This window comes from Heteronotia binoei, chromosome 6, assembly GCF_032191835.1.
Source record: "Heteronotia binoei isolate CCM8104 ecotype False Entrance Well chromosome 6, APGP_CSIRO_Hbin_v1, whole genome shotgun sequence".
Classification (NCBI taxonomy): Eukaryota; Metazoa; Chordata; class Lepidosauria; order Squamata; family Gekkonidae; genus Heteronotia; species Heteronotia binoei.
In genome coordinates, this window is record NC_083228.1 from 92,217,867 (window position 1) to 92,289,955 (window position 72,089).

A 72,089-nucleotide genomic window follows, 5' to 3' on the forward strand; every position below is an offset into this window, starting at 1 on the left:
GTGTCATAGAGGCAGTGGCTAGGTGGCTTAGACTGAGCGGGCTGAAGCTGAATCCGGCGAAGACAGAGGTCCTTTGCTTGGGTCGCTGCGGCCCGGGAAGGGAAATCCCCCTGCCAGTTTTTGACGGCGCGCCGCTGACAGCGTCGGGCAGGGTCAAGAGCCTGGGGGTGCTATTGGAGCCTTCTCTGACGATGGAGGCTCAGATAGCAGCCACTGCCAAGTCCGCTTTTTTTCATCTTAGGCGGGCGAGGCAGTTGGCCCCTTTCCTGGAACGCAACGACCTAGCAACAGTGATTCATGCTACGGTCACCTCGAGGTTGGACTACTGTAATGCCCTCTACATGGGGCTACCCTTGTGCCGGACCCGGAAACTGCAGTTGGTGCAGAACGCTGCTGCCCGGCTGCTATTAGGGCTCCCAAGATGGGAGCACATTCGGCCGGGGCTCCGGGATCTGCACTGGCTGCCAGTAATATTCTGAGTCCAGTACAAGGTGTTGGTCATTACCTTTAAAGCCCTATATGGCCTAGGTCCTGTCTACCTTAGGGACCGTCTCTCCCCACACGTTCCCCAGAGAGTACTACGCTCAGGTTCACAAAACCTGTTGGTAGTCCCTGGGCCAAAGGAGGCCTGCCTAAAATCCACCAGGGATCGGGCCTTCTCAATAGCGGCACCCCATTGGTGGAACCAGCTGCCGGAGGAGGTACGGGCCCTGCGGGACCTAGGGCAGTTCCGCAGGGCCTGTAAGACAGCCCTCTTCCGGCAGGCCTATAACACCTAACTGATAATGAGAACACCTCTGGATGGAACAAAATGCTTTTATAGACCGCTGATTTTATCTTATCTTTGTTTTATTAATTATGGTTTTATTGTATTTGTAAATGTTTTAAATCGAATTGTATGAATCACTATGCTGTGAGCCGCCCTGAGACACTTTGGTGAGAAGGGCGGGATATAAGTCCACTAAATAAATAAATAAATAAATAAATAAATAAATAAATAAATAAATAAATACTTTCTGATTAAATAGATGTGAATAAGCATGCTGCTTGCATGTTTTTTTTTTAAAATTTAAACAGCTCCAGACCAGGTCTTCGCACATTTATTTGGGAACAGCACACGGATGAGTTTCAGAACAAAGACGACAAATCCAGTACAAGAAGAAACACAGCAAGGCCACACTTATCTATGAACATACTAGGAGAAATCAGTATTAGGTGGTAAGAGTAGACTACAGTTGTGCTTCTGCTAGAACCGTCTAATCCACCTTCCTTCCCATATATGTCTTCTTCAAAATCTCCAAGTGAGGTGGGGGATAGCATTGATAATACTCAACCCATATCTGCCAGCTTCATTGGGAAATCACTGGTTTAAACCTCATAGATGATTAGGGTTAACAGGAGTAGGGAGGCCATGAGAGACTCCTGATGTATCCACCATCTGGTTACTTCAGTGTCTTTTGATTGGGCACACTACTATCTGCCTACTGGCTTTGGTGTTGATGATGTTACCAGACAAGCAGGCTTGCTTCTAGGTATGATCATAGTTCTTTCTTTCTTTCTTTCTTTCTTTCTTTCTTTCTTTCTTTCTTTCTTTCTTTCTTTCTTTCTTTCTTTCTTTCTTTCTTTCTTTCTTTTTCTTTCTTTCTTTCTTTCTTTCTTTCTTTCTTTCTTTTTCTTTCTTTCTTTCTTTTTCACTTTTGTATTTGTGTGTGTGTCTGCACCTGGAAGTCATGGTGACTTCTGGTGACTGACCCCTACTGGGAGCCCAGAGGATATTCAAAGAGGTGACTGAATCAAGCCGGCCCCTGCCCTCCCAATTTCTGGTATTCCAAGGAGGTCTCCCACCCAAGTACTAACCAGAGTCTACTCTGCTTAGCTTCCAAGATCTGATGATATTGGGCTTGCCTAGGCTATCCAGATCAGGGTGTTCATGCTTCATTTTCAATAGCTACACCAATGCTGTTAGCAAAGTGAGACTTGCTTCAGTCCTGTTTTTGAAGTTCCAGCCATCATGAGCCTGCTAATCCTTCTTTACTTCCTGTGAGGACTTTCCACAGTACTTATTAATTAATTGCACTTTTCACCATGTCCTCCCATCCCTCACAATTACATCCCGTTGTTTCAGACTGTAAACCAAACAGGCTCACATCTGTTTCATATTTTGAACACTGTCTTATATAAGATAATCACTTAATAAATGTTACATATTATTACCATATTTGTGGACAAAGTTTAAAATAGAACCGAGACAAATTCAGGAATTAAAGTAAGTTCTCCAACTTCCTTACAGAATTTTGAACTTAAATTCTCCTTATTTAAAGTTCTTTTTTTAATAATCAAAATTGGGGATGGTAGTCTATGCATACAGGAGGTGAGTGGTATAAGAGTGTTTTAGGTGAGGAATAACAGTTTTTGAATGTTTCCCCAACAACAGCAGCAACAACACTGTTGTGAAAGTAATGTGTGTATATATGTGTGTGTATATTTCAAAGAAAAGATCATAGAGGAAGTTTTTAGTCCAGCCTGTTCTCTGTATAAGTTTATGTTCATAGGCTCATTTGGCTACTATAACATATGGATACCCCCCACCAAATGACCACCACTGTCTGTTGTAGTGCAGTCTATTCTTCATTACAACCAATAAACGTATGTGAAAAACACCAAACAGTGAAAAGTGCCACGCAAATGCTCACTAGTTGTTGCTATTTCCACCTCACAGCTCTGCCGTTTCATATGTACATATGAGATGCTACATATGTAAAACTAGGCCTCTGCTGCAGAGGTTTTAAAGTGCTGGTGGAGTGGATGCAAATGTATTAAATTTGTCATGTTGGAACTTTACTTGGCATTGTCTTAACATTCACGAGCAAGGTGTAAGTAGAGTACTTCAAAAGTATGCCCTGAAGTGAAATGTAAAAATGAATTTCAAAAAGATTAATTCTAAACCTGAATTTAAGATTTGGGTGATGTTTAATGTCATCTCTAGTGTTAAAGCAGAGACGTTGGCCTCAGCTTGCCCCTCTGATTTTGTTTCTCCTTCTATGGCAAAATAACACTGCTCATTTGTCTGCCCAGTTTCCATGCTATATGGCTCAATAATGCTTTCCTTTCAAGTTTAAGTATAAAGCTGTGCTTCAAGAATCTCAGAGGAATGCAGCATTAAAAGCAGAATTCTCTGCAGGATCCCTCCTAGGAACCCCGAAGCAGAGCATTGGGCAAAGTGCTCCCTGAGACCTGTAGATTCTCTAGGGAGAGGATTAAGATTAGGAACCCCATTCCCTTTTAAGATGTATTTATTTTAGGCATTCACAGCATCAGGTTGCCTGAAAGGAATCATTGTCTAATGATGCCAGACCAATAGCCCAGTTTCAACCACCCAGGGTGGCAAAATGTGAATATGAAAGGATGTTTTCATATGACACAACTTAATTATCCTTCCTCACCGAATCACCTCTGCAAGCAATGTGTTTTGTTGCAGGCCTGCTGCCAAAACCCAGCAACAGTTTCCTGACACTTTCTGGTCCCCTTTCCCAATCTGCGTTGCAAGGAATGAGTCCCCGCACTGTGGTTTTAATAACCAGCTGTATAACCTTGCAACATCACAATGCCGTGTGGACCTTTCTTCAGTATCTGCATTTTTTGACCCCAAAGAGAAAAGAATTTGCCATATATAGAGTGGAAAAACAGACTGTGAATATCACTTAGCAAAGGCACTCATCCTCACACTTCCTGCCATGAATAACGTGTTGTACGGATTCCGAAACAAAACATAAATTATTACATTTCAGGACATTACTGTTATTATATACCATTTTCAGTGTCAGTACTTTTGCAATGTAATTTGGAATGGCTTCCAGCGATTATGACATCACACTATCAATTCAAAGCTGTACAATGTTCTGCAGCCTTCTTTTTGAGGAGAAAATGAAACTGTTCAGAGTTGCATTAGTCAAATGGTTCTATGAAATTAAAAACGCCACTCAGAAACACAGCTGGTTAGAGTGGAGCTGTATTACCATGAGTGCTTTGCTATCTAAACACTTAATCCATAAATGGCACAGAACTCCCTCTCAAATTAAATTTCAGACTGAAGTCACACAGCATGGGAAATTGTAAAAGCATATCCTCCCCATTTACTGTAGGAAAAATTAAAGTTTGGGGAAAACACATTTCTTTTTTTATATTATATGTGACTGTGTGATTAAAATAATCTCTCTACCAGTTAAACAGAATCAGTTTGGCATAAGCCCATATTTTGAACGACTAGGAAAACCCAACACGAAGGATGCAAATGCCAATAAGAGAATTTTAAGCCTTTTTTTTGGGTGTGTGCGGGGGTCACCATTTCAAACTTTCTTGACCGAACACTTTTGTGCATTGCAGTATATCAATGGCATTGGGGGTCAGAAGTGTTAGTGTGAATCAAGTTACTTGGACAAAGCCAGAATCAGGTCAGATCACCATGGGATAGTCCCACAAGGCCTTCTACAGGCTGCTACCACCAAGGAGTTCTAAGGGAAGGAAAGGAAAGACCATGAACTAAACATCCCAGAAAATTCACTAGCAAATGTGTTATTAATCAAGGCAAATACAAACAAAGTTTATTAAAATGCCTTGTAATGGTTCATTCCAAAACAACACAGGCACATCTTAACACTGGAACTCATTCCACTTGAGTTACATTCTTTAAACCTGAATGGCCATAAGTGTGCCAGAAAGGAAAATAAACATCAGAGTGACATGTGCAGCAACACGTTTAGTTTGATGACTGATCATCTAATTTAAATAGACATTTTAACATACCAATTAAATACAAGGTTTATACCAGTAGTCTAGCACCAAATGGAAAAGTGATATGGGTGTTATTAAGCAAGTGCTTAATTATGGAAAATGGATATTGGTATCATTGAGAAGTTTTGATGTAATTCACTGTAGTTGCATTAGCCCCCATATCCTATATATACTTAGTTTATATATATTTACTTACTTTCCTGAGTCTAATTTGGAGACCGGGGCATAGTTGTTCTAATGCATCTATGTAACATGGCCAAAAAACCCCATTGACTCTCATGTAGCTAGAGCAACTCATTAACTAATTGAAAGTTTAGTGCTATGTAGAATTGCATCCTTCTAAGACAACAGAATAGGCTTAAAATGGTATAACTCCGCTTACAACCTTGTGCCTCACATCCCCTTCCTACAAAGGGAGCTTACAATAGACACTAAAGCTAGTTCAGTACATTTTCAATACAATAAACCAATAACAGAAATAGAATTTAAGCATACAAGCCACCACTAGGCAACAATCAAGTCTCCTGTAACAACACCCTTTTACACAGCATCCTAGTTGCACAAAGGCCCATCATATTCCTCATCTCCAGTGTGTCCATTCCACAACTTTTGGGTCACTGGTTCTTTTGGAATGTTTTGGGCAGATGATGTGATTGGTGTAAATATTTATAGTTCACTGTTTTCTCACTGAAGAAACAGGATTAATTTGTACTGACTGACTTCAGCATCATGGCCAAAGTACCTATTAAAATAGCATAAAGTTATGACATATAGTCTATAGAGTGAAATGTTTTTTCAACAGCCTTAGCCAAGTTATTCCATAGATTTAATTGAAGTTCCTAGGCCTATTGTTCCAGTTCAGAATCCACAATTTATTTCTGGCTGCAGAGGGGTTTTTTTCTTTTTGCAAACAGGAGTAGTCCTTCTAAATTCTCTCTGGGAAATGATATGCAGAAATTGGCCTCTAGTTCAGAAATAATAAGCCTAATATTCATAGACAGCATTTGAACTGTGTCTAGGTTTAGTTGACATGAAGGTCAAAGATACAATTTTATCAGTTTCATTTTGGAGGCCTTTACTTGATCATGACAGCACCTTGTTTCTAACACAATTATTGTAATCATATTTCCTATGCTGTTTGACTACAGTGGACCCAGATAGCATTACAGTAAAAAGCCACCAAAATGGGGTGCAAGTTTCAAAGTTAAAGGTTAGAGAGCAAGAGTTACAAATTCTTGTTCAAGGCCTAATCATAGACTATTCCCCATGGAAATGTTACTGGAGGTTTTGTGAACTCTGACATTTGTGCTCAACATATTATATGGGCTGGATAAAGAGCAATTTAACAATTGCAATGATCAAGCAATAAGAAACTATTCACGTGTAACTCTTGATGCATGTACACATTTCTAACTTTGCATGCAGAATATTTATATTGAAACTAAAAGCTGAACATTTTGATTATTTGCAGGGATTTGTCTGCATAAAACAAATGTATCTGATGAATCTTACAGTTTAGAGTCCTTGGACTGATTTTATTTAATCGATATAAGATTTCATTTCTACTATATGATTTTGTTGTCTCTACTTACTGTGGTTTTTATTGTGACATTACACAGATATATGCTTATACCTGGAAAAGATTAAAGGTGCTAGCAAACAAATTGTACAGTACAGATGAATGGACTCACTTCCATGTTTTAGCAAGTAATGAGGACTGAATTTGCTTGCTTCTTTAATTTCATAGGATTTGATGCTTAAAATTATTTGTTTGCAATTTGATATTTCCTGTTCAAACTGAAAGACTGAGAGTTCCATTTGGTTTGTAACATCTCCCCCAAATCTCCCTTTATAATAATTCCAGTAGGATAAGGGAAATAATTATATTAAATGCCTTAGATTAACAGGTCCAATATAGGAAGTTGTATCTTCGTTGCATTCAGACATTTCCATTTCCATGGGTATGTAAACACAGCAGAGATTCTTAGACTGGCAAGACAATATCTACAATGGCTGAACAAGTTTATTAAGAGACCAAGTGATGATTTTTCAGTCTGCTCACATTGTTTTGGCATGTATGGAATGTTTACATGGCAAACTTGTCAAAGGAATCAGATTCTATGACCACAGGTTATGAACATATGAAATTTCTCTTACATTCCTGGCAAGTATACTGATACCTGTGCTTGTGGCAACCAACTGATAGAACCAGTTTACTATGAGCATATTCTATCATGGCAGATAATTTTATTTTTAAAAACTGGAAAAGTTAGTTGAAATAACACTGCGAAGCAATTATGTAAAGGCACCATAGTATCACAATATTCTGATTTTGAGTCTGAAACCTTGAAGTTGGTGACAGCTTCTCTTACCATTATTTCCTTGTCCTAGGAAAACCCATTGAATGCCTTGTTCTAGAATTTATCTTCTATTGGGCTACACCACTTTTATGTATTAATTTCTGTGTCTCCTAGCTACTTATAAATATTCCCAGGAATGATCTCATGCCTGAGAAATAAGTAAAATTGGTTTCTATGCTCTCCTCCTGCTCTGATCCTTCTTCATTTTTTCCTGCTGATTCCCTGCCCCCCATTTTTTCTAGATCACTGCCTGAAAGGGAGTCTGATTCTCCCATCATTACCCTTGCATTGCCTACCTTACTTCCATTTTAACAATATTTTTTACTTGAAGGTAGTGGGAGACTGAAAGCCATACTGGAAGAGATATGTGAGCAGTCTCCTGGCTTATTTTTTTTAGGAATTCGGTGCAGTTGTGAGACCTAAATATTTGGCTGAAGCAGTTTTGGGGAGAGATGAATATATGTTCAACCTTTTTGCTACAGACCAGGGCTTTTTTTGCAGCAGGAACTCTTTGCATATTAGGCCACACACCCCTGATGTAGCCAATCTTCCAGGAGCATATGTTAAGTCCTGTACTTAGAGCCCTGTAAGCTCTTGGAGGATTGGCTATATCAGGGGTGTGTGGCCTAATATGCAAGAGTTCCTGCTATAAAGAAAGCCCTGCTACAATTTTTCTAATTGACTATTGCCTTCTTCCAGGTGGTTTTCTTTGGCTGAAGAAAAGAAATAGGGACACTATGGCTGCCTCCACACACACTGAATAATGCACTGCCAAAGCACTTCAGTGACTTTTTAAGTGGATTTTCTTTTTCACACTGGAAAATCTAGTTGCAAACCTTCATATAATCTTTTTATACATTACAACGCTAGAAATGTCAATTCACATAACAATATTACAAGAAAGGTCCATTCTCACATTGCAATATTACAAGAAAGGTCCAATGAACACCCAGATATATTCTCATTTCATCAATCAACTTCCTAAGGAGAAGTCCTTCAAATTTCTTTCAGGGCTACCAGCCTCTTGTAACAATCCAATAGAGCATTTGGCAGCATACACTAGATGGTTTTTGCATCTAGTTATAGAAGAGGTACAGGACTGACTTGCCCAAAATTATACACTTAAATGGCATTGAACATTTTGCCATCACAAAGTAATTTTGCTGTCAAATTAAAAAAAAATTGTAGAGAGTATGAGAGCATTTTTGCCATCAAAAGGAATGGCTTGCTTCTAATAAAAATATCATAGAGAGCAATTTGCCGGCAAACTTCAGAAGGTTTTTGCAGCTGTTTAAAGAAGTTTAGGACTGGCTTAAGCTCCTAATATAAATTGGCCCCTTCCCAGCTGGACTGGCAATGCCAGTTATAGGCTAGGGGCCGCTCTTTGCCCTGCCGGAAGGAGGGAGGCTGGCTTCGGCTTCCCGGCCATCTGGGAGTCTCAGGATGGGCGTGGTGTCAGGCCTATAAAGCCCCGGCCCCGCCCGTGTGGCACAGTTCTTTCAGGCTCTTGGAGGGAGAGCCACGTCGTCGAGAGCATCCGGGGGCTGAGGCTTGGAAGTGCGAAGCAGCGGGCAGGCGCAGCACGAGCCCACGACAGTGGAACAGCTGATCGGGGCTGTGAGGAGCGGTGGAGAACGGCTTCGGAAGCCAAGGCTACAGGGAGGCCCACACTTGGACAGTTTTCAGCGCGGCTTTGGGGATGCAGGGTTGGCTTGTGGGTGCTATAAAGAGCTCAGGCAGGGGGGCATTGGGCACGTGGTGAGGCCGGAGGGCCCCCTGCCCCCCTTTTCCTCCCCCGTTGGTTGGGTTATAGGGGTGGTTTGTGGAGGCTGGGTGTCTTTTCGCCCCCCCCCAACCTTGCTTGGGGTCTTGTGGTGCAGAGGGGGTTCAGCAGGAGCACTGTAGGACTGGGGTCTGAGCTCTGTACATGAGCTGAGTCCAATCCCGGCGGAGGCTGGATTTAGGTAGCTGGCTCAAGATTTTCAGAAAAGGGGGGGTTAGGGTGCAGGTGTGCAAGCTTACATCCAAGGGGCAGATTACAGTGGGCCTTACATTAGTGGTCATGGCACCCAAGAAGGGTCAGGTCCAAAGGGAAACAGCCTGCAAAGAAGCAGGCCCAGCAACCCAGTTCCCTGGGTGACTTCGGCGAGGAAGCCCAGCTTCGGCAGGCCATTATTGGCCAGTTGGATGCTTTGGAGCAATAGAGGGGTGCAGCAGGGAAGGGCACTGCAGGGCGTCAGGTCGGTCATCCAAGCTAACTTTTGAAAAAGAGGTTCTGGCTTGTCTTTCTGCGTTGCAGGGCGAAGCTGTGGGTAAAGACATGCAGCAGGAACTGGACCAGGAGGAGAACGCTGACACTGGAGATATAGCTGGTGGGGAGCTCGTGACCCACGAACCAGTGGGGGAAGCAGTGCAGCCAGCCCCGGCTGTGGCAGTGGCTGTCAACCCCCCCGGGGTAGTGGGCAAGTCCCCAGTGCAACCCCAGTTGCCGACATGGCCATGGGGTCATGTTCAGTCAATGGGTCCCCTTAGTACAGCGGGCTTGACAGTGACACAGACAGGGCAGTCAGGGCCTTTTGGGCAGCCTGGGCAGGCGGGACCTTCATGGGCTTGGGGTGTGCCTTATGCATCGCCTCAAGGCCAGAGTTTTGTTGGGTCCGCCACACAGTTTCCTTCACTGACAGTTGCTACGGCATCGTTGCAAGGCACCTCTGCTTCTCAGGCAGCGCCGGACGTGCTGCCGTGGGGGGGAGGGGGCAACAACAGTGGTTGCAGCAGGGAACGTGGCCAGGTTACCAGTGGGGTACATGGAATTATCCTCCGAATCCTTATGGAGCCGTCCCCTTCCATGTCCTTCCATATGGTGATGCAGCATTGCCCTTGGGGGGCCACCTTGCAGTGGCGACCCGGGATAAGATTTTGAGGGGTGAATACGTGGATGTGTTCAGCCTCCTCTTTAGAGAGGTGGAAAAGAAGGACAAGGAGGACCTTGATGATAAGGAGAAGGAGAAGCTGAAACGGAGAAAGGTGGATAGGACCTGGTCCAATTGGCTGCCAGGTTTCCTGATCTATGCTTGGGTAATAGCTAGGGTACAGCCTTTATGGGCTGCAGCTCTGTTTCAATATTGCGACATAGTGCACCGTGCATATACGGATTTCGCAGGTGTGGCGTGGTTGCAATATGATGAGGCCTTTTGGATGCGGGCTGCGGTCAACCCAGGGCTCCCTTGGGACCAAATTAATCAGCACCTTTGGCTGCAGTTGATGTCCCTGGCAAAGCTCAATTCATGTGATAGGGCCAACAGTGGGCACTTGGTACATAAACAACAGAACAGCGTAGGTGCCCGCAGTGTGGCGGGCCAGTCGGTTCAACCCCGGCTGCTATGCTGGGAATTTACATCTGAAGGCGTGTGTTCCAGGAAGGCCTGCAAATTTAAGCATGAGTGCCCGCTAAGCGGGGGGTCACACGCCTTCTCAGCTTGCAGTAAATCCAAAACAAGGGCTGGATCAAGACGCCCCGGGGGGGGGGGGGAAGCAACCAGCAGCCGCTTGGAAAAGGGACCCAGTCCAATACAACTGAAGGTACGTAGGCGATTGTTGAGCAATTATCCCCTGAGGGCTGATAGGGCCTATTTAATGGATGGTTTCACCTATGGGTATAGGATCCCGTATCAGGGACCTAGGGTCCCTTGTATGGCCTTTAACCTTCGTTCGGTAGTAGGGATGGAGCACGTGGTTAGGGAAAAAATAATTAAGGAATGTGCAGAGGGCTGGGTCCTGGGCCCCTTTGAGACTCCACCAGTACCCACTTTACGGGTATCCCCCTTGTGCGTGGTGCCCAAAAAAGCGCCAGGGAAATACCGCCTGATACACCATATGTCTTACCCCAGGGGTGGATCAGTGAATGATTCCATTCCTGAAGTTCTCTGTTCGGTCAGGTACACCTCATTTGACCAAGCGGTCAAAGTGGTTCAGGGTTGTGGTGTGGTGGCTGAAATGGCAAAATGCGACATTAAGTCAGTGTTTCGCCTTTTGCCCGTGCACCCAGAAGATTTCGATCTTCTGGGTTTTGCCTTTGAAGGAAAGTACTATATGGACAGGGCCTTACCCATGGGATGCTCAGTGTCCTGTGCCGCTTTTGAGCGGTTTAGTTCCTTTATGGAATGGGCACTTTGGAACAAGTCTGGGTTGAGTGATACTGTTCACTACCTGGATGACTACCTTTTTGTGGGCCCTGCTAAATCCGGGCAATGTGCCAAGTTGTTGCGGTCATTTGAGGACCTGGCGCGGGAGCTGGGGGTTCCGTTGGCCCATGAAAAGACAGAGGGCCCCAGCTCGGTGCTTATTTTTTTAGGCATTGAGCTGGACACCACGCAGTAGGCTTCACGGCTGCCTGCGGATAAGGTGAAAGGCATCAGGGTTCATTTAGCTTCTTTTAAGAAGCAGCGTAAGGTGTCGCTGCTGGAGCTCCAGCAGTTGGTAGGGCACCTCAACTTTGCGTGCAAAGTTGTGGCTCCCTGGAGGGCCTTCTTGCGATGCCTATGTGACGCCATGGGGCACCTGTGGTTCCCCCACTATAGAGTGCAAATGACCGCAGGCATGCAGAGGGATCTAGAAGTATGGGAGGATTTTTTGGAATCCTTCAGTGGAATTTCCTTTTGGAGGGATGATTTGAAGTTGGAAGCAGAGCTCCGGATATCTTCGGATGCAGCGGGTGCCACCGGATTTGGGGTATATTTTAGGGGACATTGGTGCGCGGAGCATTGGCCCACAGCGTGGTTGGACAGTGGGTTGTGCCGTGATCTCACCTTTTTGGAGTGTTTTCCCATTGTGGTAGCCGTTTGGCTTTGGGGTGAGCAATTGGCCAACCATACAGTCCATTTCTGGTGTGATAACATGTCTTTTGTACATGTTATCAATTCCTCGTCATCTAAATCACTGGGGGTGATGAACTTGGTACGGTCATTTACTTTGCGATGCCTCCGTTTGAACATTCTGTTTTTGGCGAGGCATGTTCCGGGGGTGTGCAATGGGGTGGCGGATGCTCTATCTCATCAACAGATTGAGCGTTTTTGCCAGCTTGCTCCGGAAGTGGACCTGCAGCCAGTGCGAATGCTACTGGAACTTTGGCAGCTTGGGAGGCAGAAGCCGGTAGGGCAATCCGACTAGCATGGGCACCAAGTATACGAAAAGCCTATGAAAGGGCGGAGTTGCAGTTCCGGGTTTTTAAGAGCGCAGTGGGGCTCTCGGACACCTGGCCGGTTCCAGTGGTACATATTACCCAATTTTGCATCCATTGGAAGGACAGAGGGTTAGGTATTAAGTCAATTAAAGGCCAAATGGCTGCACTGGCTTTTACTAGTAAAGCGCAGGGCCTTTCGGAGGGCACCGGCGATTTTAGAGTTAGGAAGATGTTGGAAGGTTGGGCAAGAGAATGGGGCCCGAGGGCGGATGCCTGTCAGCCCATATCCCCCTCAGTGCTGAAGGGCCTGCATAGGGTCTGGCCTGAGGTATGCTCATCTTCCTTCGAGGCCGCTCTTTTTCATGTGGCCTCTTTGGTTGCCTTTTTCGGTGCACTTTGGATCAGCGAGTTGGTCATGCAATCGAAAACGGACAATTCTGACCGGGCGTTGCATGCCAGTGACGTTAAATTTTGGGGGGGGACAGGTTAGGCTGACTGTACAGAGGTAAAAAACAGACCAGCAACAGAGGAGCTCCGCCATTATGATCGGGCAATGTGCAGTGGCGGAGCTGTGCCCAGTCAAAGCCTTGGAGCAATATATCCTACTCAGGGGTGAGGGTGATGGCCCTTTGTTTCGTCACAGGGAGGGCCCCCGCCTTACAAAATAACAATTTTGGGCTGTGACAGGTAAGGCACTGGCAGAGCTGGGATTAGGGGGTGTAAAATTCGGAACACATTAGTTTTGAATTGGAGCCGCATCTACGGCGGCAAAAATGGGTTACATCCCCCTGCCATACAGCGAATGGGCCTGTGGTGGTCAGCAGCCTATAGGTCATACGTTCGCCTGTTGGTGTTTCAGTGAGTGCGTAGGGGGCACGTGAGCAGTGGGTGGCCCACGGGCATGTATTTTTCTGATTTTGACTGTTTTTCTGTTTTTTAGGTGCTGAGGCTCGTAGAGAGGGGTGGCGAATTCTCATCTGGGGGCACAGCATGGTGTTCTGGGCGGCCCACCAGGCCAGGAGATCGCCAGTGGGCACCCAACTGGGTCTCAGCGAGTGGGCGACGGTTGAGTGGCTGGGTCGCCGTGGCCTGTGCTGGCCAGGGATCATGCCACTGTTGTTCTGTGGAAGAAGTGGGCCTCCTCCACACATCCTGGTCATCCATTTGGGGGGTAATGACCTAGGTTTTATGAAGGGGAAGGCCCTTTCTTTGCAGGTGCAGGAGGATCTGCAGGCCATTTAGCGGAGATGGCCAGGAGTTCTCTTGGTGTGGTCGGCGATTTTCCCACGTAGGGTTCGGCAGTCTGCCCTGTATCCCGGGGGGATAGAACGTGCCAGACGTAAGGCTAACTGGGCCTTGCAAAAGGCCACGGAAGGGGGTTTGGGCATATTTCTTCCCCATCTGGCCATATGGGTCGAGAATGCTGACCTGTATAGGTCGGATGGGGTTCATTTATCTGAGCTGGGCAACCGGACCTTTTTGAACGAACTAAGGCAGGGGTTGCGGTTGGCTCTGGGCCATCCGGTGGGCGCTAAAGCCTAAGCAGAGGCTTGGCATTGGTGGTGGCAGGATGAGGTATTGGCTACAGTCTTTTCAGGGGAGCACCTATGGCTCTGCACCAGTGGGTGCAGGTGATCTGTATGAACGGTAGATGGGCTTTACGGCTTAATGCTAGGAGTGCAGATCACGACAAAGCCTCGCTGGGGTGGATCTTTCCTGAGTGATGGATGCTGGCCGAGGTGGAGGCAGAGTTTGGGCCTGGCCGGCTCACCCTTCTAGGACAAGGCAGGGTCCTGTGTTTTGACCCCAGGGCTTGTCCTGTTAGGCCTATACCTCTTGCCATTCTAGTTTGTTCAAGTTATGTTTCAATAAAGCGGCCTGATTTTTATCCACACACTGTGTCAGCCTCTTCATTCCGACTGTGTGTGGGGGGGGGGGGGCGCAAATATATACACTTAAGTGTTATTGAGTGGATGAGAGATTTGAAGTAAAAGATGTTGCAGAAAAGCATTAACATTGGATTGTTACAAGAGGCTGGTAACCCTAAAAGAAACAGGAAGGACTATTACTGAGGAAGTTCATTGATGAAATTAAATCCGGGTGTTCATTGGACCTTTCTTGTAATGTGGGAATGGACCTTTCTTGTTTATTTCTTTTATTGCCTGCAGCAAAAGTGAGCTAGCAAGCCACTCAAATGTTGTGCTCTCTCCCCAATTCTGATCACTTCTGGACTATAACCTTTTGTACATTCTAATTACTAGGCTATTTTATTCATTCTTCTCCACACGTGTGGTAAATAAATAAGGATAAATAAGCTCATTTGCTATAAATAGGAAATTTCAGCACTCCAGAAAATCAAATGTATACATTTTAAAGAGGGAAAATGCCAGGATTTTATTATTGTTTCTGAACTTATAAAATTATTTTTTTTATACAAGAGCCATGTTCCACTTCTAGCTTCCAGATGTAATTTCAGATGCCTTAACAGAGTGACATGTAACATCCACAAACACAAACAGAATTTGTTTTTTACCTGTTCTTTTTTGAAGTACTTTGATGCCAGAAGAACAGGCATAATTAGGCTCACACTTTGTAAATATTTTCCACACATGCAATGGATTGGAGCAGAAATGAATGGCAGCCTGGACTGTAATTTGAGACCTACTAAGTAAACTGAAAATATTCACTTCCTTGGAAATGTAATGAAGGTTCAATCTAAAATTTCAAACATGCAAACAATTGATTTAACAGCTTCCAAGAGACTTTTGAACCATTCCTCCTTGTTAGATTCTGAGGTGGTGATGAGTGATACATTTTGGCTGTTCTGGTAACAGCAGTTTGGAGTGTCTAGATCTTCTCTGTGAATTTTATATTTTGTTAATAACCCTTTGTGATGCAGATTTGTGGAAAGGTTCTATAATGAAGAACAAATGTAAATCACTTATGAGTTAGTAGTTTTTAATTGTGTGAGTGTTTGTTTGTGTGTGTTTTAACAGGCATAAATTTGTGGTATCATTTGTATCAACACTTCAGGGAAATTCAGCTAAAAAAAGTTAGGCCCATTGTGACTGACAGGCTAGGTTCAGCCTCTTCTTAAGATAAAGGTAAAGGTAGTCCCCTGTGCAAGCACCAGTCATTTCCGACTCTGGGGTGACGTTGAAACTTGTTACGGGGTGGTTTGCCATTGCCTTCCCCGGTCATCTACACTTTCCTCCCAGCAAGCTGGGTACTCATTTTACCGACCTCGGAAGGATGGAAGGCTGAGTCATCCTCAAGCTGGCTACCCGAAAACCCAGCTTTCGCCGGGATCGAACTCAGATCATGAGCAGAGCTTAGAACAGCAGTACTGCAGCTTTAACACTCTGTGCCACGGGGCTCTTTCCTCCCTAAGATAGGCTTGCCATTTTCCAGGTGAGGGTGGGGGATCCCCTGGTTTTGCAGGCTCCTGCCTGCTGCCAGCCAGTTGTCTGGCAGGATGAAATACCGCCCCCCCCCCTTCAACATCAATGTTGTGTGATGTACCCACATCGCCTGGAAGTGACGTGGGCTTGCCAGGGGTGACACTCTGGTTTTGGGGCAAAACTCTATGGTTGAGAGTGATTTTACATGCCTTTGTCAGTTATGTGTGACATAGACTTGGCATGCAATGTCATTTCTAGTCATGTTGGCACATCGCTTCTAGACAATGCTTCTGGCTCCTGGAACATTCCCCCCCTTGCTGGTGTCTCAAATGAACCTGACAACCTTATCCTAAGAACTATACATGAGAGCTGATGGAATGTTGAGATAAGGAGATTTGGAAAAAGAGCAGTTAAAATTAAAGCAACAGGTAGGGCTTGGTTGGAAAAGGGTCCCACCCCTGCTTTTTCCTAGCCCTCCAAGGCCTGAGGTCTGGTTGCTGTTTGGATTACTTGTACTTGTGCCAAGGCCCCTCTAACCCAGACCTGGCTTCTATACTGGCTTTCCTTTATGCAGGCTGTTCCAGCCCCACCACGTTCTTTGCTGAGACTGTGGAGCTGCTGGGAGAAGCCATCTGGAGATTTGGACTGAGCTGTTACCTAGGATTGCCTCATGTCTTCCTCCTCCTGATGGGAGGGGGGATTTGGGGGTTGCTCTGGGGGTAAGCAGAGATACCAGCAATGTCCTGATGTCACTTCCAGAAGTGATGTCATTGCATCAGCAACACTGCAAATGCTCTACTTTTTGGGCAAAACTTGATCCATTCTAGTCAGCACTTGATTCATTCCAATCTGGTTCTCACCTTGGCCATGGGACAGAGATGCATAGGTTGCTCTCAGAAACCATCTCCATAGACAGCTGTATTGAGGCAGGTCAGAGCTGCTGTTATTGTGAGATCTTAAAGCAGTGTTTGACATGGACAGTCATGATATACTGACCCACCACCTCACCAACATAGGAGGTTGTGGGGTGGTCTTACAGTTGCTCACCTCATTTTTCCAAGGTCAGGGACAGAAGGTGGCACTAGAAGGAAGGTTCCCCTTGATATGTGGGGTTCCTCAGGGGACAATCCTCTCCCCAATGTTGTTTAATATCTATATGTGCCCCCTTGCCCATCTGGCACAGAGTTTTGGGCTGGAGTGTCCTCAGTATGCTGAAGACACTCAGCTGTATCTGCTGGTGGACGGCTGCCTAGACTCCTCCCCACAAAATCTGGCTGAGGGATTGGAGGCTGTGATGAGATGGTTGAGAAAGAGTTGGTTGAAACTAAATCCAACTAAGATGGAGGTTCTGTGGTTGGGTGGGGGATACTCAGCATTGGGGTCCCACCTTCCCAATCTTGATGATGCACCTTTAATGCCTGCACAAACCATCAAGAGTTTGGACATGGTCTTGGATACCTCATCCATGGAGATCCAGATCACAAATGGGGCCAAGCTGGCATTTTGCAGCTGGCCCAATTCCTGTCTTGCCCTGACCTAGCCTCAGTAATCCATGCAACAGGAACCTCCAGACTGAATTACTGTAACTTGCTGTACACTGGCCTGCCCTTGGGACTGATCTGGAAACTTCAACAAGTCCAGAATGCAGTAGCACTGGATCTGACTGGGACACCATGGACTGCACATATTCAACCTGTGCTACATCAGCTGCACTGGCTCCCAGTGGAGTACTGGATCAGGTTCAAGGTTCTGGTAATGCAAGGCCTTGAGTGGAGTAGGACCTATGTATCCTTGGGACCGTCTCCTCTGAAGAGATTTATGCTCTGCTGGAAACAATCTACTGGTTATCTCTAGCCCTGAAGATGTCTGGCTGTTTTCTTCTCTGGGCTATTCTAGTGTTGAATCGCATCTGGTTCTTCCACCTGCATCTGGAGCTGTGGTGCCTGGGAGGCTACTAGATTTTCTGTAAGTTAGAGTGGAGCTGCTAGGAGCTGGGTGTCCCAAAGTGCAGTGAATGATCTGGTCCTGAGTCTGGCAGCATTTCTGCACACAAAGTTAGACAAAAAAGGAGAACTATGTATTTTGCCTTTGGCTCTTTAGAGGAATAATGAAACATAAACAGAATAGCTAGTTATTGTCACCTACTGTGATAGAACACTGGCTCACCAGCCCTTCAGAGTTCTCTCCACACTCATCAGCATCCAGTCCCCATCTCTCCCTAAGTTTTGTTTGCTAATAGTTTTTGTTGAAAAACTGCTGCGGGGGGGGGGGGGGGTGTTATAAGCAATATAAAAAGGGTGCTTGGGAGGGAAGGTAGTGTGGTATAGTCCAATATTGTCAGATCTTGGAAGCTAAGCAGGGTTGATACTTGAAAGAGAGACTACCAAGGAAGGCTCTGCAGAGCCAGGCAATGGCAAACCACTTCAGCTTCTCACTTGCATTGAAAGGCCCTTAGTGGGATCACCATAAGTTGGCTGCAACTTAATGCCACTTTACATAAACACATTATTTGAAAACACATTTCAAATAATGGGAGCCCCGGTTTTTTCAACCAACAGCTATCAGATTTCAAAGGCAACATCTATCATGATTTTTTGTTGACTTCATATCTGATTTGGGAGCTAAATTGATAAAACAATGATTTTTTTTTGCCTGAAAATGTCCTCATGTTTTAAGTTGATACCTTATTGTTCTCTTTAAAACTACAGTTAAATACCCTCCAATATTATCCAATGCTAGTTGAAAACACTTTCTCTCCCTTCACTAGCTGGCTTTGACTTCACAGATATGTAGATATTTTACCACCATGATTTAATTTAAACATTTATAAACTTTAACGCTTCAGCATAGATTAGGCATGCTTAAATTCTATTGATTGCAATCAGATTTAAGTAGGCATAACTATGCATTAGATTGTGGTCTAAATGAAATGTGTGCCTTTGATGAAAGGTTTGAAAACTTGTTTTTAACTTTTGCTCCATTTGCTATAGCTAAGATATGGAATAGTTATGATGTAGAGTTGATAAGGCATCAGATTTTATGAGATTTTAATGGAAGACAACCTTGGTTGATTGCTGCCTTTGAGGACATTTTGGATCTAGCTGATTGCTTCTGGGCTTTGAAGTACCTTTGTTTTATTCAATAAATGTACTTGGAACTTTTTTTGTGTGGTGGCCTTTTTAAAAGGAGGCTTTGTGGAAACAATTTTCCCATTCAGTTGTCACTGCATATGGTTGACTCTATCATCCTAGGTCTCATCTTCTTTAAGAAATGGGAATGTTGGAAACATTCAGAATTCAGTCCCTCACATATTTACCTAGGAGTAAGATCAATTGAACCCAGAGGGACATGTTGCCAAGTTGGGATGCATAGGATTGAGATACCTGTCAGTCTAGCATTTAATTGTCAAAGTATTTGCTTCATATTAATTTCACTTTGTTGATTACCATCTCAGTTAAGATGTCTTTCTGTGTTATTAACTGAAGATCATACAATTATCAGACAGAGAAGAGAGTGTCCCTTTCTCGCAACTGTGTATCTGTTGATTCCTATATAACAATATCATGCTATTTGGCAAAGGCCAGAAACTATTTGCTAAGATTTGTTTTCATCTTTGTGAACCATAGGATTGAAAATAACCAATCTATGCCCCATATGTGTGGGGTCTTTCCTTTGTTTATTTTAAATGGCTAACCTTTATACTTTAGGGCAGTTACTGAAATACATTATTGAACCCTCTTTGTGTAACAGACAGAGCTTGTTTTCCTTGGATTTCTCTAGACATGGTTGAAAATATAAGTTTTCAGAAGATGTTTGAAAATGAGGTGGCAAGTCAAGAGGCAGTCATTCTGCAGGAGGCTGCTCCATATGGAAAGAGCAACAAGGTCAGAGAGAATGCCAATAGGAGATGTTGGGAGGATGTAGAAAAGCAGATGGATGGTGGAACTCATTAAAATGTTTGCTGAAAGACAAAGACGGAGATGCATTTTGCTTAGGATATGAATTGGTAATAAACAGAAACAACATGAGGACATTTTCAGGCAAAAAAAAATCATTGTTTTATCAATTTAGCCCTCAAATCAGATATAAAGTCAACAAAAAATAATGGTAGATGTTGCCTTCGAAATCTGATAGCTGTTGGTTGAAAAAACTGGGCATTCAATGAAATTGCTGAGCAGTCAGTTTAGAACGGATAAAAGGAGTACTTCTTCACCTAAAGGGTGATTAACATGTGGAATTCATTGCCACAGGAGGTGGTGGTGGCTACAAGCATAGCCAGCTTCAAGAGGGGATTGGATAAACATGGAGCAGAGGTCCATCAGTTGCTATTAGCTACAGCGTATTGTTGGAACTCTCTGTCTGGGGCAAGTGATGCTCTGTATTCTTGGTGCTTGGGAGGGGCAACAGTATGAGGACTTGTAGTATCCTGGCCCCACTGATGGACCTCCTGATGGCACCTGGGTTTTTTTGGCTACTGTGTGACAGAGTGTTGGACTGAATGGGCCATTGGCCTGATCCAGCATGGCTTCTCTTATGTTCTTATGTTAAGTTCTTGGTTGGGGCAGGGAATCCCCTGTTCCTTGCTCCTGTTGCCCACTGATGCTTAGAATGGAAGCAGGATGGAAAAACTGCTGTGATATCACATTACTTCTGGTTAAAAAATGGAAGTGACATTGAGTAACTCTAGGAATTGCCCAAAACTCAATTCTCAACTAATTGTTTTACCATAGAGTTTCCAGAAATTCCTAGAGCTATCTATGCAATGCAGGCCCCATTTATAGTATTACCCACAGCCCTTCCAGTGGTTGCCAGGCACTGTCTGGCATCCCTGTGATTGACTTTAGTGGACTTAGAAGGGTGAAACTGTGCTTAGGTCAGCTCTGTACATGTTCCACGTAGCATTGTATGTCTGTGAAGCCCTTCCCACTCTTCCCACTCTTTAAATGAAGTGAAGCAATCACTTCCGGAGCAGATTTACAAGGAACAACTTTTTCAGCTTGCTCTACACAAGAACCATTGCTGTGGAACTTTTGTTTATGTCTATTGCCTAACTGACCAAATCTCATAATAGTAATACATAATACAGTAGAAAGTTTTTGGAAACTTTTATGAGATGTAAAGACTGAGCATTTTTTTGAGCAGGAACACACAGGAACACAGTTCTGGTTGGCTTGGCCAGGGCTCCAGCTCAAAAAAAGGGTCTCTGGCAGAGAGAAGGCTCTAGGCAGCCATGTGCTGCCAGACTGTGTGTTCTGTCCTCTCTGCCACCTCCAGTCTCCAATGGGTTTGTGGGGCTTGCAAAGAGAGCAAGAGACATGAAGCCGCTCACAAGTACCCTTTCCCAGGAGAAGCTGGGCCTGCTGCTTCCTGCTCTGCCACACATGGCTCTCTTTCTCCTGCTGCATTGAGGGGGGGGGGGCTGGACTGTGTGAGAACACACATTTATGGAATACAGCTGATAGCATTGTACTGTTCTGTGTCAGTATGTGGAAAGTAACCTACTGAATGGGTGATGTAACTTCTGGTGATGTCAGGGGTGTGGCCTAATATGAAAATGAGTTCCTGCTGGGCCCTGTGTACAGATGTGGCTTATTCAAAATTCCCCAATTTACTTGTTATATTATTCAAAAAATATAGTGGGCAATACAGATTTGGAAATAATGTTCTTGTTTAATAACAGCCACTAGACAAGGTATAATCCAGTCAATGGAAGTTCAAGGAGATCTCCCCAGAAAATGTGTGGTTAGCTTGCTCTTGGTTTTTTGCTAATGTGACAAAACTAACACATGGATGCTGATGCTATAACTACTCCCAAGTTCAGTTCGGTAGATTCATAGAAAAATGGTCTGTATTTGCTATGTCACGGAATGATTACATGATGGATGTTATTAAGTCATTTGTTTTCTTTAAGGCATTGTAGATCTATCTATCTATCTATCTATCTATCTATCTATCTATCTATCTATCTATCTATCTATCTATCTATCTATCTATCTATCTATCTATCATCTATCTATCTCTCTATCATCTATCTATCTATCATCTATCTATCTCTCTATCGCTATAAATGGTATGTTAAATTATTACATGTATGTGGATTCACTGCTTCTTTTTCTTCTTCTTTTCTATTTTCCCTTTTATTATTGCATTGAAAAAGAGTTTTCCACCAATTTAAACTATCCCCTTGTGCCCATGAATTTACCTTGAAAAGAGGCTGGGAGCCCTGTGAAGTGCTTAGTTTGGCCAGTTAAGAATTACACCACAAATGGAACAGAAAATGAAACAGTCTCAAGCCTTCCCATATTGTAAACAGAAGTGGAAGGAATCAGACCATTTCTGTTATTCCCAAGATATGATGTTAGGTACCATGGCAAACAAGTTAAAAACTATACTAGTCAGCCGTGGAAAACAAATTACTTTAATGTACTATTGCAAAAGCATATGTTCAAGTCATTTATAGAAGTCTGATAGAATAATAGGATTAATCTGCATTTCAGAGATTGATAAAAATGATAAGTCTATGACTGCTTCCATCAACTGACATTCAATACCCGTACTTCATTAGCAGATGTCTTGTTCATTGTGCAGACAGAAGGAACAAAATCCCATGTTTATGTAATTCAATAAGAGCCTAAATTCAGGTTCAGACATTATTCAGAAAGCTATTCAGCCAGGGCCATGGTACTAGATTCTTGCAATGCAATATTCAAATGACTGGACTAAGTAATTGTCAGGCATAAATATGGTGCCAGGTCAAGCAGGACAGAGATTCTAAAGCCAGACTAAAGATTAGATAGCCAGTAGGTCAGAGATAGGCAAGAAGTCCATAGGGCATGGCAATACCATGGACATGGGTCAGGCCAGGAAGTCAGGAATCCACAGTGCAGGTCAAAAAAGGCAGAGGTCAGGAATCCACAAGGCACAAGCAAGGTCAAACAGAGTCAGCAATCCAGATCAGCAGCACTAACACAGTCTTCACCACATGGACGAGTTGCTCAGGCTGCAAAGATCAGCCCAGAGGCAGCAGCTTCAGTCAGCTTCTCTTTGGCTCCCCTATGAAGAGTGCAGTTCCTGTGCTAGCCTTCTTCAAGTTGGTGCTGTTGAGCAGAGGAGACTGTTCAGTCTGTTCCCCAAAGTCAGCCAGGCAAAGTGCAGAGCAAAGTTCTGGAGCTTCTGGGCTTAGGTTCTGAGTTAAATCACCATGGCAGTCGGCAGCAATTGCATGAGAGCTGAAAGGTACAGAGGTTTCTACATAGCAGCTAGAACTGATTGTTTTATAATCAGAAGAACATCTGAGCACTTTTAGGCTTTTAAAAAAATACCAAATATAACTATATGTCACTAAATTTAGGCAATAATGCATGATCCTGAAATGCATGCTAAACAGGAGGTATTGGCGAGAAGTTGAAATTAGGCAAGGAAATCTTAAAAACAAAGCTGTATTTTCTTGGCAGTTAAGTATGTGTGCAAAATGTTTTACAGCATAGTTATCTTTTGGTCAGTATAATTCCCACACCTACAAACTTTATTGCTTTTGCTATTATGGTGTTATGATACCAGTGCTTTTAAATCTAATATCATTCTTTTATCATTCAGAGAGTCCAGCAATTTATAAAGACATGAGAGTTAGCTAAAAGCAATAGCAGAGCTTGATGTTAAGATACTCAGATCCAGTTCATTGATAACCATACAAAGATCATCCTAGTCTACCAAAGTTTTGTTTGGCTAAAGATAGATTACACAGATGTACCCAGGGAAATTATGGAATACTTTTGTTTTCTCTTGACTCTGAAATTAGTGCCATAGAAGGAATATGTACATCCTGTCTCTCTGGAGCAATTGATTTTTCTTCTCTTTAACACATGTATCACTCCATTTGAATCAAGGGATACCCTATGTATCACAAAATGAACATCATAAGTCCTAAAGGAGTATTCTGGAAAGGTGACTAATAGGTCATTTCCCAACTTGTCTTCAATACAAATATCCATATTGTGGTCTGTCAGTCATGCATTTGTGGTTCATTATGCTTCAAGCAGAGTAATTTGTTCTCAGAGAAGAAGAAGAAGGGATTGGATTTATATCCTGCCCTATATGCTGAATTTCAGAGCGGTCACAATCTCCTTTACCTCCCCTCCCCCAACAACAGACACCTTGTGAGCAATATTCCTTCTAAGCATGAGCTAGCTCACAGATTTTTAGCCTCCAGCTCACACATTTTTGTCTTAGCTCAGGAAGGATAACTCCAGAGCACAATAATTTGCGCAGTAGCTCACAACTTTTATGCCAGTAGCTCACAACTTTTATGCCAGTAACTCACAAAGTAGAATTTTTGCTCACAAGACTTTGCAGCTTAGAAGGAACATTGCCTGTGAGGGAGGTGGGGCTGAGAGACCTCTCATGGAACCTGCCCTTTCAAGGACAACTCCTATGAGAGCTATGGCTGACCCAAGGCCATTCCAGCAGCTGCAAGTGGAGGAGTGGGGAATCAAATCCGGTTCTCCCAAATAAGAGTCCGTGCACTTAACCACTACACCAAACTGGCTCTGGACACTCCATTCGGTGACTGTATTATTTCCAACTGTTTAAAGCATTATTTTAAAGCAGGGGTGTCAAATGTCCAGCCTGTGGGCCAGAACCAACCTACCTAGAGTTTTAATTAGACCTGCAGGGCTCTTTTCTCTCCCCCCCCCCTTGGCCTCACCCTTTGAAGCTTCCAGGCTGCCAAAGTTCCCTGGTCTTTCTGCCTTGTCTTTGCTTGCTACAGGAGGAAGCCAAGCTGCATGGAAAACATGGAATTGATTTTCCATTTAGGTTTCTGGGCCCAGATAGATAAGGCCCAGAGACCTTAATGGAAAATCCATTCCACATTTTCCTTGCAACTTTGTCTGTGCTGCAATGTTTCAATGGAGTGGAGATCAGTTTCACTTTCAGTGTTCCTATAGCCAGCTGAAGCTCATGCTTCCTGGAGTTTTGTCCTTGCAAATAAATGGTTGATGCTTTGAGCCAGCTTGTCTCTTCTCAACAGACCTGACCTAGTGAGTACTCTACCTGGGAACCAACAGCCAAAGGGGGATATTACACTGGAGAGCTACTGCCAATCTGAGTAGACCCTGGGGTGGGTTATTAGTCAAATTGCCCTCTGATGAGGTATGGGGAATTTATAAAGGTGGGCAAAGTTGGCAAAATGTGTGGGGTCAATGACCTATGTATACCAGAGGCAGTTTACCCAGGAAAATCCTGAAATAACAAGGAGATGAGTGATAAACTAAAAGGGTTTTTATTAGAAAAATAGATTAAGCATACAGGAAATAAATCACACTAACAAGCGTACAGTCCTAGGAGTAATAGCAGGAAAATTGGATAGAGAAACACATATAGGGTCAAAACACAGACAGGGTGAATACTTTACCAGTCTCGAAGAATCCAGGAGCATGGACTGAGAGCAATGACAATAAGGGAGGGAGAGGATGAGAAATGACTGGTGTAATTTTCCTATAAAAGGGCTCAATACTGATTTGGTATTTGGTGGTGGCTCAAGCAGCAAGCTAGGGGTTCCACAAGAGACACACCTGAATGGCCAAAAACTGGCCTTATTATAGCCAAATTCATACCCTCAGGTGCTGTCAGGTGATACTTGACATTATTACATGTGACCACTGACATCACCTAAGAGGGAGGCTCCCAGGAGGTTGGAAAAAGGATTAGTGGGCCATGATGGGTTTACCTATTGTAAACTTTACTAAAACAAATAAATATATTGGGATAATCTAGCGCCAAATCACTATCTTTTGTAACACCAGAGCCAAGCACAATGGGGAAGATCAATGTGACTGGAACAAGTATCTGCAAGACAATTCTTCTGGCTGGAGAGGTATTGTGCGAACTATTGCCTTGGCTGTTTGAAAGGATGATTCCTTTTATCCAGGTATGAGGACATGACATTGCATCTATTGTTGACTGTTGGCTTTTCCATTTGCCTCTCTATAACAAGTCCAGAGTACGTGGGGCTCTTGCCTTACCATTATGGTGTTAGGCAAGAACCAGAGTTGTCATTTTAGGACATCACAGAAACATGGCTTCTGGAGAGACTACTTTCTGGCATTGTCTTCAGATGACAGGAGCACAGTTTTCAGTCTGCAAGGCTGGCCAGCTCTTCATGGAAGCATGCTGGAGTCCTTCTTGGTGTGAGAAGCTCAAACAATCATTCCAATAGCGGGGTCAGACAGAGGAACTGTCTGGAGGGTGGGTTGCAGTTACTATGGCATAGTTCACATTTGGCAAATGTCCTTATTGGGCTGGCATTTAAACCCAAATGCTCTGTATCCAACAAAGCTGAATGTCCATATAAGCAGGCTGGTTTGTGCCTTTTAATAAGAAGACCATGGTGACTAAGAGTCCTGTATCTCTAGCACTGGGCCAGAGTAAGCACAGTCCGTTCATGGTGGGAGAGGAGGTCCTGGGCTAACAGAGGGGAGAAGCTTGCAATGCCTTTGTCTAAGTCCCATGATGTCCTTTTTCTGCAAACCTGGGGTGTCGCACAAATACGTAGACATTTTTATTTCATCTGTGTGCGGTCCAAAATGGAGGTTAGTACTTTGATATATCATGGTATTACTTATATATATTTTAAATAAAATAGAACATTACTTCTGTCGCTTTTGGGTTCTGTAAAATTCTGCATTTGCAAATCCTAGGTGACAGTGACAATTCCAAGCATGGGGAATAGTCATTTATTAAACTTCTGTGTCCTTGGTTATCAAAGAAATATGGGAAAATGGGTTTTAATGTGTTGTAAAGGGAATTTTTCCCTGGGAGAACTATTCTTCGTTGTGTCTGAGCCCAGGTGGCCAGCTCGAAGGACAGCTGTGTTCACTGGATAAAAGGCCTTGCTGCTGCAGTATAGTCTTGTTTGAACTATATCTGGTTTCCTATGAATGCTGCAGTGTGTTTTTATTGAACATTCAAATAAAAGTTGAGAACTGTATAAATGATTTTAAAAGAACATCTCTGCGTAATGCTTAATGGGTGTGATACATTTCATCTCTCTCTCTCTCTCAGCTTGACTTCGTGAACAAAGATTTAAGAAGGGTGCAGTAGTCCACGTCTGCTGCAGGCTCGCTGGTGGCTGACAAGACCAATGCGGGACAGGCAGATCCGGCCACAGTGGCTGCAGGGAAAAGTCTGATTTGGGGTTGGTGCTGTAGCAGTGCGATTCTTCCTCAATCTCCTTTTGTCCTCAAGACCAGCTATGCGTGCGTTCTCAAAGGAAGAGACAGCCTGGTGGATGGTATGCTTCCAAGCTTTGTGATCTGAGGCTAGGTCAGACCACTGGTGATGGTTGATGTGACAGGTGCCAAAGGATTTCTTCAAGGAGTCCTTGTACCTCTTCTTTGGTGCCCCTCTATTTCGATGGCCGGTGGAAAGTTCGCATACAGAGCAATCTTGGGAAGGCGGTGGTTTTCCATCCTAGAAATATGCCCTGCCCAGCGCAGCTGCGTCTTCAACAGCAGTGCCTCGATGCTTGTAACCTCCTCCCTCTTGAGGACTTCAGTGTTGGTCACAAAGTCACTCCAGTGGATGTTGAGGATGGTGCGAAGGCAGCGCTGATGAAAGCGCTCAAGGAGTCACAGGTGATGACGGTATAAAACCCACGATTCGGAGCCGTAGATGAGGGTTGTCATCACAACCGCTTTGTAAACATTGATCTTTGTGCCTTTTTTCAGATGCTTGTTGCTCCACACTCTTTTGTGCAGTCGGCCAAATGCACGGTTTGCCTTTGCCAGCCTGTTGTCAATCTCCTTGTCGATCTTGGCATCTGAGGAGATGATGCACCCCAGGTAGCTGAACTGCTGGACTGTCTTCAGAACTGATTCACCCACAGTGATGCAGGGAAGGTGATAATCTTCCTGGGGTGCAGGCTGGTGGAGAACTTCTGTCTTCTTCAGACTAACTTCTAGGCCGAATAGCTTGGCAGCCTCTGCAAAGCAGGACGTCATATGCTGCAGAGCTGATACCGAGTGGGAGACGAGTGCAGCATCATCAGCAAACAGTAGCTCTCGGATAAGTTTTTCCATTGTCTTGGAGTGAGCCTTTAGTCATCTCAGGTTGAACAGGCTGCCATCAGTGCGATAGCGGATGTAGACACCATCGTCATCATCTAGATCTACTGCGGCTCTTTGAAGCATCATGCTAAAGAAGATCATAAAGAGAGTTGGCGCAAGAACGCAGCCTTGCTTTACACCTGCGCCTATTGCGAAGGGCTCTGAGAGGTCGTTGCAGTGTCTGACTTGGTCTCGCTGGTCTTCATGTAGCTGGATGATCATGCTGAGGAACCTTGGGGGACATCCTAAACGTTCCAAGATTTGCCACAGGCCTTTCCTGCTAACGGTATCGAAAGCTTTGGTAAGGTCGACAAAAGTCACATATAGACCCTTGTTCTCTTCCCTGCATTTCTCTTGGAGCTGCCTGAGAACAAATACAATGTCGGTGGTGCTCCTGTTAGCTCTGAAGCCGCACTGGCTCTCTGGGAGGAGTTCTTATGCAATGGTGGGCACCAGTCTGTTCAGGAGTATTCTGGCAAGGATTTTGCCTGCGATGGAGAGCAGGGTTATCCCCCGGTAGTTGGAGCAGTCTGACTTTTCCCCTTTGTTCTTGTGTAGAGTGATGATGATTGCATCGCGAAAGTCCTGTGGTAGTTTGCCTTGTTCCCAGCAGGTACTTTGTGAAGTGTGCTATGTAGTACTGTGCCCCCATGCTTCCAGTTCTCTGGTGGGATTCCATCAACTCCCGCTGCCTTGCCACTTTTCAGTTGCTTGATGGCTTTAACAGTCTCTTCTAGGGTGGGGATCTCATCCAACTCTGTTTTCACTGGCTGAAGTGGGGTGAGGTGGATTGCTGAATCTTGAACTACGCGGTTGGCACTGAAGAGAACCTGAAAATACTCCGACCATCGGTTCAGTATGGATGCCTTGTCTGTGAGGAGCACTTGGCCGTCTGCACTATGCAAGGGACTCTGAGCCTGATATGATGGGCCATATACTGCCTTCAGGGCTTCGTAGAACCCTCTTAAATCACCAGTGTCTGCACACAGCTGGGTTCTCTCTGCAAGCTTCGTCCACCAATCGTTCTGAATGTCTCGAAGCTTGCGCTGGAGGTTGCTACATGCAGCGCGAAAGATTGCTTTTTTCCCGGGACAGGAGGGCTGAGCAAGATGTGCTTGGTAGGCAGATCTCTTTTTCACTAGTAATTCTTGGATCTCTTGATTGTTCTCGTCAAACCAGTCCTTGTTCTTCCTTGTGGAGAACCCGAGGACTTCTTCAGAGATCAACAGGATGGTAGTTTTTAGGTGTTTCCAGAGTGCTTCTGGAGAAGGATCTGTGGGGCAACTGGGGTCCTCAATTCTTGACTGGAGTTTTGCCTGGAAGGCAGCTTTAACTTCGGCTGACTGAAGGCTGCCAACCTGAAGCTTCCTCCGAGGGATACCTCCTCTCCTGGGTGTGGGTTTAAAGTGAAGACGGCGATTGCAGCATACAAGACGATGATCCGTATGACATTTCGCACTGGACATTACTCGGGTGTGTAAGACATCTCAAAGGTCTCTCTGGCACACCAGAATGTAGTCGATAAGGTGCCAGTGCTTGGACCGTGGGTGCATCCAGGTTTTCTTCAGGCTGTTCTTCTGCTGAAAGATAGTGTTGGTGATGGTGAGCTGGTGCTCCGTGCAGAATTCTAGCAGGAGGCGCCCGTTATCATTGCAGTTGCCAATGCCGTGTTTGCCAAGTACTCCTTTCCAGGCTTCCGAGTCTTTACCTACTCTGGCATTGAAGTCGCCAAGGATGATCACCTTGTCCTCTGTAGGGGTCTTCCGTACGAGGTTGCGTAGATCAGCATAGAACTTGTTCTTTTCTACAGGATCTGCTTGAAGGGTTGGGGCATACACACTGAAGAGTGTTGCATGCTGCTTGTTTTGAAGCGGGAGGCGCATGGATATGATGCGATCTGAGTGACCTGTTGGCAGGTTTTTGAGTTTGGAGGCAATGGAATTCCTGACCATGAAGCCAACACCAGAAAGGCGTCTCTCAACCTTTGACTTACCCAACCAGTAGAGGGTATAGCCAGCACCATGTTCTTGAAGACTACCTTCCTCAGGGAAACGGACCTCACTGAGAGCTGCTATGTCGATATTCAACCTGAGAAGTTCATGGGCAACTAGAGCAGAGCGTCGTTCAGGGCGACCACTGTCTACTGTGTCAAGCATGGTTCTGATGTTCCAACACGCAAGCTTTAGTCTTTGTACACTTTGTGAGGCAGGTGCATGCCTTTTCTTTGTTGTTATTTTTTGACCTCAAGTAAGGATGCCCGTTGACCGTGGCTAGCCAACTGGGGTGGGGGAGACGAGCTTTGTTTAGGCCAGCTTTTCTAGGCCCCTCTCCATGTGGAGCAAGCAGTGCTGTCCCTAGATAAGGCTGCTTGGTCGTTCAGGGTGCTGCCGAAAAATGCTTTCGTCTCCGGGTCAGCATCAGGCAACCAATACCCTGAACCGCCTACATGCAGGATCAGGACTGCAGCTTCCAGTGGCATCTTCCACCTGCCATTTCGCCCCTTGCCCATCGCTGCAGGACTTGGTGTGTTGTGGGTTGTGGATGTGGATATGCCCTTCAGGCCTGTGCAGAGGAATTTTTAGGTGAAGCACAGTGTGCGTGGTACTGGCTCCACCTTTTCACCTTGGGGTCATCTGCCATGGCCCAGTAAGCCGGGACACCGGCAGCGAGTCCTCCAGGTGGTAGGTGTTACATTAACGAGCTCTATCTGCCCGGGTTTGATGTTAGAGTTTTCCTTCTCTTGGCTGGCGAGGTTGGTGAGCCCAGCCTGCCCATCCGGTTATACCGCCGGACATTCGGTTGCACCATGACGTGGCAAACTCTGTGAGAAACGGGAGGGGGGGGGACCAGCGGGAAGGTGTTGCCACGGATGCATTAATGCAGGAGAGGCCATTGCAGTGACCATCTGCCAGGCATAGCCGGACAGTGACCACGCGGCATTCACTACACCGGGAAAGGAGAGGCTATGTATTGCGCATGCACTTTCCCTGGGGGGGGGGGGCAGGATACCAAAGAGGGAGCCCACCCCTCCCCCCCAATACATTTCATATTAGTACTACATATCTAAACAGGAAAAATCTATATCATTAACAAGATAGGAAGACATCTTTATGTGAGTGGATTTGTTCTTGGGAAAGGCATATCATACAAGTATCTCTCTCTGGAAAAGTCAGCACCCACCATTGCATTCCCCTCTTCAATGTTCCTTCACACTTCAGTGTTGACCAAAAAATGTATCCCAAGATGGTGGGCTATATGTAGAGAGAAGCACGCATGATTTTCAGTAGTGTGGGTCATGGAATCACAACGTAAGGAACAAATTTCTATCCAAGTGACATTCCTAAGGGCCAAACCAGAAGAGGTGCTAGGAGTTTTGTATTTGGACCTTCTAAATGCTTTTACATTGTAAATAACAGCTGTCCAGGGGCCTGATTTAGTGTAGGACCATTGTGCAGGAGAGAGGAAATGTTAACTCTTTCATCTGGCATCATTTTTCCAACCTGAAATGACTCCAGGGAACTGCTGTTTGCCCCTTTGGTGTAAAAGTACTGGCAACATGCAAAGGACATCCACATTTGCTCCAATAAGGCATAGTGCAAATCCAGATCATTTCAGGGCTAGAAAATGGTAAGGACCATATGGAAGGAAACTGTACGGAAAGAAACAGCAAATCTCCAGACATCAGCACCTCAGTTTGTTTGGCCTAATGGTTTCTCATTGCTCTTAAGGAGAAAATTTAAAGCACTTGTGTGAGGAGCAACGTCTCTCAGTGTGCATGTTCTACCTCTATAAGCACTGCTTCCATCATAGTGATGGACATTTTGCTAATTGACATATATTTTGGTCTCAAGCTGAATTCCAGATCTTTTGCAGTTCTGTCCCAGGACACTGAACTGAAAAAAAATATTCTTGGGAATTCTCTGCTATCTTATTTATCTGCTAAAATGCTGATACATTCAATTAACATGCACACAAAAGCATTTGTTAATCTACAGAAAATGAGAACTTATTTTAAGGTGACAGGCCTGTTAAGATGAGACCCAGAACAACTTGGTGAAGCTGTGCACAAACCTTCGTTTCCTATACGATATGCAATCAGCAAAAGGTGGAAAACTTCTCAACTCCCTATGAGAGTTTGCAGCTTCTCTTGTTTCAGTTTAATAAAGGATAATCTAAACTGCAGCATCAGTAAGCCAGTGTTGTACTATGTCCAGCTGTTATAATTCAGGAAAGGAGCACTGGGAGAAAAAGCAATGTACTTCAGGGATGCTGTATGTCCAATTAAATTACAGCAATATTTCTATATTTTGAGCATTTTCAGACTATAAAGTGATGACTGAGGTCTCACCCCAATTGATTCATATTAATTCTTCTTTCTGACCTTTCTGAAACAGACATTATACTTGGAAATTTCAATCATGAAAGGCTCTTCCCAGCTCATTTAACTGGGCAACAACATCACTGGGGTGAACAGATTTGGTTGGGGGCTATACTAGGGAGTAAGAGCATTTTAAAACATTCTCCAATGTGTAGCATTGCCAATTGAAACTGATCTCTCCCAAACTGTTATTAGCAAACACACCCATTTTAAAAACACAACTGGAAAGATCCATTTGAGGATCTCCTGGTATCATGTCTGTTTTGGTCCACAGAGAAGACACAGTGAAAGGTTATTGTTTTTCAGCAAGAGTTGTCTCCTAGTTTATAATATTGACATGCATATCAATGCATTGTTTCTCTGGTGCATGCATGGTATTCTGTGTACAAGGTATCCGGAGATAGGTAAGGCAAAAAAAGGAAGAAGAGGAATCAAGGAAGCCAAATGCTTCTTTGAACATCTTCCTCTCTCCATACTATTAAACAGGCCTCAGATTCAGTGGGAGCTCACAGGAGCACAGCTCCTGAACCTTTCTGAGAGTTCAACCTCCTCCTCCTGAGAGTTCCACCTCCTTGTCCATTGAATAGTATGTGCAGCTGCATAACAATCCCTGGATGAGCGCCACCACCTATTTTTCTACAAAATGACCCCTGCTGTTAAAGCTCTTTTTTGGTGGTTCAGGTATTTGCCATACTTTGCAAATGGGGACAAGAGTGGTAGTGGTTAGTCTTTTGATAAAATCACTGCAAACATTCTCCATAGTTAGAAACAAAAGTAAAAAACACACCTGTCATATTTGGGGTCTGAGTCCTGAGATCTTTCCTTTCTAGACTTTGGCTTCTTTCTTGTTGTCTGGCATTATGGGTCCACCTTAAGGCAGTAAGGCAAGGCAACTTGTAAGGAATGAGGACTCATTTACAGCAGTTGCTCACTCTCATACCAGGCAAGTCGCATCAGAAAAGTCCCTCCCGATATCCAGGCAGCAGGATTTTAGCTGGGTTCCACCTTTTCCTCCTCCAGAATTTTGCTCACTTTATCTTACAATTGTTTTACTGATTTCATGATCTTTTTGATCTTTTAATGTTGTTTTGAAGGCGTTCTTTTGTAATTTTCAACTAGCTTTATTACTGTTTTGTTCATTGTTCTTAATGTGTATTTTTAAAAACATTGACTTTTTATGTTCCAGAAGCAGCCCATGGAGCCTTTTTCAGGCCCAGAGTTGCAGGTTTAGAAATGGTCCAAATGAATGAAAGTTTCCTTATAATCTGTCTTCTCGACAATTCATAAGTGTAATATCCTGGTACGTACAGCACACAATCAGTTATTTGAGTCTCTAACAGTGCTGTCCTGAGAAGTATAACTTTTCTTTGGGTTGCAGATTAATTGTCCAAATTATTTTGTCTTTCCTTAGAAAGCCCCCTCATTCCCAGTTGTACCACAACAAAATCCCTCAAAACAACTTCTTAATCACACTAAAGACATACAGTGTGGGAGTAAAAGAGGCATTTCTATGAGAATTGTTTCTCTAATCAGCAACAGGGAGGCCTACTTTCCTGCTGGAAGGAAATAAATGCATTAGTCTACAAGTGGCACTTGCTGTCAGGAAGCATCTCTCAACCACAAAGGGACAAAGGAAGGATCTCTTGCATGAAAATGTCTTGGGTCAACAGACCGGGGCTCCTTTTTTTATTTTGAGAATGAAAATGGCACTGTTACCAGCAAAGCTGACAGGAAAAAAAACCCTGGTAAAATCCATGGCCAGATTAAGACAGGCCGAAGCGCTAAACTATGCCAGCTTTAAGAGTCTTCATAGTATTATCCTGCCCTCAATGGTTAGTAATTTTTAGTATTACCGATTTTGCACTAGCGTTTAAACTGCGGTGACATCCCTTTTTCCTCTGGTTCATTTATTGGATTTCGCACATGTTGCCCCACATCCTCGTTTTGATCCGCGGCTTTACAGTTTTCACTCCGCAGTATCTTGATGCTATTTTTTGCGGACTTTCCAAAAACCTGCGGATTCAATCCGCAGACCTTTCAGTGGGAAAATCTATACTGTTCCGTGGCCTATTAGTCCTCCCACTCCCTCCCCCTTTGACGTCGCAAGCAAAATCATCACCCGTAGAACCTAGCACTGCGTTTACCTACGACATCCTCTCTCCGCCATTTTAAAAAACTTAATTGGATTGCGTTACAACGCAATTTCTCAATCCACTGCATTATACCAGTTAACATGCATGAGGGTTGATCCAAGTGGGCAGTTGTATTGGTCTAAAGCAGCCATCCACCTACTAACGACATGTGCCTGCCGTATTATTCCATCATTTCTATATTATTATTTTTATGTCATTTCATTGCGTTACAACGGAATCCGTATGCATTAAGTGATAAGTGATATGCATTAAGTGATATATGCATACATGAGGGTTGAACTAGGTGGGCAGTCCTGTTGGTCTACAGCACCCATCCATGTAGTGACATGTGCTCGCCTTATTTTTCTCCAATGCTTTTATTTTTACTATTTTTACTATTTTTCCTCTGTCATTTTATTGTGTTACAACACAATACAGCACTGCGCTATACAACTGCAGATTTAACACCAATAATACTTGGAATGTAAGGTTCTGTATGCTCATAAATTGACTTTGACGCCATGTGTATTTTTGCTGACCTGGTGGTGGTGGGGTTTGAGGAATCTCGTGAGGACTGCTACTCCTACGCGAGGATCAGAGAATCGCCCACATCACTGCAAGCTGGCCAATGCTGGCAGGCTTTGCGTGGAAGCGACAAATCAGGTTGCGATTTCCTGCTGTCGTCATAATTTGCATGAGTGGAACAGAACTCTGGGAGGAAGAAGGGGCCAGTAGCAGCAGGCAGCATTGCATAGCTTGCAGTCTCTTCCACCACACGCACAGCAGTACAGTACAGGTGAGCAATGGCTTCAAGCAGCAAGCCTATCGGCGTGCGTGGTGTTTCATGGCATGCACGGGAAACAGAAGCTTTGCTGACCATTTGGAGTGAAGAGAAGATACAGAAGGCGCTCGCTGCTAGCCACAAAAACATCGATGTTTATGAGAGAATATCTAGGGAAATGTATGCCCAGGGACACAAAAGTTCAGCTCATGAGTGCTGCACTAAAACAAAGGGCTTGCGTGGGGACTATCGGAGATGCGTTACCCAGAACGCGCAGACTGGAAGATCCCCAGTGTTCTGCCCTTACTATAACGTGCTGGACCGCATCCTTAAGAACGATAGGTTCGTGCGTCCCACAGTACTCAAGAAAAGCTATAAAATGCAGTTCTATAAGGCAAACAAGGAAAACATGCCTAATCCAGGATCAGAGGACATGTTTGGCAGGGGCCTTGAGACTATTAACACTGCAGATCTCAGCACTTACACCCCTGACTCCACTCCAGGTGAGTTTCTCGACCTCGTGGTGTTCCTTGGCCATCAATTTATTTGAATAACACCCCCTTTTTCACCCCTAATGAAACCCTCATTCGGTATTGCTCTCTACTTTTAATTACATTGAAACGTCTCTCTGTTATTTTTTAAAAAATTATTTCTGAATAATCTCAACGCCCCCCCCCTTAAAGGGCTCATTATGATAGAGTGGGTGGGGGGGGGGAGGAAAGGAGTCAATGATGGTGAGGTGGCAAATTAATACCCCTTTCTTTGGTAAAACGGTTTCTGAAGTGTTAACCCTAACCCTCAAAGCATTTAAATACAGTGATGGTTCCTGTGTGCTGTTGTTATTTTCCCTCCCTGCAGCACCTAAATAGGATTCATTTTTCAACATTTCTGTAGACTCCAGCTGTGTGATTACTCATAATACATTTGATGAACAAAGCCTGCCTGCGGAAGAACCAGGTATCACTGACCAGTCTATGAGGGGTAAGTACAGCATGCAGTCCTGTCTTCCATAGACCAATGATAGATGATGGATGTGGCCTATGCATACCTTTCCTATACATTAAGAGCATTTACCATATCAAAACTCCAAATGCGCACCACTGAACTTTTAACAGGTATAACCCTGCTCCCACAATGTAATGTACTCAGATCACTGTGTGGTGGAGAAATAATGGACATTGAGGAGACTGCTTTATGTATTCACAGTGGCTTAAAATGCAGTTGTTGTTTTTTTCAGAACAAAATACACTAGAAAGTATTACTGTAACTGACACTTATATTTGTGACTCCTCAGCAGGTGGAGAACGGAGTAATGTGCCACTTTCCGATGATGATGATGAGGAAGAGGATTGCGTGACTGAAAGGCAAGGAGAAGGTGAAGCCATCCTGTCAGAACAGGAAGGAAGGGAAGGAGGTATACTCATGTGCTTGGTGATTACTCTACAGTTTTATGTTTTCAAGAATGAGTTAGAGGAACACAGTACTTCCGACAAGCTAAGCTTTGCCTCATTGTGCTTTCAGATAGTTCAGGAGATGAGAGGCCTGTATCACCAAGACTGCAAAAGAAAGATGAGAAATGTGAAAATGAGGCACAACGACAACGCAGGGTTGCTATGCTGAATGAGGTCGCTACTAAAATGATGAATTAAAGTCATTCTGAACATGCTGATGCCATGGAGTGCTTCGACTGCCTGATAACGCTTGAAAACAAAAAGTTCTCTGTCCTAGCAGAGGAGGGTGAGCGTGACAGACAGGCATTGAATGAGGCCACATAGAAAACTGTAGATGTGATGAGGGCAGCCGTAGATATGCTAGCCAATATTGGTGACATTCTCAAGGGCAGTAGGGCAGATACAAGGGTCAGTGATATAGCAGGCACTGGAGCATCATTGCCATCTGTCACACATAGGCAACTACATGTTTCCTGTGACTGCAAACAGGGTCGTGGAACACTGCCATCAGATATAACTTATCCAGTGCTGGCAGAAGACACTATGACTGAGAGTCAGAGCCTCCTGGGCAATACTCCCTCCTCCAGTGACACTGCTGTGGCTTCCCGTAGGGGCAAAAAAAGATCATGCACAGGAAAGCAGCAGGTCTATTTTGAGCCATAATCAAATTTCCATATGGATATGTAAAGATAACTGCAGGGAAGCTTGGTTTGACAATTGCACACAAATTGCACTGGAGCTATTACAGATGTAAGTCCTGCTATAATGTTAAGTTATTTTGTTGTGTTTTTATGCAATGTTATTTATTGGTTTGCAGAGGGAATGCTCATCAAAGAAATTTAAAACTTATAGCCATAGTTTCCATGCTGTTTCACTGCTGTTAACGCAGGTAAAATTTGTTTTGCTATGCTTGAAAGTGTCAGAACTTAAGAACTCCAGGCAGATCCCATACTTAGTTTCCAAGCTAGGATTTTATTAGAGAGAACTAAGAACTGTTAGATACAAGGTACAAGATAACAGTGATGGCGAGAGCCAGCACTGGCCCAGTTTTATATAGTAAAACAAACAACCCACAAAGCTTTAATTCACACCGTTACAGGCACATCTGTCTTCCCACCAGTGCTATCAGCAAAGACGTTGCCTCCTTACTCTGAAGGCCACACGATTTGGCTTCAAAGGGTGTCAGTGTGAGAAAGTACAGAGATACAACATTATTCAGTCTACAGCCCCCAAATACTTTGGATACCATCGGGGCAGGGTTAACTACTACTCAGGCACTTCAGGTTAAGAAAGGTTACAACATGGGGTCGGTCTGGTTCAACGCTCAGGTCCACTCTATGCATACTTGCCAACCATCAATTATACTGGTTCTACATTAAGCTAGCAATAATAAAGTTACAAGTTCTGACATACTGCCCCCCCTAAGCGCCCTCCCCCGGGGGGTGGCGGCTTGGGCTTGTGCGGGTACAGCAGGTGAAACTTTTTTAACAATTGCGGCGCAGCTACGTTCTGAGACTCGACCCATTCATCACAGCTCGGGGGGAAGTGCTTCCACCTGATTAAGTAATACAGTTTCCCCCGTTTGACTTTGGAGTCCAGGATTTCGTGGACTTCATGGTGACTCTGACCCCTCACTGTCGTCGGAGGGGGCGGCGGAGCCCTGGGATGGAAGGACGTGGCACCAGGGTCTTTCCGGAGTAAGCTGCAATGAAAAACAGGATGGATTTTGCTTAGAGACTTGGGCAGCTCGAGTTCTGCAGTCACCTTATTGATTACTCGTTTGATCCTAAAAGGCCCAAGAAACTTCAACGCAAGTTTGCGGCAGGGCTGAGGAAGGGGGAGGTTTTTTGTGGACAAAAAGACAGTGTCTCCCACTCTCAATTCCCATTCAGGAGAGTGTTTTTTATCAAACTGTTTTTTGTAAGCCTTTTTCGCTTCCTCCAGGTTCTCCTGAATTCCCTTCCAGCTCTCCCGAAGGCCTTCCCACCATTGTTGGCACGATGTGGGTTCTGAGGGGGTGGCAGGGAGGGGAAGCGTTGGGAAAGGCTTGCCCTCATAGCCATTTATGATTTGGAAAGGAGAGGTTTTAGTAGAGCTGTGAAGGCTGTTGTTGTAGCCGTATTCAGCGAATGGGAGTAGGTCCACCCAGTTGGACTGTTGGAAGTTAATGAAACAGCGGAGGTACTGTTCTAGAAGGCTATTAACCCTCTCCGTCTGTCCGTCCGACTGGGGGTGGTAGGCTGAGCTGAGGCCCTGCTCAATACCTGCAAGTTTGCAGAACTCCCGCCAGAAGTTGGCAACGAACTGCGTCCCGCGGTCGCTAATGACCTTGTCTGGGAACGAGTGTAGGCGTACAATGTGTGTAAAGAAAAGTTGGGCAAGTTTTTTAGCCGTGGGGAGCTGCTTGCAGGGGATGAAGTGGGCTTGTTTGGAGAAGGTATCGACCACTACCAAAACAACAGTTTTGCCCTGCGACGGCGGGAGCTCCACAATGAAATCCATAGACACTACCGACCAAGGCCGGGTGGCTGTTGGGAGGGGCACTAGGTGGCCGGGAGGTTTACCCCCTCTTCGTTTAGCCATCAGACAGGTGGGACATGAGAGGACGAATTCGGAGACGTCTCTTTTGAGCCTAGGCCACCAAAACTGTCGGGTAAGGAGGTTGAGGGTTTTGACATAGCCGAAATGGCCCGCCAGGCGGCTGGAATGACAATGCTCTAAAATCTGCTTGCGGAGGGAGGAGGGCACATAGATCTTTTCGTTGTGCAACAGGAGGCCGTCCTCGCTTTTACGGAGGTTCGGTGGTTGATCTACTTCCCGAGCAGTCTCCGCAACTAACTGAGACAAGAGGTCTGGCTCCGGGGGGCCGATCCTCTTCCCGGAGCGGGTGGTGACCCCCCCCGCGATGGCCGAAGGGGGGATAAGGGAGTCCACCACCTCCTCGCGGAGGCTCTCGTGCTGTGGCAGGCGGGAGAGGGCGTCCGCCAAGAAATTCTTGGTACCTGGGATGTGTTTCAGTACAAAGTCGAATTTGGCGAAAAACCCAGCCCACCGGATTTGTTTTGCAGTCATTTTGCGGCGCCCGGTCAATGCCTCGAGATTTTTGTGGTCAGTCCAGATTTCAAATGGGACTCTGGCCCCTTCAAGCCAGGAGCGCCAGGTTTTCAAGGCAAACATGACTGCAAAAGCCTCCTTGTCCCACACTGACCAATTTTTCTGCTCGTTCGAGAACTTTCGTGAAATGTAGGCGCAGGGGCGCAGAACCCCGTTGTCCCCCCTTTGCATTAATATGGCTCCGACGGCGGCGTCGGAAGCATCACATTGAACCACGAAAGGTTTTAACTCGTCAGGGTGGGCCAACACGGGCTCCGAGGTGAAGAGGCGTTTCAATTCTGTAAAGGCTTTTTGACACTCGGGCGTCCACGTTAGGCGCGCGCCCGGCTTTTTTGCCTCTGCCCCCTTCCCCTTTGTTTTAAGGAGCTCCGTAAGGGGCAACATGATGGTGGCGAACCCCTTTATGAAGTCGCGGTAAAAATTTGCGAACCCGAGAAAACTTTGGAGCTGTTTGCGGGTTCGTGGGGGCTCCCAGTCTAGCACCGCTTGAACCTTTGCTGGGTCCATTGACAACCCTTCCCCCGATACTCGGAAGCCTAGATAGTCTAGTTCAGTCTTGTGAAATTCACATTTTGATAGTTTGGCATACAGCTTGTGCTTGCACAGGGTGCTCAACACTTTTCTGACTAGTGGTACATGTGACTTGAGATCTGGCGAATAGATAATGATGTCATCAAGGTACACCACCACCCCCTTAAACAGGAACTCTCGCAGAACCTCGTTGATAAAGTTCATGAATACCCCAGGGGCCCCCTGTAGCCCGAAAGGCATAACCAAGTACTCAAATTGTCCTAGCGGGGTATTGAACGCGGTCTTCCACTCGTCCCCCTCCCTGATGCGGACTCGGAAGTACGCGTCTCGGAGGTCGAGTTTTGTGAATATTTTCCCTGTGGCCACAGTGTTCAATAGGTCCTTAATCAATGGGATCGGGTAGGCATTAGACATCGAAATCCCGTTTATCGAGCGAAAATCTGTGCAAAGTCTAAGCGACCCATCCTTTTTCTTTCTGAAGAGGACGGGGGCGGCATGGGGGGCTGTTGCCGGTCGTATGAACCCCCGCTTCAGGTTTTTGTCCAAAAATTTGCGGAGTTCCGCTTTCTCCGCCCAACCCATGGAGTACAGTTTCGCTTTTGGCAGTTGCTGCCCCGGGATCAGTTCGATTGCACAGTCCGTGGGGCGGTGAGGTGGTAACTCATCCGCCTCCTTCTCACTAAAGGCCAGTTTTAAGTCCCGGTATTCTTTGGGGATCGAGGCGACCTCCTCGAAGGTGAGGCAGGCTCGCTCATTCCGGGGAGGCGGATGCGGCCCCCATTCGGGGCGCCAATGGTGGTGTTCGCACCTCCAGTCCGGGAATCGGACGATCTGCTCCTCCCACCTTATGTCTGGCTGGTGTCGGGCGAGCCAACCCGAGCCCATCACCACATCAAACGAGCAAGAGGGGGCAATTACAAAAGTTTCGATCCCCCAATGCTCTTCGGTCCCAACGGGGACCGCCTGCGTTTCTAGCTTACATGGCTCTCCCCTCATGGGCCCCCCGTCCATCTGCTGGAAAAGCATGGGTAGCGGGAGGGGGGACGTGGCTAATCCAAGCGCCTCTACTAGGCGGGGGGTGATTAAGTCCCGGTTGCACCCCGAGTCGATTAGTGCTCGGGCATGCATGAACCGTTTTAGGTTCGGGTTGAGAAGGGTTACGGCCATAAACAATAAACCCCCAGTGGCTCTCACCGTGAGGAGTGCCGGCTGTTGCTGGACCTGCTTCGCGGCACCCATTAAAGCAGGTCGTTGTCGTTTCCCGCCGACTCGGTGTCGTCCGACTCCCCGGTCGATTCTTCCACGGTTTCTGGTTCGGCGGTAAAATCCTCGTCAGTCGCCAAGGTGGTGGCGACGGAGCCCCGTCCGGGCTCTTTCGGCCGATTACTCTTTTTCTTCTTGGGCCCCGATGCGGTTGGCCTGGCTGTCGGCGGGGTGGACCCCGCTTTGGCTGGGCAGTTGGAGGCGAGGTGGTCCGGGTCGCCGCACCGGTAACACTTTCGGGCAGTGGTGGGGGTCGAGGTTGTCGGGGCCCGCCGCCCCTCCGCCTTGGTAGGTGTGGATTTCAACCCCTTCTTCGCCAGTTGCTGTCGGCGAAGCCCCACGTGCTGGATGTTGGTCTCGACCTCTCCGGCTAGCTGGATCCACCCGACCAAGGTGTCGGGTCGCCCGTGGCTGTAGCAGCGGTCGAGGACGTTCGGGTTCAGCCCGTTACAAAAAGCAGTATATTTCATAATCTCGTTCCACCCTCTCACTGCCGCGCAGTAGCCCAGGAACTCCGTGGCATACTCGCGAATGGATCGGTTGCCTTGTTCGATGCGCTGGAGGGCTGCGATGGCTTTCTCCTCGTGGAGCGGGTCGCCGTACTGGCGGAGCATGGCGTGCAGGAACCCCGCTACGGTTGCTAGCTCGGGCTTCCTCGCGGTGAACAGCCCGACGTACCATTTGCGGGCTGGACCTCTCAGTCGGGACGCAATGTGGTACACTCGGCTGGCATCGGTCGGGTAGTCCGCACCCCAGTGGGTAAAGAACGTGTCGCACTGTATGGTGAAGTACTCCACGTCCTCTGGGCTCCCGTCGAATGTAATTTTCAGCTCTCTCCCCCCCCCTGCGACCGGGGGTGCCGCGGGTTGGGGCACCGGGGTCGGCAGGGCCGGTAGGGCTGGTGCAGCTGGGGCCGGCGGCGCTGGCGGTGCGGGCACGGGGACCGCCGGGGGCGCCGGAACTGGCGGCGCCGGAGGCGCTGGGACCGGCGGCGCGGGGGCCCCCGGGGCCGGAGGCGCCACTGGTTGTGGGGCCGGTGGGGCTGGAGCGGGCACCACCGGCGGCGCGGGAGCCAGCGGGGCCGGTGGAGCCACGGGCGGTTGCCCCAGCGGCAGCCCTCCCACGGGGATCCCCAGGACCGCCGTCTGCAAGGTGCGGAGCTGGTCGTAGATCGCGCCTAGGTTCTGTTGCATCTCCTCGGCCATCATAACTCGGGAGGCGTGTACGTCGTTGTGAATTTCCCGTACATAGTCGAACAGGTCGTTGCGGAGGCTCCGGACCGGGTCGTCCCCGCCTCGCGGTTCTGGACCTTCGCCCTGGTCGTCGTCTCCGTCTCCGCTTGCCCCGTCGCCCAGCATACTTCTGTACCGCTGCTCCGCCGCGTCGATCGCCGCCGTGGACTTCCGCGGGCTCCAGGATCGGGGTGCGGCGAACGCGTCCACCGAGAAAGGTGCGGGCACCTTAATCTTGCGCCTCACCCCCGTCACCTTCGGGTCGAGCGGCGGGTCCTCCGTTGGAGTGGTGGGCTCTCCGTTGTCTGGAACCTTTGCAGCCATCGGGCCGGGTTTCCAGTTCAGATAAGCTCCGAAACAATGGGATCACTGTTATAATGTCAGAACTTAAGAACTCCAGGCAGATCCCATACTTAGTTTCCAAGCTAGGATTTTATTAGAGAGAACTAAGAACTGTTAGATACAAGGTACAAGATAACAGTGATGGCGAGAGCCAGCACTGGCCCAGTTTTATATAGTAAAACAAACAACCCACAAAGCTTTAATTCACACCGTTACAGGCACATCTGTCTTCCCACCAGTGCTATCAGCAAAGACGTTGCCTCCTTACTCTGAAGGCCACACGATTTGGCTTCAAAGGGTGTCAGTGTGAGAAAGTACAGAGATACAACATTATTCAGTCTACAGCCCCCAAATACTTTGGATACCATCGGGGCAGGGTTAACTACTACTCAGGCACTTCAGGTTAAGAAAGGTTACAACATGGGGTCGGTCTGGTTCAACGCTCAGGTCCACTCTATGCATACTTGCCAACCATCAATTATACTGGTTCTACATTAAGCTAGCAATAATAAAGTTACAAGTTCTGACAGAAAGCAAGGGCGACCCATTTCTAAAATGCGTTGTTCAGTTACAACAGCTGTACAGCTGTTTGGCTCTTATTTTCACGTTTTCCTGACTATCGATATGTTATAATGTTATTTCACATTTTAATAAAGTTATGTTTGGCATATCACACTATGTGGGACTGAAAATCAATTCAGTGCGATGGCAACATACCAGAGAGACGTAGAGTGACTTCAAAAAACGTATATTATTTATTAGGGTTTGTAGAATCTTTTGGGCTCAAGTGCCGTGTTCTACTGGAGAAAGTTTTTCTTCCAGAAGTTTCGTTCTCAGCTGCGGAGAACATCCTCAGTGGCGTTGTAGCCGGAGGAGGCGCTCTGACTTTCTTGGCTGCTGTGCATTGAGTCTGGTGCATTGCAGCCAAGAAGGTCAGAGCACCTGCTCCGGCTGCAATGCCACTGAGGATGTTCTCCGCAGCTGAGAACGAAATGTCTGGAAGAAAAACTTTCTCCAGTAGAACACGGCACTTGAGCCCAAAAGATTCTACAAACCCTAATGATGTTACCAGCCGTGAAAACCTGAAATCTTTGATATATTATTTACTTTAACATTAAACTCTTTTTTCAACAGAATAAAATCTTATATATTGAACTATATTTTATAAAAATTAAATTATTCCCCAACAACCCCACCCCCTTCCAATGCATCCATTCTGGACTGCAGCAGCCTTTGCTCTCTCTCAAATCAGCGCATCCTCCTCTCCATGCCGTCCAATCTTCTACTGAAAGCCGTGACTGCAATTGAAGAGGAAACCAAGTAAGTTTAATGCATGCAAATGAATGCCATGACATAACTGTAATGATGTTTCTGAGCACTCACATGTAGACCTGCACAGGGCCTCTAGGCGTTCCAAGGAAGCGATGAAATTTTCCCCGGGGCCTACTTCGCGCTGTGCACCAGTTCCTCCAGATGCCCCTGCAATGAAAGAACACCCTCCATCTAAGCCAGTTGTCGAAATGGGATGCATTGCTCTACCAAGCTTCTTCTTTAAGCCTGGGTTACTTCACTGCCTTTCAGCAAGGGAGAACTTAGTGGTGCTACAGAAGCAGGCAATCACCATCATTAAATTTACTAATATAATCATCTAAATTATCAATTACATGGGGTGTAATTTAATAGTTAAATTTGCTCTCTTTCCACCTCTCCCTCCATGCCCATTCTTTTCAATCTGCAGCACCTGAAGTTGCTGACAACTTATGCTGCTGGCTGCCACCATCCTCCTCTAAGTGTACCTCCGGAGCCTCCACGCGAGGTACTTCCTCAGCTATGGCTTCCTGTGGCCGCCGCAGCGCCTCCTGGTCGCCTCCTGGGCTTGTCTCACCTAAGATGTGTCACGTAACATAGTTAGTACTTGAAAAACATGCATTCCGCAAATATTGCATGAGCATACTTAGAATGAACATAATGATTGCCTGCATGCTAACAGACATCTGTAGTTTTGACTGCAGTGCAGTGTTTTTATTCCCTCCCTGCCACCCGCCCTCTCTGCCTTACTCCATGACCTACCTAACTGCCTGGCTTCATTCTGGCCTTCCCTCCTTCCTTCATGCTTTACTTAATGCCTTCTTCCACCCCTCACCCACCCTCCCTTGCTCAATAAAGAAAGTTATGATAAGCGATTGGGGTCAGTCATATCCTGCCATAAACAATGGGAAATTATTAGTCATCTCGCTACAACGTCAGGTTGCTGTAACATATATTATGTTGCCCCATGCCTGCTCACGGTCACACTTATTGAGTTGAGTGTGCATCACCTGATGCAGTGGAGGCTGAATGAGGTGGTGTGCCGGCGTGCCCCTCCATTGGCACTGCAGGGACTTCTATATGAGGATCTGCTGCATCCTCCTGGCGCAATGGCACTCTTGGACGGGTGTCAACTGTTATATGTGATGGAAACATTGTTAGACATTGGAATGAAGAAAACTCATATATGCAAGCACAGGGATTTACATTCCTACCACGATATACCTACATTCCTACCATGTGATATGGCTGCCTCTGGATTTACATTCCTACCACGTGATATGGCTGCCTCTGCCTACCAATGCAAAAACACAGCCAAAGGCACCTTACAACTCTGGTTAACTGAACATCACTGCAGACTACCCATTAGTTAACAAAATGCAGTCCCATAAGCATTGCAGCATCTAAGATGCATCTAATGAGTCCTGTGTGTTAACTTATAATTTGAGAGTCATCACCACTACATTGGTGAGTGTAACCTTGGGCCATGCCATCATGGGCTGTGGACAGGAATTGCTATGCAAACTTTAGGCCCCATTTTTTATTTATTTGAGCAATATCATAACAGAGAAGTGGGGGTGGGGAGGGTTCTGTCATAGCACTTATGCCTAAAGCAGTAATAATGGGGTGATCATTACTGTGTTGGGATCATACTCACAATCATGGTGCCTATCCTCCCAACGCGATCTCCCTGCAAGCTCCCACAACCGCACCATCCTGTCATGATAGTGGGTCCCCCTGATGCCCTTGGTATCCCTCCCCAGGCCTGCAGACTCGCCATAAAATTGCAGCACAGTCGCTGAAATTTGGACCTGCACTGCTCCACGGTCCTGATGAACCCCCTCCTTCCCAGCTTCCTTGAAATGGCTTCATAAATAGCCCTGGTCTCTATGTGGGTGCTTGACATGAGCTCCTCCACATGGCCGCTTCTCTCCACAATGTCAAGCATTGCGTTGACCTCCTCGCGCTGCCAAAAGTGCCTCTTCTCTGCCTGGCAGCCATTTTGGTAATGTAGTATCGTAACAATGCAGTTTCGATTAAGCAAGATATCAGCCACCCCCCTGTATTTTGAATTATCCAATCAGACCGCAATGTATGTGCTGATGGACAGAAGCAGAAGATGAAATGCGGCGGGCAAGAATACATTGTTGATTTGGCCCCCCAGAAAGGATATCAAACTGTTATTGTATTGTTTTAAACAAGGAAACATGCTTTATTAAAGGTATTGAGGAATACAGTAGCAAAGGAGATAATGCAGCAAGTTTATTATATGTAAAAGCATATGGTATTTCAAGCAGTTAAAAATTAAAGAAACATTTTAAACAGCGTTATCATGTAATTACGTTACTGCGCAAGTGCGAACTGTAATGTGGGACAGATTCATCTACAAATTCACCTACGTCTTCTGTAAATGAACTCAGTCACAGCATTGCGCACAATTTTTCCCCTCTCTAACTGTCTCCTGTTAATAGCCCTGTAGTCAGCATCATCTGGTTCAGGGCATAATGCTGTTTCCACCTCTGCCATGTGAAGTTCAACTTCATGACCCTTTTCTTCACATATGTTGTGAAGGATAATGCATGCAGTGACAATGGAGAAAACGTTAGGAAGCTGAGCATTGAGTCTTGAAAGTAGCACACGCCAATGACCCTTAAGTCTTCCAAAAGCCCACTCTACAATGTTCCGTGCCCTATATTGCCTCTTATTAAAATATTTCTGGATGGCCCCTCTAGGTGTCCTGAATGGAGTCATCAGCCAAGGCCTCAGTGGGTACACTCCATCTGCCAAGACAAGCGGGGGGACCCTCACGTTGCCCATAGTCACCTGTGGATTTCCAGGTACAAAGATTCTGGAATCCATGGCAGAGTACAGGTTGCTGTTTGCGAAAACAAAGGCATCATGGGTCCTGCCAATGAACCCAACCTCTGCATCAATGAACCGGCCTGTATGATCCACCATCCCTTGGAGGATCACCGAGCAGTACTGCTTTCAATTACCGAATTCCTCAAATTTTCTCCCAGGCGCATGTATCACGTAGGGTGGCCAGACCGTCCCGGTCACCCGGGAAAGTCCCGTTTCTGGCCGCAAATTCCCGGCTCCCGGGCTGGCTATACCGGGACCATTAGAGATCGCGGTTTAGCCAGCCAGAGGAGCCGGTGGGCCGCGCGCGCGGGGAAGGCGGCGAGTGAGGGAGGGAGCGTCCCTGCGCGTGCGCACGGCGATTGGCGGCGGTGTGGCGGGCTCTGCGCATGCGCGGGGCCAGGAGCGTGGGCGGCGTAGGGCCCGCCACACCACCGCCAATCGCCGTGCGCACGCGCAGGGATGCTCCCTCCCTCACTCGCCGCCTTCCCCGCCCGGGCGGCCCGTCGGCTCGTTTCACTGGCGTAGGGCCCCGGTGGTGGAGGGGGAGGCGGCGGAGAGGCCGGTGCTGGAGGCCCGCGGAGGGAGGCGGCGGCAGCGGTGGCCGGAGCGGGAGGCGGGCCGGCGGCGGTGGCGTGGCGGGAGGCCCCGGGTCGGTGGGCTCGGCTGCCTCCTCCTCAGCCGCTGCCAGCAGCACCAGCCGCCGCTGCGCCTCCTGGCCAGCCCGCCTGCCCGCCCAGAGGGGAGGCCGTGCCCTGGGAGAAGGTAAGCCGGCAGGCAGGGAGGGAGGGGACCGAAAGCGGGGGGGGGCTGGTGGGAAGGGGTGGCTGGCCTTCCTTCCTTCCTTCCCTCCCTCCCTCCTCCCTTCCTTCCCTCCCTCCTCCCTCCCTCCCTCCTTCCTTCCTCCTTCCTTCCTTCCCTCCTTCCTTCCTTCCTTCCTTCCCTCCCTCCTTCTTCCCTCCCTCCCTCCTTCCTTCCTCCTTCCTTCCTTCCTTTCTTCCTTCCTCCCTCCCTCCTTCCCTCCCTCCCTCCTTCCTTCCCTCCCTCCTCCCTTCCTTCCCTCCCTCCTTCCTTCCTCCCTCCCTTCCTCCCTCCTTCCTTCCTTCCTTCCTTCCTTCCTTCCTCCCTTCCTCCTTCCCTCCCTCCCTCCCTCCTTCCTTCCTTCCTCCCTTTCTTTCTTTCTTCCTTCCTCCCTCCTTCCTTCCTTCCTCCCTTTCTTCCTTCCTCCCTCCTTCCTTCCCTCCTTCCCTCCCTCATTCCTTCCTTCCTTCCTCCCTTTCTTCCTTCCTCCCTCCTTCCTTCCTTCCTTCCTTCCTTCCTCCCTTTCTTCCTTCCTCCCTCCCTCCCTCCTTCCTTCCTTCCTTCCCTCCTTCCCTCCCTCCTTCCTTCCTTCCCTCCTTCCCTCCCTCCCTCCTCCCTTCCTTCCCTTCCTCCCTCCTTCCTCCCTTTCTTCCTTCCTCCCTCCATCCCTCCTTCCTTCCTTCCCTCCTTCCTTCCTTCCCTCCCTCCTTCCCTCCTTCCTTCCTTCCTTCCTTCCTTCCTTCCTTCCTTCCTTCCCTCCTTCCTTCCTTCCCTCTCTCCCTCCTCCCTCCTTCCTCCCTTTCTTCCTTCCTTCCTCCCTCCATCCCTCCTTCCTTCCTTCCTTCCTTCCTTCCTTCCTTCCTTCCTTCCTTCCTTCCTTCCTTCCTCCCTTCTCCCTTCCTTCCTTCCTTCCTTCCTTCCTTCCTTCCTTCCTTCCTTCCTTCCTTCCTTCCTTCCTTCCTTCCGTGGCTCTCAAATATCCGATGTTCATGTCTTGCGGCTCTCAAACATCTGACCTTTATTCTGTGTTGCTCTTTTGTTAAGCAACTCTGGCCACCCCTGGAGCAGACAATACTGACTTTGGTGGACCCAAGCACTGATTGAGTGTAAGGGAGCTTTGTGTTTGTGTCTTCTGGTGCTATTTTGTTCTCAAATCCTGTATTTACTTCATCAGTATATGGGATAAGGCACTTTCTCAACTGTGCTGCATAATGCAGCCTATTTATTTTGTCCTGTTTGCTCTCTTGGCTCTATCTGCGCCACCTTCATCACTTTCGGGGTGTGGATCCCCCAGTGGGGTGGGCTCCCGACTCCCTCCGCTGACTGTTTCTGATAGCCCTGCACCCCCTCTTTCATTTGATATGTGTCCCGTGCGGGTGCCACCCTCCCGCCGGGAGATGCCGCAAAATGAGCCCCCTTGAGGCTTATGGCGGCAGGGCTTGGGGGAAGCGAGCTAGACTGCTGTTCTTTTGAGGGGTTATAGAGTGTTTCGAGCCCGTCCCTGTGGCATCGGTCCCATCATTGTGGGACCCAGGGGGCCGGCGCAGCGGACCGCTGAAGCAGCCTGTCGGTAACTTCCAGGTTCCTGTCCTGCATCTCGACCTGTGTTATTAGTGACAGGCTCCCTCTTGGGTATCCTGCCCCCCAAGAGAAAGTGTATGCGCAATACATAGCCTCTCCTTTCCCAGTGTAGTGAACGCCGCGTGGTCACTGTCTGGCTATGCCTGGCAGATGGTCACTGCAATGGCCTCTCCTGCATTACTGCATCCGTGGCAACACCTTCCCGCTGGTCCCCCCCCGTTTCTCACAGAGTTTGCCATGTCATGGTGAGACCGAATGTCCGGCAGTATAACCGGATGGGCAGGCTGGGCTCACCAACCTCGCAAGCCAAGAGAAGGAAAACTCTAACATCAAACCCGGGCAGATAGAGCTCGTTAATGTAACACCTACCACCTGGAGGACTCGCTGCCGGCGTCCCGGCTTACTGGGCCATGGCAGATGACCCCAAGGTGAAAGGGTGGAGCCAGTACTGCGCACACTGTGCTTCACCTAAAAATTCCTCTGCGCAGGCCTGAAGGGCATATCCACATCCACAACCCACAACACACCAAGTCCTGCAGCGATGGGCAAGGGGCAAACAGCAGGTGGAAGGTGCCACTGGAAGCCGCAGTCCCGATCCTGCATGTAGGCGGTTCAGGGTATTGGTCACCTGATGCTGACCCGGAGACGAAAGCATTTTTCGGCAGCACCGTGAACGACCAAGCAGCCTTATATAGGGACAGAACTGCTTGCTCCACACGGAGAGGGGCCCAGAAAAGGTGGCCTAAACAAAGCTCGTCTCCCCCACCCCAGTTGTCTAGCCGTGGTCAACGGGCATCCTTACTTGCGGTCGAAAAATAACAACAAAGAAAAGGCATGCACCTGCCTCACAAAGTGTGCAAAGACTAAAGCTTGCGTGTTGGAACATCAGAACCATGCTTGACACAGTAGACAGTGGTCGCCCTAAACGACGCTCTGCTCTAGCTGCCCACGAACTTCTCAGGTTGAATATGGACATAGCAACTCTCAGTGAGGTCCGTTTCCCCGAGGAAGGTAGTCTTCAAGAACATGGTGCTGGCTACACCCTCTACTGGTCGGGTAAGTCAAAGGCTGAGAGACGCCTTTCTGGCGTTGGCTTCATGGTCAGGAACTCCATTGCCTCCAAACTTGAAAACATGCCAACAGGTCACTCAGATCGCATCATGTCCATGCGCCTCCCACTTCAAAACAAGCAGCATGCAACACTCTTCAGTGTGTATGCCCCAACCCTTCAAGCAGATCCTGCAGAAAAGAACAAGTTCTATGCTGATATACGCAACCTCGTACGGAAGACCCCTACAGAGGACAAGGTGATCATCCTTGGCGACTTCAATGCCAGAGTAGGTAAAGATTCGGAAGCCTGGAAAGGAGTACTTGGCAAACACGGCATTGGCAACTGCAATGATAACGGGCGCCTCCTGCTAGAATTCTGCAGGAACACCAGCTCACCATCACCAACACTATCTTTCAGCAGAAGAACAGCCTGAAGACAACCTGGATGCACCCATGGTCCAAGCACTGGCACCTTATCGACTACATTCTGGTTCGCCAGAGAGACCTTCGAGATGTCTTACACACCCGAGTAATGCCCAGTGCGGAATGTCATACGGATCATCGTCTTGTACGCTGCAATCTCCGTCTTCACTTTAAACCCACACCCAGGAGAGGAGGTATCCCTCGGAGGAAGCTTCAGGTTGGCAGCCTTCAGTCAGCCGAAGTTAAAGCTGCCTTCCAGGCAAAACTCCAGTCAAGAATTGAGGACCCCAGTTGCCCCACAGATCCTTCTCCAGAAGCACTCTGGAAACACCTAAAAACTACCATCCTGTTGATCTCTGAAGAAGTCCCCGGGTTCTCCAAAAGGAAGAACAAGGACTGGTTTGACGAGAACAATCAAGAGATCCAAGAATTACTAGTGAAAAAGAGATCTGCCTACCAAGCACATCTTGCTCAGCCCTCCTGTCCCGGGAAAAAAGCAATCTTTCGCGCTGCATGTAGCAACCTCCAGCGCAAGCTTCGAGACATTCAGAACGAGTGGTGGACCAAGCTTGCAGAGAGAACTCAGCTGTGTGCAGACACTGATGATTTAAGAGGGTTCTACGAAGCCCTGAAGGCAGTATATGGCCCATTATATCAGGCTCAGAGTCCCTTGCGTAGTGCAGACGGCCAAGTGCTCCTCACAGACAAGGCATCCATACTGAACCGGTGGTTGCAGTATTTTCAGGTTCTCTTCAGTGCCAACCGCGTAGTTCAAGATTCAGCAATCCACCTCACCCCACTTCAACCAGTGAAAACAGAGTTGGATGAGATCCCCACCCTAGAAGAGACTGTTAAAGCCATCAAGCAACTGAAAAGTGGCAAGGCAGCGGGAGTTGATGGAATCCCACCAGAGATCTGGAAGCATGGGGGCACAGTACTACTTAGCACACTTCACAAAGGGTGCCGGACTGGGAGAAGGATGGCATAACTATATGTGGTACCGAACTCCTGTAAAAACGGGTCGCTTTTTCAGACATGAAATAAGAAAATCCTTGTTCCTGATTTGGGATGAAATCAAAGTGCAATATACTTATACTCCAAAGTGGCTATCTCCAATAGAGGCTTTGAATCACCCCAATCTATATGACTGGGATAATCCACAAGACTATGCATACTTATTAAATAATCAGAATGAGTTGATCGAGGAAGAACTTTCTAAGCTAAATTGGTGGCTTCAGTGCCAAGTTAAATCAAGATTCCAGAAAGATAAAGAAAAAGGTTTCTCCAGTAAACTTATTGAATTAGATCTTATCTTGGACTCTAAGCATAAGATAATTTCTAAAGTATACGATTGGTTACTACAGATCAAAATGCAAGATGAAGTCGTAAAAGAAACATGGATCCGTTGGTTAAAAGACTTTGGCTACAACATAGATATCGAAGAATGGGAAAAACTGTGGAAACGGAACGTAAAACTAATAAGACCAGCAGATCTTAAAGAAAATTTATATAAAATGGTACATAGATGGTACCTTACTCCAGATAGACTGGCAAAAATATACCCCACATATTCAAACAAATGTTGGAAGTGTCAAGGAGCTAAAGGATCGCTATTTCATATATGGTGGCAATGTAATCGAGTGAGAAAATATTGGTCGCAAGTTAATATTTGGATTAAAAAAATCTTAAAGGTACAACTTAACCATGTTCCAGAACTGTATCTGTTAGCTATCTGTAGACAAAACCTCCCTATACCAAAATTGAAGCTGGTATTATATATAGTCACTATCGCTAGGATTTTGTACGCTAAATACTGGAAGACGAACAATATTCCTAATAGGGAGGAATTTATTAACAAGTTGTTAGATACCGCCGAATCTGATTTAATGTACACAAGATTAAGAGATGGTAATTTGCAAAAATGTCAGGAGGAATTGGAACCCGTGTATAATTGGGCAAAAAGCAGAGGTTTTGATTTGGAGCAATAAAAACTTATTCGTAGTTTTATCCTTTCCATCTCCCAGTGTGTGGGTGTGGGCAAATGTGCTGTATTATTGTTATTTGTGGTTTGATTGTGTGTTGATATATGTCTATGTTTTTACTTTTCTTGTTTCTTTTTGTCGTGTTTATTTCTTGTCATGTATATCTATCTCTCTTTTACAATAAAAAACCATTTTGAAAAAAAAAAAAGACCCTGCTCTCCATTGCAGGCAAAATCCTTGCCAGAATACTCCTGAACAGACTGGTGCCCACCATTGCAGAAGAACTCCTCCCAGAGAGCCAGTGCGGCTTCAGGGCTAACAGGAGCACAACCGACATGGTATTTGTTCTCAGGCAGCTCCAAGAGAAATGCAGGGAAGAGAACAAGGGTCTATATGTGACTTTTGTCGACCTTACCAAAGCTTTCGATACCGTTAGCAGGAAAGGCCTGTGGCAAATCTTGGAACGTTTAGGATGTCCCCCAAGGTTCCTCAGCATGATCATCCAGCTACATGAAGACCAGCGAGGCCAAGTCAGACACTGCAACGACCTCTCAGAGCCCTTCGCAATAGGCACAGGTGTAAAGCAAGGCTGCGTTCTCGCGCCAACTCTCTTTATGATCTTCTTTAGCATGATGCTTCAAAGAGCCGCAGTAGATCTAGATGATGACGATGGTGTCTACATCCGCTATCGCACTGATGGCAGCCTGTTCAACCTGAGGCGACTAAAGGCTCACTCCAAGACAATGGAAAAACTTATCCGAGAGCTACTGTTTGCTGATGATGCTGCACTCGTCTCCCACTCGGTATCAGCTCTGCAGCATATGACGTCCTGCTTTGCAGAGGCTGCCAAGCTATTCGGCCTAGAAGTTAGTCTGAAGAAGACAGAAGTTCTCCACCAGCCTGCACCCCAGGAAGATTATCACCTTCCCTGCATCACTGTGGGTGAATCAGTTCTGAAGACAGTCCAGCAGTTCAGCTACCTGGGGTGCATCATCTTCTCAGATGCCAAGATCGACAAGGAGATTGACAACAGGCTGGCAAAGGCAAACCGTGCATTTGGCCGACTGCACAAAAGAGTGTGGAGCAACAAGCATCTGAAAAAAGGCACAAAGATCAATGTTTACAAAGCGGTTGTGATGACAACCCTCATCTACGGCTCCGAATCGTGGGTTTTATACTGTCATCACCTGCGACTCCTTGAGCGCTTTCATCAGCGCTGCCTTCGCACCATCCTCAACATCCACTGGAGTGACTTTGTGACCAACACTGAAGTCCTCAAGAGGGCGGTTACAAGCATCGAGGCACTGCTGTTGAAGACGCAGCTGCGCTGGGCAGGGCATATTTCTAGGATGGAAAACCACCGCCTTCCCAAGATTGCTCTGTATGGCGAACTTTCCACCGGCCACCGAAATAGAGGGGCACCAAAGAAGAGGCACAAGGACTCCTTGAAGAAATCCCTTGGCACCTGTCGCATCAACCATCACCAGTGGTCTGACCTAGCCTCAGATCGCAAAGCATGGAGGCATACCATCCACCAGGCTGTCTCTTCCTTTGAGAACGCACGCATAGCTGGACTTGAGGACAAAAGTAGATTGAGGAAGAATCGCACTGCTACAGCACCAACCCCAAATCAGACTTTTCCCTGCAGACACGGTGGCCGGATCTGCCTGTCCCGCATTGGTCTTGTCAGCCACCAGCGAGCCTGCAGCAGACGTGGACTACTGCACCCTTCTTAAATCTTCATTCGTGAAGTCAAGCCGACATGAGGCGGTGTGCTTGGTGTGGATAAAAGAATAGATAATGTTGTTAAATAAAAAACTTTTAGCATTAGAAGGACATTGAAACAAATTTGGGTGGCACGCATATATGTTTTATGGTAAAAGTAAAATGGACGGCTTCTTCTCACAGCATTATATAAGGAGAAATCTGTTAAATACGTGGATAAAATAAATAAAAAAAATGGAGATGAGAGAAAGCCGTTGTGGATAGTGCCAATGGAAGTAATAAAAATATATGCTGAAGGTGAAGGAAAGTGGCTATCATATGGTCAAATATTGAAAATCTAAGGCGGTAAAATCGAATTAAAGATGGAAGAATTAAGTAACAAATATGATTGGTTTCACATTCAACAAATTAAGAACTTGGTGGAAAGTGACATTAAAAGTGAAGGAATAAGAAAAGAGCAAATCGAATTGGAAAAAGTTCTGCTTGGAGACAATGAAAAGTTGATTTCAAAACTATATAAACTTTTACTGAAATGGTCTACTGAAGATGAAGTAGTAGAGAGAGAGAAAATCTCAAATGATAAAATGGGCAATTATTGTTAATAAAGAAATACAGATGGAAACATGGGAATATTTGTGGAAGAACTCTATGAAAATTTCGACATGTTATAGTATCAAGGAAAATTGTTATAAAATGAAGGTATATTACTCCTAAAAAGTTAGCAAAAATGAACAATAAGATGCCAGCTAGATGTTGGAAATGTAAAGAGCATGAAGGTTCTTTCTACCATATGTGGTGGACTTGTGAAAGATCTAAACAGTTTTGGCAAATGATTCAACTAGAAATTTCTAGAATCTTGGGATATGAATTTAAGAGAACTCCAGAGACTTCCCTATTGGGATTACAAATGGAGAAATTTCCAAAAGAAGCTAGAACTGTTATTTGGTACTTGCTTTCAGCTGCTAGGACATTATATGCGCAGTTATGGAAGCAAGATAAAATACCAGAAAAATGGGACTGGATTGTAAAAGTTATGTCATGGAGTGAAATGGACAAATTGACAAGAATCTTGAGAGACTATGAGTTAGAGGGATTTAAAGGGATTGGGATAAATTTAGAAAGTACATAGAAAAAAAATGGAAAATAAAAGGACACTTGGTGATTTTTGAGAATACCACTTAGGTTTTCAGAAGAAGAAAGAAGATGAATTATAACAACTGGGTGGGACTTTATAAAGAATAAGAAATAGTGTTTTTTAATTTCTTTTTATATATTCTTTTTATTTCTTCTTATTAAGATTCTTTTTATTTCTTCTTATTAAGATTCTTTTTATTTCTTCTTATTAAGATTCTTTTAAAGTTAAAGATACTTTTTGATATTAGAAGTTTAGGTAACTGATACCGGTGGAAGTCAAGATTTGGGGGGAGGGGAGGAGGGGAAAGTGTAATGTATGGGGAAGGTAGTAAGTGTTAATATTTTATTAGAACTGGATATAATTACCATATATTACCAAATAAAATTGTGTTTGAAACCGAGGGTGCATTCCATTGAGATGTGCGTCTGGTGGTTGGACCCTCTGGGACTTGCCTCCTTGCTGGGCCGGCCTGGCAGGAGCTGTGCCACACAGCTCTGGCTGGGGGTTGGGTCTATTGCTTGCTAATGGCAGGGGAGCAGTCTGTTGAGACCCCTGGCCCTGACCAGGCCGCAGTTCTGGTTGCCCTTGCCGTTTATTATTATACTTAATAAAGTGGCCCTTAGTTAAACCAATACCTTATGTCCGACTCTTCATTCCGACTTGGGGGGCAATAGCAGCCCCTGTTAGAGTCAGTGGGGTGGAATAACTCAGTTGGTAGATGGAAGACTCCCATTCCCAAGCAATTACATTGCCATTCATCAACAATTATATTCCTACCTGATTTCCTCTATACTTGCATACATAGAAATAGGCAGTGATGGCAGGAACACTGAGATGATATCATACAACTCATTCTGGGGCACTTTTACAGCACAATCCAGAGAGGGGGGCGGAAAGTCTTTTGGGAGCAGACGAGTCGCTACATGGGCGCAGGAAGGGTTTGTGCTGATGTACGACCGGTGCCACCACATCGGGGGGGAGTTACGTGGGCGGGGGGTTGCCCGAGTGCCGCTCCGCCCGAGGGTAGTGGCGCCTGAGGGCTGTGCCCGAGCGTGGGCAGAAGTGAGGTGGAGCGTGGCTTTCAGGTGGAGGAGGGGCCGGAGTTGGGGGCTCGGCCATGCTTAGGCAGCTTCCTCAGCAATTTGGCCCATGACACGCCCCCCTGAGAGGCACAACTTTATGCCGGCAAAAATAGCGGTGTGTCCCATAGGCACTTGTTGAAACAAAAAACAAAGGTCGCCTCCGCTGCTGTGGAAGCTCGTAAACCCCTTAGGGAGTGGTGTGATTGCCTCGCCAATCCCCTTGTGCCTCGGGCTGACGAGCCCCCTCCCCAGCACCCAATCACGGTCTCCCCCCTCCTAGAAATATTTCCGCGTGGCCTCGCACAATTCAGTTGTTAGGAAGAGGAGCGTGTGGCGGGAAGCTCTGCCGGCAAGCTCCCAGCCATACAGACTTAGAGTGAGGGACATGCAGGCACAGTGGTGATGGTTTTTGCACCGCACAGTTGCTTTGACAGTATCTTTGACTTGCGTGGGCTAACTGCTCTTGTTTCCAGGTCTTCACAGGTTCCGGGCTTGCGGAGGCTCTGCATGAGACCGAGGACTGTCACCCATGGCTGGGTAAGTTTCACTGCCCCCCCTCAGCCTCCCCCTCCCCTTGTTCTTGACCACTTGGTGTGCAAGCGTCTCTGGCACTTAAACCAGGCAGTGGGCGCCGGCAGAGGGCATTTGCTGACCCTGCTCCCCTGTGCTGCCACCTGATCCCTTCCCTTGGTCTGCCCTCTGCCGTGTTTCCAATCCTTGGCAGGGCATGGTGTGTGTGTGTGTGTGGCAGCTGCCCTGTTGCGGGGAGCTGGGTCAGAGACTGTCCTTTTAAGAGAGCACCTAGCTGAAATGCAGCCTGCTCTTCCAGCCGCCACCCCTGCAGGTGCTCTTGATCTCTATCTCCGTTTTGCAGGTGGGACTTCAACACAGAGGTGTCCGTGTGTGTCGCTCCTCTGGCCCCCCACTCCCTCAGCTATTTCTGCCCATCGTTTGGAATGGAGCCCCACCCACGGCGAGACTGCCCAGCACACGTCAGGGAGACTGTTGCACTCTATTCTGGAAAAATAAAGTCTGAGCTGTGCCCTCTGTTGTCTCTTCTGCTTGGCATCTGCTGCATGTTCCCTGGGCAACCCCCCCCCCCATCAGTGGCCTTTCCGAGGGAATGCCTGGGAGGATGGGCAGGCTTGGTTTTGAGGGGGAGGAATGGTCTATGAGCCATCACGCTGCCCCTTGCATGGCTGGACAGGGGAGGGGAGTGCTGCCCCTCGGCCTGACAGCCTACTCGACCCCACAGGGCTGTTGTGCACAGGACACTAAGGGGGGGGCTGATGAAGTGGACTCAGAGTTCTGCGGCTGATGCACTCGCACTCTGAGTTCCGCGGCCCTCGAGAGAGGTGTTCCATGCACATGGCAGGGGGCATCAGGGCAACACAGGGAGTCTCTGAGTGGGGGGGGTGTCTGCTGCTGGGCTGCTCACTCCCAGACACACATTCCAGCTGCTATGACAGCGAATTCCTGCACTTGGTACTTCCTGCTTGTCTGCCTGCCATTGGCAGAGTCTTTGACACCAGGAGGGTGTGAGGGGATTGACGGCTTCTCCGTGGTCCCATGAGGCCCTGTCTCGTCCCCACCCCCACCTCGCCACCAAGCCAGGCTTCTTGTGCGCACATGCCCAGCCTCACTCCTGTTCCCTCCCCGTGTTGGTGGGACGTCTCTCCTTTGCCTGTGATGGTCTGCTCATCATTGGCTCCATTCTCTGTTTGGGGGCAGGTTGGGGATGGCTATCAGCCTCTCTGGGGCTGCCTCTCCCCATTTCTGACTGTCATGAGCCGTGGCGCATGCGCCAGGACTGGCCAATAGGGGTGGGTGGGTTGGTTCTCCCCTCCAGCTGCCTCCGCCTCTCTTGTGCCTATGCCAGCGGCATTGCCATGGTGACTGTCTCCCTCACGGCAAGCTACGTCTCTCACCTCCCCATGCTCCAGCATGCCAAAGTCCTCAGGAAGTCTACTAGCAGCGCAGCAGCTACTCCACAGCCGGTCGCCACTTATGTCTGGATTGGGCTGGGGCCCCATGTATTTTCACAAAATGATGCATTTTCAGTCCACTTTCAAAGCACTTTGCAATTGGATTTTACTGTATGAAATGGAAAAATCCACTTGCAAACAGTTGCTGAAGTAAATTGAAAGTGCATTATTTAGCATCTGTGAAACCACTCCTCTCACTATAATACACAAGAACCCAGCACACTTGCCTCCAAAATGTGCAATGGCCAGAAAATTTGCAAACAGAATTCACAGGATCTAGTCTCTCACAGTTCCCCTGTAGTACCAATGCTTCCACATACCTGATATAATACAGGTCATGGTAGGTTTGTACTGGTACCACTGATTGGAACAAAAAATTTTTTTGCAAGGGGGGGGCTACATGGTTATAGAAGAATGGGCTAAAATCACAGGGTTACTGTGGACAGGGGTTTTTTTTTCTTGGGGAATGCAATGGAACAGAGTTCCAGAACCTCTTTGTGGAAACAAAATTCTAATTAAAAAAAAAGTTCATAAGGGGCACCCATGTGTTTCTCTTTCATTTCCCTCTTGAGAGTTCCAGCACCTCTTTTTCCAGAAAAAAAGGCCCTGACTATAGGTAATACTTTTACACTTCCATTCACCTTTGAAAGGGCGGGAAAGATGACAGCCCTACACAGGAACAATTGACTTTGCATTGGTAACTTCTGTTGGTATAGATCTCGCTTGTGACCAGCAAGGTACTGGATGAAAAAAAATCTTTTCCTGTGTTGGATGCAGCTGTGAAAGCTGCCTGAGGACTTGCATCAGAACAATACTCACCCATCCATTAGAGAGACTGAAATTCAGTTTCCTGGTACTGTTGGCTCTGGATTGTGTGCTCTGGCTCTGATTCTCAATGAAAGAATGAGATGTATATTTTTGCTGGTAGCAGCAACAGGTGGAATTCCTGCTGTTGAGCATCAAAAGTTGGCTATACTTCCCACTGCTATTCCTAGCACATGGTGGGAGCCTATCTGCACTTGGGGACTTGGGGCAACAAGGCTTATGTTTCTACAGAGTGCATGATTATCCCATGTTTCATATGCTAATACATACGGAACAAGAGAGAGCTGTTTAGCTAAGGTGCTGTTTCTTCATGTTCAAGGGGAGCATGACAAACTCTGAGTCCATAGGTTTTTTTGAATGCTCAGTAAACCTTTAAACTACTTAACAGAGTAGGGTGTGCTCTGGAGTCAAACATTGAGGTCTGGGTTTTCCCTCCTCGGTGAGCTCATCTTTTGCTTATCTGTGTGAGCTGCTTTGTCTTTGAATTCCTGGTGGTTAGAAATGAGATTCTTCTTGGAAGGTGTTTCTGTCCTGGAGCAGAGCATCTACAAGAGGTCTGAAAATACCATATTCTGTCCTTCCTCCTTTGTGGTTAGCCTTGGCTATTGTGTAGTGTGTTTTGTTTGTGCCCTTTTATCCAATTTCTACTTTTTTCACGTATCCTACTGGTTCTATATAGATATGGGGACAGAGTGATGTAGCTCTATGTTTTTGCAGAATTCATATAGGAAAGATGTATTTGTGCTTATTTCTGATGCTGACTTTCAGTTGGCTAATTAGTTACTTGGAGATATATCCTCTGTTTGTATTTAGCATTACTAACAATTAATAATGTGGAATCTATCAATGGCCCTTTGCCCTTTCTTTGGTGACCAAGGCCAGAAGATTTTTGCCCACAGTTCTACAGTTTCAGGGCAACTGGCAGTTAGAACAACTGGCAGTTATTTTCTGGCAAGACAGGGGGAAGAAAGATACTGATGGCTGCACAATCTCTTGCCTCCACATTTAGAGGCAATAAACCTTTGAATACCAGTGCCAGGAGGGAAAGCCATGAGCTCTGTCCTCTGTTGTTGGCCCTCCAAAGTAACCGGCTGGGCACTGTGTGAGGTGGACCAATGGTCTGATCCAGTAGGGGTTTTCTTATGTTCTTGATGGCTGGAACTAGGTAGCTCTTCCATTTGCCATGGTGTTTTTCTTTGTGAGAACTCCTTTTGGAGTTCTGTGCAATCAGCTTGGGGCTTTTTTATCTTTCTGAATGTCATGTGCAAAGCTGACCACTTCACTACCCATTCCTGACTTCAGGGAATTTATGAACAAGTTACATAGAAGTGGTCCCAATTGTTTAGGGATTTTCATTGTTTATTTCATTGATGTGTGTTTCCTCCTACTCCCTACTTAACCCATTTACTTATTTATAAGAGAACCATCCCCTTATCCCATGTTTAACAAATTAACTCAGGACTCTTTAATGGGTGCAATCCCAGCTGTTGAACCAGACTAGGGAAACATGTATGTATATGGACTGTCTGTTTTTATTTGTGATTTACCATTCATTTATTAATATACACTCAGAAGCCTTCTTCCATGCATATAAGGCCCTTAGCTGAAGTAAAAGGAATGGGTGGTTCTTCCTTTTCAAATGTAAAGTTTACTCTGAAACATGAAAGCAATTTTAAAAAGAGTTTACAGCTTGAGAGACAATATCTAAACTGCAAAAGCATAACTTTTAAGTGTTAATTTCCTTCTACAATATGTATTTCTGGCAGTCCGAAATTGAGGACAACTGATGCCCTAAGCACAGCCCAACAATGGTTTCCCCTGGCCCTTCCATTGCTTAACTGACATTTCAAGACATTCAGATTCAATAAGGGCTGAAGGTGAAATAAGAGATCAAAATTCAGTTTTCTTCCAGACCAGACCCCTCAATTATATTAAATATAAACTTTAATTTAAAAAAAATATTTAACACTAAATAGCAGTAAGCAACATTAGCAAAACCCCCTCCATAGTGTCCCCCTCCCTTGGTGCCCTAAACACATCCTTGTTTTGCTTAATGGTTAATCCAGGGTTGATTTCTGGACTGGGGTGGAAGGAAAAAGTAAAGAATAAACTAAGTTAAAAAAGAAAACAGCCTAATGCTCTTTGCAAAGTCTAGTAGGTTTTAACCAAAACAATCTACTGATAGCTACATTGTCTACATTCTTTTTCTGCAATCCACCTTATATTTTACATGTTACACAAAGATAAACTTTTCTAGATGCCAAAATTGCAGCAAGAGGTGAAGGCTACTGCTCATTGCATGGAGCAATATGCCAGATTATTCTCCACATTCTTGCTTTCTATTTCCACAGCCTTGGGGTTTTCCTTGTATTCCATCTTCTTCCAAATAATTTTAGACATGCTGATTGGTCTTTCTTCATAACATAACTTATTTCTGTGCTGTCCTAAAGGCGTTCCTGGTCCCATTTGAAGATAATTAGCTAGCACATCTCAGGTTATTTATCTATACCCACCCAGATGCAGACATAGCTGAATGAATTTCTTCTCAAGAGGAAAACTAAACCAAAACAAAAAACTTCATAATCTATCAAATAAAATGCATACATTTGTGAATCATACCTTAATACGTATTGTATGAGTTTATCCCCTTAAAAACTGTAGACCTAGTTCATGCAAGAGTTTTTAGATGGGTCCTTCCCTTCCAACACTTATAAAGTTACATATAACATGGATAAAAAGTTACATATAACATGTCTCCACAGACAGCTGGATCAAAGCGAGTCAGCACTGCTGTTGTTACTTGGCCTCACAGCTACTCTCAGCACAGTTGATCACGATCTTCTGACTCACCACCTTGCCAACATAGGAGTCTGTAGGGTGGCCCTTCAATTACTTCCCTCATTTCTCCATGATTGGGGACAGAGGATGGTGCTGGGAGAGGATGTGTCCTCTAGGAAACCCTTACTATGTGGGATTCCTCAGGGAGCACTTCTCTCTCCAATGTTATTTAGCATCTATATGAGCCCCCTTGCCCAGCTAGAATGGAGTTTTGGGCTTGGGTGTCACCAGTATACTGATAACACCCAGCTATATCTGTTATTGGACAGCCATCTGGCTACTGCCCCCCAAAATCTGGCTGAGCATCTGGAGGTAATGGTGTGATGGTTAAAAAAGAGCAGGCTGAGACTGAATTCAATAAAGATGGAAGTTCTGCAGCTGCAAGCAGGCTTCAGGATTGGAATCCAGGCTTCCAGCTCTTGATGAGGCACTACTAATACTGGTGCTCTCTGTCAAAAGCTTGGGAGTGATCTTGAATGCGTCTGTGGAGGCCCAGGTCACAAACATTGCCAGGCTAGTGTTCTTCCATCTTTGCCAAGTCCAACATCTGGCTCCTTTGTTGTTGTGCCCTGACCTAGCCACAGTAATCCATGCAATGGTCACCTCCAGGCTTGACTACTGTAACTCACTGTACAATGGCCTACCCTTGAGGCTAACTGGTGACTAATTCCAGCTGATCCAGAACATGACAGCACAAGTTCTGACAGGAATGTCATGGACGGCACATGTTCAGCCTGTGCTGTGCCAACCACACTGGATACCAGTGGAATACTGAGTCAGGTTCAAGGTCTTAATATTGATCTTTAAGGCCTTGAATGGTCTGGAACCAATGTATCTGCAAGACTGTCTCCTCTGGTATGTCCCTCGGGGAGTTCTAAGCTCTGCAGACAACATACTGTTGATCCTTGGTCCTAAAGATAACCAGGGCTGAGGTCAGACGCACATAAACTGATGAGATGGGCATGGATGAAAGCCAGATGCATGTCGGATTTTATGCGGTTGTCCAAACATCAGCATCTGGCAATGGTCATTGGCTCGTTCGTGTCCCGAACTGCCACGACTGAGACGCGGACTTTTTTGATAGTACATTAAATCCGGAATAAGAATGCTTCCGACGACTCCCGTGCATACTTTCTATGTTTGAATGCTCCATTGTAGCCGACTCGTCGCAAGCGCACATCCACTTCCCTGCGAGAGCCCATTCCAAATGATATCATTGTGCCAGCAATTGTTGACTCAGCCTTCCAACCTTCCGAGGTCGGTAAAATATGTACCCAGCTTCCTGGGGGGGGCGGAGTATAGATGACTGGGAAAGGCAATGGCAAACCACCCTGTAAAAGGTCTGCCATGAAAACTTTGTGAAAGCAGCGTCATCCCAAAGTCGAAAATGACTGGTGCTTGCACAGGGGACCTTTCCTAAATGGGCCGGGGGGGGGGAGGCAGATCGCCCACCTTTGCTGTCTCCCTGCCAGGGGAGGAAGATGACCCACCTTTGCCATCTCCCTGCCAGGCGGAGAGATAGCAAAGAGAGTTGTCGGGCTCCCCCCCATTTAAACACCACGGTAGGGTGTTTAAATGGGGGGGGGAGGAAGATCACCCACCTTTGCTGTCTCCCCACCAGGCAGAGAGACAGCAAAGAGAGTTGCTGTGTTCCCCCCATTTAAACACCACAGCGGGGTGTTGAAATGGAGGGGAGGAAGATCACCCACTTATGCTGTCTCCCCGCCAGGCGGAGAGACAGCAAAGAGAGTTGCTGTGTTCCCCCCCCATTTAAACACCATGGTGGGGTGTTTAAATGGAGGGAGGAAGATCCCCCACCTTTGCTGTCTCCCCACCAGGTGGAGAGACAGCAAAGAGAGTTGCTGTGTTCCCCCCCATTTAAACACCACAGCGGGGTGTTGAAATGGAGGGGAGGAAGATCACCCACCTTTGCTGTCTCTGCCAGGAAGAGAGACAGCAAAGAGGGTTGTCATGCTCCCCCCCATTTAAACACCACATCGGGGTGTTGAAATGGAGGGGGGAGGAAGATCACCCACCTTTGCTGTCTCCCCGCCAGGCAGAGAGACAGCAAAGAGAGTTGCCGTGCACCCCCCCATTTAAACACCATGGTGGGGTGTTTAAATGGGGGGGGGGAGGAAGATCACCCACCTTTGTCTCTCCGCCAGGCGGAGAGACAGCAAAGAGAGCTCCTGGGCTTCCCCTTCCTTTCTGAGTGTTTAAATGGGGGGTGGACAGATCGCCCACCTTTTCTAGCACCTTTTTTTTTTAAAAAAGCCAAGCACAATATCCCATGTACTGCGCTTGCGCGAGTGTGGAATGCCATCTCAAAAAATGAGGTTCGGTTGAGGTCTCTGATCAACCAGCGACGGGACCAACGCTGCTTAAAACTGAAGGATGGAGGGATGTCTGATCAGGAAATTCATTGTAAAAAAGCTGTGGGGTTATAATAGCGACAGGTTAGGGATGGATTTAATGGTGAGTGTAACCGCGGCGCAGCTGTCTTTAACCAGGGCCATGGCCTTTTTGTTCCTGGCCCTGACATGGTGGAACTTTCTGCCTAACACTGTCAGGGCCCTGTGGGACCTTATGCAATTCTGCAAGGCCTGCAGGACAGAGATGTTCTGCCAGGCTTTTGGTTGAGGACAGCAATGGTTTTCTATTGTGCCTGGTACCCTCTCCCCCGCCCCCACAATTTTGATCTGTGTCTCTTCTCCCATCCCCTGCCCATAAAGTGTCCAGGTGGTCCAGAATTTGGGATACAAATGTTAGGGACACGATCTGGGATCTATTTTTAACTGGTCTTTTTAGTTTTTATAAATCTCATTTGAATTTTAACGCTTTTGTATATCTGTTTTATTGCTAAATGCCTTATTGTACATGGCCCAGAGACTGACATAAGTTGGGACAGGGCAATTAACAAATCATTTTTTTTATTAATCACCACCACCACACCTGATTGTGTGGATGCCCAGTCTGCACATAATGGGGGGGGGCTGCCTGCCTTTCGTGTGGCATACCTACATTATGCATACTGATGGGACAACCAACTCCTACATCTCTTACCTGTTCCATGGATATATGACTTCAGGGGTGAGGTCAGACGTTCATAAAATCCCGCTACGAGCATGAGTGGAGTCTGGAAGCATGTCGGATTTTAAGCAGTTGTCCAAACGTCAGCATCTGCGAATGGTGGTTAGCTCGTTCGAGTCCCGCGTTGAGACGACTGGGGCGCAGACTAACTTGATACTGCTTTAAATCAGGAACAAAATCCTTCTGACGGTTCCTGAGCGGAGTTTCTCCGTTTGAACACTCCATTGTTGGCGACTCGTCGGAAGCGCACCACCGCTTCCCTCCCAAAGCCCCTGCAAGTGATATCACTGCGCCAGTGAATGAGCGAGCGAATGTTGGCTCGATAAATCATTTACCCGCCCTTATGTCCAGAAACAAAAATCACTTTTGAAAGTAGATGTGAACTAGATGTGAACTGATTTGAATTCCTGGGTTCTTTTCTGCACGTGTAGTGCTCGTGCTGGAAAAGTAGTGCCAACGGACTAGCAAAACTTTAGTGATCTGACCCATTTAAAAGCGACGCGCTGCAGATAGTGGGCATCACTGCGCCTGCGCTAATGCAGATTGACATCTCATGAAACGAGGTCCGGTAGAGCAATCTGATCGACAAGCGATGGGACCCACATGGGATAGAATGGGAGGCTGGCTGTTGTCTGATCGGAAAATTGGTTGTGCGGATTATAATACAGGCGCGTTGCAGATGGATTTAATGGTGAGTGTGACTGCACCCCCAGATCTCTGTATTTGAATTTATAAAAGGGGACATGAAAGTTCTATCAATAATGTTGTATTTGTGATCACCTGTTTACACAGGAAAATCATCTGCTGAACATAAAAGTATGAACTAGTACACTGAGCCCAAACTGGACTGAACAAGGCAGCATGGGTGCCACCATTTTGTGGCAATGTACCAATCATTCAATAAGGCAGACATCAAAGGTTATGGATGTCACACATTTCAAACTGGATTACACCAGCAGTTTCTACGTATAAAAGCAAGTGTGACTTCTTCTCAGCTATGAAAATCTCATGGGAAACATTTGTGTAAACCAGGCTGTACCCATTCACCATGGCTAGAAAAAATGCATCATTAATTATCAAAATGACCACCAACTTTCTCCATGTTCAGTTTGATTTGCATTAACAGTTTTCTGAATGTTTATACTTTTGTGGCTACCCACTTATAGGACAACCTTGCTATGATTCTTGCTATGTACTTTAATTATCGCAGCGCATACACAAGTAGAGTCATCAACAAGTAAAATCCTCCCATGATGAATGGACCAGCAAAGGAATAAATCACATAAAATATTTTCAGAATCGGACATTCTGGGGCACTGAAGATCACTTTGAGGATTTTGTAATGAACAATGGTGATAGAAAAATGTGCCTAATTCTGATCTGGTGCAAGGCACATGTATCTGTATTACATGTGTCTGTCTTTGAACATAAAATGCGAAAGGCAAAGCAGCTCTGAAGTTATTTACCTTGGACTTGGAATCTGAGATTAACCACAGCCTACTTCTGTAAAGCTAATTCTGGGGGGGAACCCAATCTGCACATCATAGCCAGAACCCAAACTTAAGATAACCAGACAGTACATATTGTACTGTTTTGTAAGATAAAGCACTCAGTGAACTCTAAACTATCTCCTATTATTACACGACAACCTGGAAAAGACCTATCCCTTAGTGAGGGAGGCCTGCCATTGGGGTCCTAAGAAATAGGAGTTTCATATAATTTCCTAGCCCAGACATCTTCATGAGAACTTTGCTGCCGTTAAGGAAGGTATTGAAGAGTGAAAACATTTTTAGTATATCTGCTGCTGAAGCAAGCACAAAATACGAACACATGAAGTTTCCTTATATTGAAGTAGACCATCAGTCCATTCTTGTCTAAGGCTGGCAGTGATCTCAGGAGGAGGTCTTTCATATCAGCTGTCACCTGAGTTAGAGACGTCAGGGACTGAACCTGACCCCTTCTGCATGCCAAACCACAGTCCAGCCATTGCATCTTATTTTCAACAGCAGGCTGTCTCCAAATATTGGAGGGTTTTTCTTTTGGCCACACTAAATGCTTCTCTTCTCTGGTGAGTAGACTGCAAGGAGTACCTTACTTGGAGAGATTATCTGCATGTGCAACTAGGGTGACTGTATCTTTGTCCCACATTTTCTTTGTGTGTTGTTGTTGTGAGGAAAAGACCCCTCTTTCCCCAATATCATAGTCACCAGCATGGTTGCCAGGGCGCCTGGAGAAGTGAGCTCGCACACCTTTGGCCAGAGGGTGTGAGCAAAACCATCCAGGGACTAAAAAGGGACTCATGTGTACAAACAGCCTAAGTGTGCGAGCATTCTAAACAGGTATAGAGTGCTTGCCAACGTGCACGGGCGTTTCCCCATCACTGCGTGGGTCCGCCATGGTAGGGAAGAAGCTGCGCCGCCAGGGAGCTATCCAGGCGACCGGTGTTGAAGCGTTGAGCATGGAATCCACTGTGTCTCGCTAGCACCACTTGTAGCCATCTTTCTGCCAGGCTGGACTTCATTCCTTCATAGTGGGAAGCTCACGTACACACCCTGAGTCACCCTTAGCCCGCAAGCAACCCATTTGCCCCATGAATGGATTAATAGCTCAACTGTTAGTCCTGATTGCCTAGCAATACCCTAAACAATAAGTCTTGTCCAGAAGATGATGAGAAAAGAGGAAGAACATCTCCTGTCACAACCAAGTCCTTTTGTTTCCACCGGGGATACCTAGGTCAATATTTGATTCCCTATTGTCACCTTCCCAGATAAGCCCACTTAATCCCAAGTACCTAGCCATTTCCATACTGACACCCTTGGAGCCGCCCCAGGCCCTGTCGCAATCTGGAAGTTTCCAGGTTGCCCAGGACGAAGGTGAAGTTCATTGGTCAAAGCAAACACCCAATTGGGTGTCACCACGGGACTCGCCATTGGCTCTGCTGATGTCCAGCCTTCATGGTAATCACAGAGCCTCCCATTCCTCCTCCCCGTTGCCTCCCATCCCCTAAGGGCTCAGGTGAGGCCTTATAACCTGTGGACTAGCTACCCACAGGTGTGCTTCTATCAGCAACCCACCTTCCGCTGCATAGATCCATCCCCGATTCCTGATCAGTTTCGGGTCCTCCCCCATTCCCTCAACTGTCGCCACCGGAGCCTTCCTTGAAGTCTGCGAGAGGTAATATCACCCTGTCTGTCTACCCTTATATGTTCCCCTATCAATCTACCTGTGTTTCTTAGACCTGTGTGAATGTGTGATTGTTTTGTATTTTTATCTTTTGTGGAAGAACTATTATTCTAAATAAATTACAATTGGTTTTTATTAAATTAGAGTCCTTTTATTGAGCTTTACCCTCTGGATGGTTGAGCCTGGTATAAATTGGTAAAAAGATTCCTAGTGAGCCAGGTGCCCACCTAACTAATTCCCCAACCTCGTTTTGAGGGCATTTTGGCTTACATTGTTGACAACCCTTTGAGAGATTTATGGCTAGAGCCAGTGATAATTTACAAAGTTTCCCCTGTTTCTGTGTCATAGCTGATAGTGATTCTGGTATTACTTTGCCTGTGGCTAAATTTCTGGCAGCAGTGAGTTCTATGTGGGGATGGAGATAGAGAATTGTATTTGTAAGATAGGTTCTGTCTGTCATGGGTGCTGGGGGCCCTCCCCTCCCACCTCTATATGATCACTTCTGTGTGAGCACAGAACTTACATACAGAGGAAGTGTCAGCATACACCCTCTTCATGATTGGCAATGTTTGGAAAGCAGTGTCCTGATCAAGGGAAGGGAGCACATGCATGGACACTGATTCTACCTATTTGCACAGTGCAGACAACCCAGCAGTCATGCAGCTACAGAGGCTGTGAATGATGTGCTTATGCCCACCCAAAGCCTTCAGTCAGCATGTGGAGGGTTACTGTGCAAAGGGCTACCCCCAATCCGTGTACATTACTCACATTAGTCCTTTTCAGGTATTATGTGTTGGGATCCTCTATCATGTATAGGAAGATAATATGCTATGTATGATTCTCCCAATATGCATGATTACAAGGTCATGGGAGAATTTTTCAGGTTTTGTATGGAAACTCAGATTTGCTGAAGGCATGTACTTGCATATACCAAAACCTGAAAATATGAGTGCTGCCCTGTTCACCCCCACATGGCAACCATGTATATTGGGTCATAGTTTACTTTCCTGGTATGCAAGGCATGAGTGCCCAAAATATAATGACTGAAAAGGCCTAATGTTTTTATTTCTAGATATATTGAGTAATTCTTATGTTGCATTCAACACATGTATGGCTGAACAACTGATTTTTAACCCCCATATATCTTACTACTGGTCTCTGCTTTTATTTTTTGACTTAACATGAGTCGGCTGCTTCTTAGAAATAATATATGGATTATGTGCATGATGTACACGCATTCACTCTAATGTGCATATAGGGCTCTAGTCAGAGAACAACAAGCATTTGTTCAGGATCTACATAGCAGCCAAAATAACAAGAGCATTGTGGCACTTTAAAAGCTAACAAATGTACTATGGCAGAAGTGTTTATTGGTTCAGGAGAGCTCATGCCGCAATGCATGCATTATTCTTTAATGTGCTACAAGATAGTTACTTTGGCTGCAGGAGACAAATGCAGCTGACCCCCTGGGACCCCTAGCAACATTTTATTCTCTTTGTATATTTTAGAACTGTTAGAACTGTGACAGTGTAAATGCATAAAAATGGAACAAGAATAACATCAAGCTAATAAATCAAGCTTTTGTACAATGTGACTTGAAATGTCTTGCCTTTGATAAAGTATAGGCAAGGGAAAAAACCCAGTAAATACAATTCAGTTTTCTGTTTTTGAGATGTGTTGAGATATACATTTAATTTGGATTCTGCAAAACTGAGCTCTCCTGAGCAGGGAAACAATCTGGAATCCTTGTGGGAAATGGCTCACATCTCTATCAACTGTTGACACACAACACACCCTGGTAATGAAAATATTTTCATTCTTCCTTCCCTCTCTTGTTTAATCGTATTTTCTCTTTCTTGAAAAATAAGCTTCTGTATGTTTTTCTTAAGGTCCAGGAAAACATTGGCCTGCAGCTATACTTGCATTGTACAAGGGCCATCACAGGAATATAATATCACAAACAGAATATGCAGCTGGCTGTAACTTATAAGGATCCTAACAATGCAATCCTGAGAACACTTTCCTGTGAGTAAGTCCCACTGACTGAACCTGAGCAGGATAAGTACACCTGCTTAGGATGGCACTGTAAAAGTAACAAATAGTACAGGATAAAAAGAGCTGATATTCAGATAGAATGAAAGAGATGCTGCACAAGAATTATCCCTGTAACCTTTCTGAAACATAGAATCATAGAGTTGGAAGGGACCTCTAGGGTCATCTAGACCAACCCCTGCACAATGCAGGAAACTCACAAACACCTCCCCCCTAAATTCATTGCTGTCAGATGGCCATCTAGCCTCTGTTTAAAAACCTCCAAGGAAGGAGAGCCCACCACCTCCCGAGGAAGCCTATTCCACGGAGGAATCGCTCAGTTACAATTTAATGGTGTAAAATGTTTAAAATCTTTTATTATCCTAAGAGGAACAGTGGTGCTCTTTCCTAGAGTTTTAAACTATGCAATTCCTTATAATAATTCAAATGCCATACATGAAAGTTTTGCAAATATTAAGGTAATGTTTGAACTTAGCTACAGTTTTGAATTTCATATCTATCACATGATGGTCTCTGTCTCTTTGCAAGGAGCTCAGGCCATCGCATATGATATTCTCTCCACTCCCTGCCCCCAATACTATTCTTACAATAACCTTGTGAGCTAAGTCAGGATAAGAGCCTGGGATTGGCCCAAGGCATACACCAATTTTCCTCTGTGAAAATGTTATATACAAATTAGCCCAGCATTACAGCCATGCTGTTGGAACTTCAAAACTGCCTAGTGTCCATTGTGCTAGTAAAGCATGTTGCTAGCTTTTTTACATAGTTTTATGGTATTTTTCTCAGCTGTAACCAAAACAGGGGGGGAGGGGTGGGCTCCCTCTTGGGTATCCTGCCCCCCCCCCGGGAAAGTGTATGCGCAATACATAGCCTCTCCTTTCCCGGTGTAGTGAACGCCGCGTGGTCACTGTCCAGCTATGCCTAGCAGATGGTCACTGCAATGGCTTCTCCTGCATTACTACATCCGTGGAAACACCTTCCCGCTGGTCCCCCCCGTTTCTCACAGAATTTGCCACATCATGGTGCGACCGAACGTCCGGCGGTATAACTGGATGGGCAGGCTGGGCTCACCAACCTTGCCAGCCAAGAGAAGGAAAACTCTAACATC